Below are 72089 nucleotides of genomic sequence, written 5' to 3' on the forward strand. Positions count from 1 at the left end.
TACTTATCCACTCTAGCAGGACGGATTTCAGCAGTTCTACGCACCTGGACGAATTATACACTTACTGCCTAAACTGGGAGTTAGCAGGGCTAATAAAGCGTCGCTCCGAGTGTACCTAATTAGCAGCTGAAAAGCTGAGTCGAATAACGCACTGATTACAGAGGTTAACAGTTTGTGATAGTGCAATAATCGCAATCTATCAATTCTAAGAATCAAACAACCCAAAAACAAAGACACCTAACGCGACCTAAAAACAAAGACCAGTTTCCACACAGGGAAAAGTTTAAAATCTAACGCGGTATGTAATTAGTAAATGAACGCAGATACTTATCCACTCTAGCAGGACGGATTTCAGCAGTTCTACGCACCTGGACGAATTATACACTTACTGTATAAATGTGGCATACCACTATAGTCAGAGAAAGCATCCCATGATCTAGAAGCATATGCTGCTGGGTATTCTCCCTGTTGCATTTCTCCTTCCCTAATTCTTTCCCAATCTATCTCTCGAGTTCCCAGGACCTCTAGTAGTGCCTTCTTCCTGCTAGCTTTGTCTGAATTCTTATTCTGTATATCAGTAGAAAGCGCTCTAGCTAAGGCATGTGGAAAGCATGCAATTAGTGTGACACAAGCATCAGCATCAGTAAGTCTGTGTAGATCTACCGCACGTTCTAGTGATGCAATGAATTCGAGCGGGTCTCTCTTAGAAGGCTCAAAGTAACCAATGTTCTTGATTAGGGATTCAATGTCACCAGGTGAGAGAGGCCTAAGTGTAGTAGTTGTACTTGTGCGTTCCCTCTGCCCCCCCTCCCCAGGCTGAATAGTAGTGGTTGAATGTACAGGGGCCATAGGAAACTTAACTGTGTAATCCGAATAGCTATCCCAATTATCCCATTCAGTTTTCCCCCAAAAATCTTTGGTTTTATCATCCTCATTGTCTAATTCAGCCACTAATCCCTCAGGAAGGGGTACCCCTGCCGCTGCTATGTGTCCTTGCATGATATCTACTGCTCTCTTGTATTTTCCTACACGGTCTGAATTGCTAGTGTGAGTTCCGGGAGTCAGATTGGTACATTTACTAATCAACAGAGGTGGGTAGAGTAGCCAAAAACTGTACTCAAGTAAAAGTATTGTTACTTTAAAATAACAATGACTCAAGTAGAAGTAAAAGTAGTCATCCAAATAATTACTTGAGTAAGAGTAAGAAAGTATTTAGTGAAAAGGCTACTCAAGTACTGAGTTACTTCATTCTATATGATTTATTGTTGAAATGAGCAGAGCAAGATGAACATAAATATCCAAATGTCCAAAATATAAAATTATAAATGAAAATGATAAATAAACAAAATATAAAATAGCCATGGCCAAATTCAAATATGGCCTAAAGCATATCCCTTTCAATAAAACAATACACAATAATTCATTAAATCTTTACAAAATAACATAAATTCAGTCACAAGAAACACTTTGATAAATCCTTGAAACTCAATTTAGTAGTTTGAAAACATTCTCTTCTGTCACTCTTTTTCATAACATAAAGCTTTTGAAACCGGTGCCTAGTAAACAGCACTGTGTTTGAACTCTTCAAACATTATTTGGAGTGACAAGTTTAAAAATCAGTAAATGAGAGACTAGGTGTGTATACAAATGAGAAACTGAATGTGTTTCGCTGAATGAAAAGTAGTGAAACAGATAACAACTTAGTAGTTTCAAAACATTCTCTTATCATTCTTTTTCACAACATAAATCTTTTGAAACCAATACCTAGGTAACAATACTGTGTGTGAACTCTTCACGCTTTACTTGCAGTGACAAGTTGAAAAATCAGTGAATGTGAGACTGTGTATATAGATGAGACTGAATGTGTTTTGCTGAATGAAATTGTGTGTGTGTATGTATGTGTATGTGTGTGTGTTTTGGTGAAAATTAGTGTTCTTGCATGATCTGTCCTGAAGAATCACTTAGTGAAGTGACTGTTAAGCTTCAACAGTAGTTGGCTCTCAAGATTTTTGTAGAGAAGCTGTGATCTTTTGACAGTGAACAGGAGCCCTGCATGACTAAAAAGTCTCTCACAGGCTGCAGATGCTGGAAGACTTGTGTTGACTTTGAGCGACAATTTCTTGATTTGAGGAAAGGAATGCAATAGATCCATACCTCCAGTGGATGGACATGAAAGGTACCTCTCCAGCTCTCCTGTTTGTGAGTTTCCTGACTTCATGGATGCAAAAAAGTCATCTTCGTCAGAGTGGCCGCTGTTTGAGCGTGCATCGTCATCTAAGTCAGTGTCTAGGTGATTTTTGATGTAGTCAAGGCCTGTGGCAAGATAAATAGTTTTCAAAAAAATTAAGTCTGCACATTCTTCTTACCCTTGTACTGTATAGGCTGCCAAGCTGCTAATTTTTGGTATTAAGAGCTCTCAGAGCTTGTAACTCTTGCCAACCTGTAGTTTGTCACTGACACAACATAAACCTCAATGACAATAACCATTACATAGATTAATATGTCAAGGCCAACTGATTCAGTTTTGAATTGATACATGAGTATATTACCAGCTTTTAAGGTGCTCTCCTCTGTGGTCCAGGATGTTCTGAATTTTGGTAGAAGTATAGCTGCAGCAATCAGCTCAGGTTCTTTCATGACCTCTCCAAAACGTTTCTGGATCCCTTGCTGCAGGGCGTCAAGCAGAGGTCTACACACTTTGCAAGTTGACTCCAGCTTCTTCAGCTTGTCCTGCAACTGGTGAAGGGTTGGCAGCAGGAACCCCATATGCACAGATGATTCCCCTTGGAGGATGTTAAGGGCCATGGCAACAGGCTTCATTACAGCAGCGTACTCACCCAAAAATCCCATTTCAGCAGGATTGAGCCTGTAAAACACAGTTGTTAAACTATTTCACTCAAATAAACTACAATTATCACACAACCATGTAAAAAAACGAAATTATAATTGAAACATTTCAACTAGGTTCAAAGAGTAGGCTAACTTAAGACTTGTTGCAACTTAAGACCGGTGGATTCACCCATCAATTAGCAATGCTGACAACTGTTTCATTACTCTTTAACAAATAATGTGAGTTCTGCCAACTTACATCTTTATCTTTAATGCTGTGCATACATTGCGAATTGCTTTTTCTCCTTGCTCCTTCTGGATGCGCACAACCCTTTCTACAGCGAGGAACAGGGAGCTCCAACGGGTCTGATTGGGTCGGAGGAACTGCAATTTGCATTCACGTTCCACTGTTTCAAAAGCTATGGTTGACCTGCTGGTTTTATTCCACAGAGCATTACATTTTGCAAAAGCAGACCGAGACAGCCTCTTGTATGTTCCGCTGCCAGCTTCTGCAGCAGTGGTATCAACTGTTGAAATAAGATTGAGGAGATGGCATGCACACTTTTGATGCCTTGGAAGTTGGTACTCAAGGCCGGTGTCATCATCTAAAATAGCAGACACATCTTGATACTCCACCTCTAATGAATCATCATCTTCTGATGCATGATCAAGGAGGGAGTCTCTCTCCTCCTGTCCATCAGCGACGTCTTCCTCTTTCTCCTCCCCATACACTCGAAAGGCCTTCAGGAAGTTTGTGCCACTGTCTGTTGTCGTCCTGGTCACCTTCTCCCTGATGTGGTACTCAGAATGTATTTCCTCTAATGCTGCAGCAAGGACATCAAATGTGTGCGAGCCTTTGACACGTCTGCAAGCCAGTGCAGCGGAGTTCCTCTCTAAAGAGACGTGGTCTATCCAGTGACAGGTGACACCTAAGTAACTACGCTGTCTGGCAGACCAGCAGTCTGTTGTGGTAGCAACGTGGTTCACAGCGCTCAACTTTTTAATGATTATGCTCTTCATGGTCTTTGCAGCTTCCTGTATTTTAGAGCATAACGTTTTCCTTGTCATTACTGTACACTGAGGTTGCAAGGTTTCTATTATACTCTTGAAGGATGGTATCTCAACCAGAGAAAATGGTTCGCTGCCTTCACATATAAAATTTAGCAAGAGCTTGTCAAGCGTTGCCTGTGCTACCCGTGGGACAGCGAGGGAAAATCCATTTGTGATCTTCGCATTCTTCATAGGAGGTTCGTCAGAAGAGGAAGATTTTCGCTTTCTGTTGGACTCTATTAATTCTGTATACTTTGTCAATTTGTTGGGGTGAACCCTCTGTTGACAGAAAAAATATCAATGAGTCTACAGGGGATTTATCCATTAAAATAGACTCATCATCACAACAAAGAGAAGCCCGCTCAAATTCAAACAGAAACTTTCTATGTGGGAAACATAATGCTTTGTAGCACCATTATTGTGCCTTATGATGCACTTAAAATGCACTATCAACACTGGCATAACAGGGCTCCAGAGTGATTCAATTTAGGAGCCTTTTCCTACTGTTTTTGGTGATTGTGCTTCTAAAATGGATATCTAGGAGCACCAGTGCTAGTTGCAAATATGCTCTCTTTTTATAATCATTGTTGGCTATATCACATTAATTTCTAAACTGTTCATCTGGAGGCAGAGAATTAGTGTGATTGTGTGTGTGCGCGCACGTGCGTGATTTTCTATTTAACTTTTTAGTGTGTTGGCCTGGTTGTATTTGAATGTATCTTCTCCTTCTGTTAAATATCTGTATTTATTACCAAAGCAAATATATCAGTAACACAATTAACATGAAGATGGAAAAAAATATGGCTGTGTTGAGCTGATGTTGAATGTGGTTTGTGTGGTGCTCCTAAATTTGGTTTGGTGCTCCTAGAGTAAAAGGTTAGTGTGGAGCCATGCTAAGGCACTCATAACAACTCAAAGGTAATTAAAGGTGCAGTGTGTAGAATTGGAATCTAGCGGCGAGGTTGCAGATTGCAACCAAATGAATACCCCCCACTCCCCTCACCCCTCCCTCTCCAACGACGTAGGAGAAGCTACGGTCGCCTGTAAGTTCCAAAAATGATGTCATCGTCTACGACTGCCTCGAGAAGAGAAGTGTCAAGTGATGAGGTTCCTTGATAGATTTATAAATTGTATTTAGTTATTTAATCTGTAAAACTATAGATCATAGCTTACAAGTAAGATGGCGATTATGATTGTTAATTGTTCTGCATTGTGGTAGCGTTTTATTGCTAACGTTAACTGCTTTGCATGGTAAATCATAGAAAGACATGATGCGTCACAAAAACTATTACACTACTAACTAACGCTTACATTACAATGTGAAATATCCTCATTATAAAATACCACTAACCTATTTAAAGACACTCAATTTCAAAAATAACGTACATAGCCGAAATATTTTGAGCAGTAATACTTACATAGCAATGATGAAATCTTATAGAGACAGTAAATCAATGACATATTTCTATCCGCTTCTGTCTTACACCAGAAAACGATGTCAGCTGGGTCTATCAGCAAACATATGGCTTAGCTATGCCCAGAAGTCCTCAATAATAATAGTATTTTCCAAGAAATTACGAAAAATTGTTATCAACGTTTCGTTAGGTGAAGCGTATTTTACTGCTACCACATGTGAATGCATAACAAAACTTTCCGATTACGCTGACAAATAAAACGCTCTTCCAAAAGCAAAATTAGACATGTTATACATCGTTAGAAAGCTTATACTCTCACCTATTGAATACATGGATTGTCGTTGAAGCCAGACTGTACTAAAAAGGGCGACAATGCCGTAAACAACCCATGTGGTATTACACACAGCTATATTGGAAGGTACCCAGGCATCACACATGCGCCCTCTCTAGAACCGTTTGTCTAGTGTAGTAGAAACATGGCGGCGCCGTGGAAGAGGACCCGCTCCCTATGTAGATAAAAGGGCTGATTCTAAGGTAACGAAAACACAACGATTCTTGTTTTCATGGGATTATACACGAATGAAATCATACTTATGAATATTTTATTCAATTTCTGCCAAGTCCATTCTACTAAATTCTACACACTGCACATTTAAAACAGCATTTATGTTCATGCCATTTATTTGGAGCTCTTCTTTTTTTATTTTTTTTATTGATCTTACTAGCTAACGGGGCTAACGTCAGTTAACTAAATAAATACGCAATTAATTATCATACCTAGCCCTGTAACAGGACCCTCTGGGACTCTTTTCAATTTGGTCGCTAAAGAGAACAACCGGGCTAACGTTAGCTATCCACAGCCAAAACTAACCTACAACTTACCGCCACATGCTTCCTCAAGTTGGAAGTTGAGTTTTTGTAGGCTGAAATGTCCACCGTTTTCGGCAGACAAAGAAGGCAGCCCATAACGAAACTATTGTTTTTGGTAGTCTTTAAAGAAAACATGGTTTGTACATGAGGCCAAGGGTGTTCTGCCTCCTCAGAATTTCCCGCCGTTGTTTCAGCCATTGTTCTCCTTCACTCGTCCTTCTGTCGTTCTGTGTGCTGTGACTGCCTACGTTTGATTGGTGAAACGGAGTCATGTGGGGCTATGACAGCGCCAAAGCAAAGACCAGTCAGCCTCTTTGGCTGAAGTCTCTCTGAGAGAAAGAAACAAACAGAACGTGCGTTTAATAAAAAAATGGGTAAAAAATAAAAGTAACGAGCGGAATATAGCCGAACATAACGGAGTAAAAGTAACATTTTTTCTTCGAAAATATACTCGAGTAAAAGTGAAAAGTATGTTGCATTAAAACTACTCTTACAAGTACAATTTATTCAAAAAGTTACTTAAGTAAATGTAACGGAGTAAATATAATGCGTTACTACCCACCTCTGCTAATCAAGTAATCATACGCCGCTTGTGCACGATTCAAGTCATTGACTGTTTTTTTTAGTGACGACACAAGATTCTGATTATTGTCTTCTAGCTGTACAACCTCCTGCCTCAGCTTTATTTGAATCTCCATGTTAAGTGTGGCATTCACTTTATAACTTTTAAGAGTAACTGCATTCTCTGTGACTTGCTGTTGAAGAGTATGGTTTTCTATCTCTACAGCGTCTAGTCTCTTTTTAGTCATTTTGTAAGATGCCAGAATCGCTTGCAATGCTGTAGCAATCTTCCCTTTCTTATTTTTAGGTCATTTCGAATAGTTTTCAAACTGAGACGATTCCCACTCGTAAGGCACGTCTTGGTTTTCTATCCCTTCAAGCACACTGCTGTAAACACCTCACAGCTAGACCAATGAGGGTTTGTAGCTGGAGGGGAAGGCACCGCGTGTTTTCCCTTGGCTGGTGTGATTCAAAACCGGAGATGTTAGTTATTTTTCCTCTGTTCGTAAGAACAGGGCACAATTATACTTAAGAATGCACTGGTTCCGTCGCCACGGGTAAGACGGGCCTGAAACGGACCAGTAACATTCTTGTTACTCTCCGTTCGTAAACGGGGCTATGTTGTCATCAGAGATATATCTGACTTGTCGCCGGACTGTCAATATTCCAATGGGAGCATCAGAATACTCACAAATGCACGGAACAACACATCAAATATATCCATGACCACAGCAAGTAAGCGTAACAGCTACTATGGTTTACTCTCGTAATAATCTGACTCCAAATGAAATTAGAATTTAAAATTTGGTTTTAACTATACGTGGATCTTGGAGTGGTTAAACTCGACTCTATCTTGTGCCATCATTCCTCAATATATGCTCCCGGGTTTAGCACTATTGTTAAATCTCAGTTCGGTGAAGCCCCCAGAGGGTAGGAGGCGGACCACCGTAATACATGCCTTCCTTTGTGCATAGATAGTTATGAGCCCAGGACAGTGCGTATCTATCGGGCTCCTTAAGGCGAATTTTACAAGAACCGGCGTAAAACGCCCATGGGTCCTCTTAAGCCAAAACACCAGAACCAATACAACACCAATCCCGTTAGCGGGCAGATTGTGGTCGCCTATCTAACTTGAAGACCTCACTAATGACGTTCGCTGTACTAGACCCCTGATCAGTAGGTCTTAGTCATAATTGTCCCCCTGAGTATTTAATCGGAATTTCGGCTGAAATGAAGATAAAATGGATTAGAGTCATGAAGACCACGAAAGTTAAAAATAAGAAGAATTTATTAACAGGCAGGTAGGTCATTAGCTTAAAATTCACAGTCAATTTAAAATATGGAAGGTTTTAAGAACATAAATACAGAGTAAAAAGTTCTTACCCAGCCTGTTTAGCTACACACAAAATCACAGAGTCTGCGCAGTGTGGGAAGTCGATTGCGATCTTCCCTGTTCAGCTACGCACAGAACACAGTGCAGTGTGGGAAGTCGGTTACGATCTTCCTTGTCTAGCTACACACAAAGCACAGAGTATGTGATGTTCTGTGCAAGGACCCACACGCAGACCAGGGAAATCCAAAAAACGTTGTCTTTATTCAGTCCGAGGTTCGAAGCCAGGTAATCAGAGAGAGTACGGTGCCGATTCGAGTTTCCAAAAGAATAGTGAAAAAACAGGCGAAAAGTCAAAAACCAGGAGATCAGAGTGGCGAAGGTACAAAGGGACAGGCAAAAGAGAAGTCAAGGCAAAGCGAAGGTCAAACCAGAAGCAAACAAAACCAAAAGGGGCAGGCAAACTCGAAGTCGTACAAAGGGGTGTCGCAGGAATCTCGATAGACAAAGGCTTACTAACAATCGGCACAATGAATTTGATCAACGTTCTGACACTGAACAGGTGGAAAAGACTGACATTTATACACTGGGGAAGATAACAATCAAGGAGGGGTTAAGTGGGAGGAGTAACAAACAACATCCAGGTGAAGAACATTAGGAAAACTAATTCAATGACGGGGGACTGACAAAACGCGGACTGGAATCACATAGACAACAATGATAATAGACGGCCTGGGTGAAGCAGGTAAAACACGTGCAGAGAGAGAGAGGTGCAGTCAGAGCAAGAGACAGGTGCAGGCAATTGCAGAACTCAGCGTTAGAGCAGGCTAGAAAGAAAAGGGGCGGAGCTACAGCGCAGCATGGAAAAGGGGAGACTGGTTAATGTATTAGTATAGTGATCTAAACTATCAAAAACCCAAAACTAGTGTGTGTTAGTCCATTAGTAATATTCACATGTTAGTATATTAGTGAGGTTAGTACTTTACAATCTATAAATTAGTAGGGATTAGTAGAAATTAGTAAAACTAGAAATAAGCAGGAAGAAAGTAAAGCGAGACTGGAGAGAAGGGGGGAAACCACGAAAACCCGGAACCACCCGAATAGTGAAATCACACAAGTACAGGGGAGTGAAGCAGCTCAGGGAACACAGACACAGAGACAGTACTGGGGAGACAAGTGACCGGGAATACAGACTACAACAGAGTATGTGCAATGTGGGAAGTCGATTACGATCTTCCTCGATTGCTTTGTCTCCCTTCCTTTTAAGCCAAATCCCGCGTTTGATCCAGGCGGCATTGCCATAAATTAACCTGGACGAATTATAAAATCTGGAATTTTGGCCCCCACCATTTGGAGGCTGCTGTTAAAACAATTAGTGGGGAAATTGGGAAAAGGAGATGATTACCAGAGAGGACATTCCATTGAGATAGTTTTTCCCTGAGTTTCTGAAACTATGTTTAATTAAATGTTATTTGGTATGAAACATATTTCATTCAATTTCTTTAATTTCCCTGAATACGCCCATACCAAACATGTCCAGGGGATGTAATATTATGGTGCAGTTGTCATGAAAATACCCTTTTGTTGAACCATTTTACATGCAATCCATGTTATTACTACATAAGACATAATACAGTAATATAATGAAAACATGTGCATGGTTTGTAAGGTTTTACGGGGTTTTTGAATATGATAAACAGATGGTTTAGAGTCCAGATCCAGAAAATAAATAAAAAGTGTAATGGCAGAGGGGCCCACATAAGGGCACTGTGGTACTGTCCCGCACAGTTGCCCCACCATTTGGCCAGAGGCCTGATGATCTTTTCACCCTTGATGGTCCCAACACACACACACACCCACAACCCTAGACAAAAGCCGCGTTTCCACCGCAGGAACTAGGGTCTAAATTTAGTTCCTGGGGCTTTATTTTACCCCCCAAAAGGTTCCTGCTCGGGGGGTAGTACTTTCCGAAAGTACAGGAACCTTTTGGGTGGAGCTTGCAGCACTGAACATTTCTGATTGGTCGAGTACTCGCAGCATTTGTGTTGTATTTATTTTCCGCCATTACCCGCCATGTTTGAAAATATGCAGCGGCAAACCAATTTATTTTCATAATAACTTCAAATCAAACTTGTATGTTATGTGGCGCAGTAGCCTACTTTTGGTTATAGCCTGCCAACGTCTTGGAATTATAACGTGTGTTCTTCTGCTCTTTTCTTGCTTTAGTGTTCGTTTTATAAAATGCTAAGCATTCGTGCTGGGACAGCATATTACGTACTAAAACATTCAAACGGATTAATTCGGTTGCTGAATATTTTCTTCCGGATTTTCTTTGTTAGCCCGTTGTAATTGACTCAAAACGTTTGATACAGATGTGAGGTATGCGGTAGTTCTGCGTAATTAACATTGGTGATACAGTACAAGCAAACTGGAAATCACCTTCCGCACTTTTTGTCCGGGTAAAATAACAGGTTAATTCTAGTAATCTTCCCTTTAGCTTTTTCAGACTGCCGTAATTTTACTCAATTTTACTGCCATTTTTCAATTCCACGAAAAGACCAAGAAGACTATGGACTAATTTATGGTGCATGGTTCGCTGCTCGGCTAGCAGTAACTTCGAAGGAAAGCAAACGGTGGCTGTACCACTACTAATTTACATTTTCACGCAAGTCCGAGTTTTCGTTCTATTCTTGTCATTTTGCGATTAGCCTATATGGAATTGACGAAGAGAAATTAATCAAACAGCAAATTGTTTACAACGTGTGCATGTTTTCTGCTGTTGTGGCCAGTTATACATATAAATGTGAATGCATTCTGTCGCTTCGGATGTCAAGACATGAAAGCGAATGTTCGCATAAAAATAATGAATGTGTTTGAGAGGATATATGAAAATCAATAAATACAAAAGTAACCATATATAGTCATTGTTGGTAACCCGTTGTATATAAGTGGAATAAACCCCTCCGGGCTGTCCCGGTTATTAGAAAATAATGTAGGCTACTTCAGTGGTAGTATGGGGTTACAGAAGAAATCATATGACAGATGGACCGACGACAACGTCGCTTTTTCATACGTCAGTGGGCTAATTTGCCCAATCTTCGCAGGACTTTAGACCCCGGTGGAAACGCAGACAACCATTGGCTGAAGGAACTGAAAGTTCTGGGTAATTTTGGTGGAAACGCGGCTAAAGAGACTAGTTCCCCTTATCTTAGTTGTGTCCAGATGGGAACATTCCAGAGAGCCAACGGCTTGCTCACACAACCATAAACAACCAGTCCAGTTCCCCTTATCTCAGTCTTGTCCAGAGGGTAACAGTCCAGAGAGCCAAATGGCCTGCTCATCCAGAGGAAGTCCGAGTAACTTATTGTTTTACCACAAGTTTCTCGGGTCCTTTGAAGTACAGGATGAGTCCCAGCGTGCCGGCTCGTTCAAATGCCAGCCTTTTCTGGGTCCCAGTTTGACTTCCCTCTTACACTGCATTTGCCATGTTTAGCAATGTACCTAACCACAAGGTCTTCCATCCTCTAATTTATAGTTAGCTATCACACAATACACAAACAATATTGCTAAACCAGCGTTACCGACTCGAAAAAAAAAAAAATCGCCATCTAGTCACGTGAATTAGTAAGTGATATTAGAATAGTTTTTTTACTACTCAGAGTACACCCAATTTAAGAATCTATGTCCCAGTACTTCGGAACCAATAAATTCTACAGACCAGTTACTTTAGGTCTATGTTCTAATCGTTGCGTTATCTAGTTGCTTTAAGATAAACAACAGCTACCCTGTTCCTGTACTTCGGACACAGGACGAGGATTCCAGTTACTTTAGGAATACTATTTTAGCATAAAGGTCCCGGTGCTTTGGGCACGATTGATTCTAAAGACCAGTTACTTTAGGCCTACTTGTATCTGCAAGTTACAACAGTGCCACACTCCGTCGGGCACGGTCCAGTTACTCTTAATTCCAGTGCTTTGGAATTAAAACTCTTACTGCCAGTATGAAATGATGGTGAAAACAAACAAAACTGTCCCAGTCCTTAAAACTCCTTTATAGGTTTTTTTAAATGAGGGGGTTCCCTAAAATACAAAAAAAAAATACAAACCAGCAGCATAAAAGAAGAAACCGCGTTTCTTACCTTAGTGTCCCCGGTTTTTTTTTTTTTTTTTTTTTTTTGGAATTCCTCGCTGGGTGGAAAAAATGAAAAAAGGACGTCTCTCGAACGTGATGAAAACGTACAAAGTTTATTTCCAATACCGGCAGTGACAAAGCGCACGAATGACACTTTGGGTTCAGCAGAGTCCGACTGAACCACAAACTTTTCCAGAGGCTGCTTCTTATTTGTTTTCAAAGCTTTGATCAGGAGTGTTGAATACACATACTAAGAATTATGTAGTCAGTTTTGTAACACCTATTAATTAGACCGTAGTGTATTGGCTTTCCTGTTGTGATTGAATTAGCACGTCTGTTGACTTGGATGGTTCCCAATCTCTCACTCCCGGTCGCTATTCTACCACTGTACCAACTGTATTGTGATAATGATAAGATCAAGGGAATGTGTAGCCAGCAGACATATTGGCATCAGAGACAGATTTCTTACAATACTGACCATACACAGGCTTTTAAACAGAAGTCTCGCCAAATGGAATGCAAGTAGCGTTCCATTTAACTTAAGGTACATATATCACCTAGCATGGAAAGAGAGTCTTGGTGCCTATAAGTATTCTCTCTCCAATGCAAGGTCTACTTACTTTTCAAAGCTTATACAAGAAAATCAGAATAATCCCCAGTTCCTATTCAAAACAATTTCTGATCTAACAAATAATCATGCAACAACTAAACCTCTAATTCCAGCTTCTTGTAACAGTAATGATTTCTTGACTTCTTTAGCAGTAAAATAATAGGAATTAGAGAAAATATATCTGCCTCTACACTAGTCAACAACAGCTTTATCAATATCACAGACCCACCTCCCAGACACATAGAACGACTGGAATCCTTTACTCCCATACTTATGAGTGACCTAGCCAAACTAGTTTCTTCTGCTAAATCAACCACCTGCACTCTTGATCCCATTCCTACAAAGCAACTGAAGGAGCTATTGCCTGTTCTTAGCAAACGGATTCTTTATATAATTAAATCTTCACTGCTATTCGGCTATGTTCCCATATCCTTTAAGAAGGCACTGTTCAAGAGATCAAATTTGGATCAGACAGACCTGGCTAACTATAGACCGATTTCAAATCTCCCATTTCTATCAAAGGTTCTTGAGAAATGTGTAGGACAACTCTCTTCTTTCCTACAGGGTAACAATGAGGTTTCAGTCTAGTTTTAGGAAGCATCATAGTACTGAGACAACCCTTGCCTGAGTATTTAACAATCTGTTTCTCTCCCTTGATTGTGGCGATATCTCTGTTCTTGTCCTTCCCATATGACCACCATATCCACCTTCATAGAAAAATCAGTTGGCGTCACTGGGTAAGCCCTTATGTGGCTTAAATTCTATCTCACTGACATAATTTCAGGCTTTCTAGGTAAATAATAATTCCTCTGAGTATTCCAAGGTAAACTGTGCAGTACCCCAAGGATCCGTGTTGGGTCCCTTGCTTTTTTCCTTGTACATGCTCCCTCTTGGGGAGACCAAATGCGTTGTTGTTTTTAACCGGCGGGAGGTTAAAAACAACCGGTTTTGTTTTTAACCGGTATATTTTTATACAGTCTATGGCAGCAATGCACTACCTGTGCCTAATCTGCCGGAAATAAAAAGAAGAAGAAGAAGAAGTTTGCAAAGACCTTGGTGCATGGGCAAAATCAAAACAAAAACAGACTGGGTCTACTCCTTGGCGTGTTCCAGGCAAACCAAATCGCTCAAGATGTTTGACGCACTCGTAATATGTCTCTATGCGCTTTTCAAAATTTTCAAACGTCGTGGACAAAGCCAGCTTACGCAATTTGAGAACCAACCAAAATGATACAGTTCTATCCGCTTCTGTTTTGCTCCAGAAAACAATGTCAGATAGGTCTATCAGCAAACATATGGCTTAGCTATGCCCAGAAGTTCTCAATAATAATAGTATTTTCCAAGAAATTACGAAAAATCGTTGACAACGTTTCGTCAGGTGCAGCGTCTTTTACTGCTACCACAGAGTGGATGCGTAAGTGAATGTGATGAGAAAACTTTCGGTTACGCTGACCTATAAAACGCTATTCCAAAAGCAAAATAGGACATGTCATACATCGTAAGAAAGCTTATACTCTCACATACTTAATAAATGAATTGTTAATCAAGCCAGACCGTACTAAAAAGGACAACAACATCGTAACGTGTGGTATTATGCACAGCTATTTTGGAAGGTACCCAGGCATCACAAATGCGTGTATATTTCGCAAACAGATTGTCCAAGACAATATATGACCGCTCAGTCTCAAAAGGGACATCTCTATGCATAAAATCAATGGTAAGGTTGTATATTTATTCAATATTTAGTCCCAGATATTGACTGTAGAATGACATGGTATCATTTTTGTCTGGTTTATTTTGTTATTCAGTGTGGATTCTTCTTGTTGTTTCATACTTTAATATGACGCCATTGGCGCGCGAATGAGTATATACTTTCGCTTATGCAGAGCACGTCAGTTGACTAGCGGTCCTTCAATGTGGCCCACGATGCATTCGTGTACACACTGCTAAAAGAATGTGGCCTGAGTGATTGGATCTCAATGCATCCTGGGTGTGTTCACACCTGTAGTTAGAGCTGTCCACTTGTGATCGGATCACCCAAGACGCATTTTAATGCCAGGTCTGAACCGGGCCTAAGAAATGGGAACATATAACGTATAAAGCTCTAAACAGTTTGACCCCTGACTATCTTAGTGAGTTGCTTATTCCTTACTTTCCTCCAAGGTTACTTTGTTCACAAGATGCTGGTCATGTGAAAATTCCATGTGTATCTAAAATTACAATGGGTGGTATGACCTTCTCTCATAGAGCTCCTGTTTTATAGAACAATCTCCCTACATATGTGCGGGCTTCAGACACACTATCTGCCTTTAAGTGTAGGCTTAAAACTTACATCTTTAGTGATTTTTAGCCATCTCTGTTGTCCTATAATCCTGTCAAATGGTCATGTATAATCATGGAGTCTTTGAAATTAAACACTGAGCTCGGTAGGGACCTTAGCATTAAGTGTCAAGCTTGCATAAACAGAGCGGATACACTAATTAGCTTAGCCTCAAATGTCAAGCTGACCATAGCCCTGTCTTCTCTGTTTCTCTTTCTCTTTCCATGGGGCTCCCACCCCTACCTTGCCCTGAGTCCAAAGACCGCTCCAACCTGTTTCCTCGGCCTGAACCCACGGGATCGCTCCAGTCCTGTCCTTTGCTCCATGGTCATGGAGTGCTTCAGCCGTGCTATATAAATGGCATGTCCCTTCTGTCAAAAAGTTTGATGGATTGAAACCCCGCCCCTTGTCCCACCCCGTTGTTTCTGACGAGTTTACTTGAGTTCAACCCCCGCCCCGGCCCCTGTTCCTTTTGCGGATTTGTTCATTTTTTAATTTAATATTTATTTTTTATAGTCACTGTTTAAAATTGTTTTTAATTTTTGTGGTGTTAGATTTTATTTAGGGTTGTTGGTTTTTTTTAGTGTAGCACATGCGTTGATTTGGCTTATATTTTATTTTAATGAAAATGTTCGTTTTTAAAAGTAAAAGAATCCGTGAGGGAAAGCGTTGAAGATCTTTGTGCTTTTTAAACGTGTTTGAAAAGGGTAGTTTTGTGTAAAAGTGCTTAAAACATTTTATTATTTTTATTGTTTTGAAACAACATCCGCCACCAAACACACGAACATGCAAATAAATGCGTTAGTAGGGTTACATGCGTTAAACAAGTGGAAATTATGTTAGAAAAGTTTGGTAGTTGGTTCACAAAGTAGATTAGTTTATTAGTTAGATGAGGAGACAGCATTGTGTGTATGAGCATTAGTTTTGTGTCAAATAGATTCTGAGCAAAGCAAAAGTGTGTTAAAATTGTAAAACAAGTGAAAATAGCAAATAGTTACATCTAAGCATTGTCTGTAAAGCAAATGCAAAGCGTGACAGGTGTAAGTTATCAGGCTATATGTGAAAAGAGAGTTTCTTTTTAAAAACTATAACAGAAGAGACATTTAGAGACAGAAGACATTTAGAGACAGAAACAAGCAAAACTTAGGCTATTTTCTCTGTGGAAAGCCTTCTTCGGATAGAAGTCCGTAGTTTGTCGAGAGAGCAAAAGTGCGAGTTGGAGCTGCTCTGTCTTGAGTCTGGGCGTGCCTACTGGAAACTGTCAGATCTTCCAGTCCGGAAGCTCGGTGGGGATGTGGTGTAGGTTGCGGTTTGTCATGTGCCGCGTGTCGGGAGACAATGAAGAGAGGGGTGCTTTGAGGGGGCAGTCTTTTCAAAAATGTGCTTTTTTATTATTTTTTTAATCTTTATGTCTCCAGGCATTAGACACAAACAATAGGCTATTAGACACAAACTTTTGTTTTAAATAACGCAAAGAGCCTGACATATATTTATATAAACTAGGCCTACAGAAAAGGGCTGCAATATAACAGTAATTCTTATTTTTACGTAGGCTACAGCCCACATCCTTTTTTAAAGTAATGTAGAATTAATTATATGCGCCAAGTTTTAAGATGAATGTTTTAGGTTGCCCTTTACGCCTTTTATGATTGCCTACAGACAACAGACTATTTGTTAAACTAAATAAACAGCCTATTAAATAAATAATTCTTATTTCCATAAGTCATCAAAATAATATGTCAAACCATTAACAAAGCAATGTTACGGGCCAACGCAATCTTTGATGTTGCAAGTTAGCAGACTTGAATCGTGAGCGCAAAAAGCAGAAACGTGGGGAGCCTGCAGGCCAACGGTCTCTTTGATTGCACAGATTTGTTGCACAAACAGAAAAAACAAAAAGGAAACATGATGGGGTGTTGTGCAGAGTTACATCACACACACACACACACACACATAGGAGAGAGGCAGAGGTGGGTAACCCGGCTTCAAAGAGTAAAAAGACTGACCATGCATTTGCTCCAGCACCATGCACTAAACCAGCTGATCACAATAATTAGTTCTCCCATCATGCTGAAGAGTTATGCTAATTAGAATCAGCTGGTTTAGTGCATGGTGGTGGAGCAAATACATGGTCAGTCTTTTTACTCTCTGAAGCCGGGTTACCCACCTCTGGAGAGAGGGAGTATAGTTAGATAGGGAATGCAGTTGAATATAACATGAAAAGTTATTTCACTCTGTGCAGCCCTTCTATAAACATGAAGTGTTGATTTTTATTTATTTTTTGTTATTATAAATATAAAATTTAATTAATTGTAATTATTTTTGTATTCACCACCTGAATCCCTATTTTACTCTGTTCAGCCCTTCTATAAGCTATGATTTACTATGTTCAATTGTACTATGTATGTTCAAATAAAAAAAATATTTGAACTGCATTACATTACATTACAGGCATTTGGCAGACGCTCATATCCAGAGCGACGTACAACAAAGTGTATAACCATAACCAGGAACAAGTATGACGAAACCCCTAGAGAGAAGTACCGGTCCAAGTGCAGGGAACAACCGCATAGTTCAACTTGGACCCTGAAGGTTAAACTGATTAACACTAACAACTAGAACGGCAACAACGCAGTCTATGGAAAAAATACAAGCAGTAGTTAAGACAGTTAATGCACCTAAGTCACCTACGAAACAGCTGCCTAGTTACAACCCTAAGCTTACAGTCATTTACAGGGGGGTAGGGAGGGATGGGGAGAGGTGCAGCCTGAAGAGGTGAGTCTTCAGTCGTCGTTTGAAATGGGTCAGTGTCTCAGCTGTTCTGACCTCCACAGGGAGGTCATTCCACCATCGTGGGGCCAGAACAGACAGGAGACGTGTTCTGGAAGTGCAGGTGCGAAGAGGGGGAGGTGCTAGGCGTCCTGAGGTAGCAGAACGGAGGGATCTGGCTGGCATGTAGGGTTTGAATATCTTGTGGAGGTATGCTGGGCTGATCCCTTGACTGACTGGTATGCTAGGACCAATGTTTTAAATTTGATGCGAGCTATAACAGGCAGCCAGTGGAGGGTAGTGAGCAGGGGAGTGACGTGGGAGTGTCTGGGGAGGTTGAAGACCAGACGAGCCGCATCATTCTGAATGAGTTGCAGGGGTCTGGTGGCAGATGCCGGTAGTCCAGCCAGAAGAGAGTTGCAGTAGTCCAGGCGGGATAGAACCATTGCTTGGACCAGGAGCTGGGTTGAGTAGGTGGTGAGAAAGGGGCGGATTCTGCGGATGTTATATAGGAAAAATCTGCATGCCCGGCTTACTGCTGCGATGTTCTTGGAGAGGGACAGCCTGTTGTCCATCACCACTCCGAGATTCTTGGCACAGGGTGATGATGTCACTAAGGTGTCCCCTAGGGAAATGGAAAAGTCGAGGAGGGGAGAGGATGGAGCAGGAATAAAAATTAGCTCCGTCTTTCCCGGGTTGAGCTTCAGGTGGTGATTGTCCATCCAGCTCTGTATGTCCCTCAGGCAAGCGGAGATGCGGGCAGGGACCTGTGTGTCCGATGGGGAGAAGGAGAGAAAGAGTTGCGTGTCGTCGGCATAAGAGTGATAGGACAAGCCATGGGCAGATATTACAGGGCCAAGGGATCTGGTGTACAAGGAGAAGAGAAGGGGACCGAGGACTGAGCCCTGGGGAACTCCGGTGGCGAGGGGACGGGGTGGTGATACCTTACCCGCCCAGGCAACCTGGAAGGAACGGTCAGAGAGGTAAGACTCAATCCAGTCAAGGACTGTGCCGCAGATCCCTGTTGCTGCCAGGGAGGACAGTAGGATAGAAATTATGTTGTAAAGTGAATGAATGTCCCAGTCCCAAGAACTGAAAATGAATGTCCCAATTTATCTTACCAGCTGTCCCATTTTACCTGAACATGCCATCAACATGAGAGTAGGGGTCTTGGTGTGTTTGAAGGTCTGTAGTTTCTAAACAAGTATACTTTACAACATAATTTCAAAACAGAAATATTGCAGAGATCCATGATAACCTATAAAAACATCATTAGAGTGAATAACCAGCTTTTTCGATGGTCTCCTGGTAATTCTACCAAAAACTGTCCCAAATTACCTGATTCCACCCTATTTTAAGAACTAACGAGCTTATTGATCAGTAGATCTAATAAACATTACAAATTAGCTTGTGCTATAAAGGTCATGCTTGCCTACAGACATCAGACTATTTGTTAAACAAGGCTACGTTTATGTGTCAATACCTATCTAAATAAATATTAAATAAATAATTCTTATTTCTATAAGTCATCGAAATAATATATCAAACCATTAAAGTGACAATCTCGAAGATTTCAGTTTTGTTCTCTATGGCGGTGCCAATGGCGAGACGCGGTAATTGCAGGTGTGTTTTTGGACCTCACTTCCCATAGATCCAACCCGATCCAACCATTGTCGTCTGTGTGACGTCAGTCAGTTGGCACGCCAACTATAACACTTACTATTTACTGAATAAAAAATGGTTGTTATAAAAGTAACGTTATGTACATACTCATTCGTTGTCTAACATTAGGCTAACTCAAGATGTCTTTACACTACCGAGCCGGGTTAAAATGCCGTAGCAAACCTGGGGTAGAATTAGTGATGATCAATTTCTGCAAATGTTCTTTATCCACCTTTTGCCTGGTATGAACATCTTTACACTGCAGAGAAGAATTTGCGGGATTCGCTGTGGCTCATGCAATTATGTATCTCATGCACAATAAGCAGTCTTTTTCGTGAATGATTGTTGTGTGGTATTTTTGAAACAACTGCCTTGCAAAATGTTACCCCTGGTGTTTCTGGTTTTGCTAGCTAAACTGTTCGAGAATAAAGCTGAGCTGGGTGTTAAATTAGCAATCAGAACAAGAAGAATAAAACAAAAACAAAGGAAATTTCATCAAAAAGGGCATAAAGGCTGAAGGAACATATGAGGAAGCATAATAAAATAATAATGCTAATCCATACTGCCGTATTCTTTTATTTAGTTTTCTCCTGCATGACGTCTTCAGAAATCAGACCCTGCTCCACATACTCCGGCTTCATTCCGATCATTATAATATATTGATGAACTCAATGGCAATGTAAATAGCGGTAACGTTAAGGCCAGTTCAGAGCAATGATTCGCAAGGAGGCGAAACGGTTTTAGAATGTTGCAGAGAAAATTGCAGGGGTGTGAACTGGCTAGTAGCAGAGCCGTTGCCTGCCCTGAGGTTTTAAAAGACCGTCCTTGTCAAATCGCCAAGTGCAGTTTTAGAACGTTTACAATCAGACGTCTTGGAATTTTGCAAGTTGCACCCAGTCTCGTTGCGAATCATTGATTTTGAATGCCAGATAGCTAGAAAGGTTCGCCGTCACTTGTCACCTAGCCAATATTAAAATTCTTGGTTTTAGGTCAGAATGGTCTCACGGCATGCTTGTTATCCCGGCTAGCTAGCTAGCTAACTATTGAATTCTATTCAAAAACAGCGGTTACTATAAACACAATCGTTCCCAAACATACGATGAAAATGCGTCCCGTAGCCATGAATTAAATGCGGAACGCCTATTCTACTGTCCAAATAAGGGACGATTCGGATTTGCGCGAATGCTGGATTTTGTAGCGCATTGATTTTAGAACTGTTAAAATCTAAATCATTGATTTTAGAACTGTTAAAAGGCCGAGGTGTCCCTTTACTGAGAAATAATGCCCACCCTTGGACCAATCAGAATCGAGTATTCAGCCAAGCCGTTGTATAAATGATAATATGACATTTGTTCCTTATGGAAGATGGGGATAAACCTCGAGTGCATTACTTACCTTAGTTGTATAGTAAGTTTGCATTAGGTTGAACATAATAACATAACATAACTTGAACATAAGAAAGTAGAGCTAAGTAGCCAACTAGTGTAAAATAACATGACGCCGTGGGTCACCAGCCGCCACTGATATATATATATATTATTATATATATATATATATATATATATATATTTAAAAAAATAATTAAAATGTTCAGAATGCTTGGTGTAACTAAACTCCTTGTGGGCCAAAGTGCTTGTGCTACATGAAACATTTATTAATTCTTTAAACAAAGCAACATGTGAGAATATGTAAGTAACTAAGTTTTAAAGCAGTGGTTTGTACGTTAGTTTAAAGAAAAGAAGCCCATGCAGGTATGCAAAGTCTTAATAAGCCGATAGGGTGCCGATTTAAATGTGTGAAAAAAGCAAGCAATGAAACAACGTAAACGGTTATAATAGCAAAATTGTTTAAAAGCATGGATTAGCAAAAGTGTGGAAAACAGGGCAAAAGATATGTTAAGCTGCGAAGAAAAATGTATAAAAAGCAAGCAAGCAAGTAGGCCTAAGCTTGCTATGAAACTACGTAAACTGTTATAAAAACAATGAGTATTAAATGCAAGGATTTGTAAAACAGTTGAAAACAAAGAAAAGTTATATTAAGTTTTGTGAAAAAGTAGACAAGCATGCAGAAAGCGGCGTTATTGTGAAAAGAATCAGGAGTGTTAAAGTGGTATAAGAGAGGTTTTAAGAAAGCTAAAGCAGAATAAGTACACGCGTTTGTCACTTAGCCAATTTCCTGCGACAAAGCTACATGTTCACACCTGGCGGGCAAGAATCAAAATGGTCACAGTAACCCTGTAAGCAGGGTGGAGTTAGGGAGGAGACAGCGTTTTATTAGACCATCGCCCACAAAGTTTCGAAGAGGCCCATCAATAGTCGATGACATTTAGGATTTGGGGATAGCCAAAGACGGGTAGGATACATCTGGTAATCGCATTTACGCTGGGAGATGCATGCAGAAGTCGGGGTTTGATGAGGACACAGGCATGCCTGTGACATTTCGAGAGATGTAGAGATGGAACAGCTGAGGTCGCTGGAGAATGCAATGAAATGTTTTTTAAGTAAATACAAACACAAACCTAAACTAAGTTTTTTCAGCACCCATGTTGGACAGAAAACATTTGTTTGTAAGCAAATTCATAATGTAAAAAAGTTTTTTTTAGAATATTACTTATAAAGCCTTACAAGCCTTTAAAAAAAATAAAAAAAATGGAAGCCAAGGATGTAGGACGCATCTCCCTATCGCTCCTGAGTTAGTGACCAAATTTATATATTTAATCTTGCTAAATTTCATATATTTCTGTTTGGTCAGGCGTTTGAAGGGACCTCTAAACAAGTCAGACAAATTTTGAGAAATTTACATTTGAAATGTCATCTACTTGGCCAAAAACAGAGTCTACAAAAGTAGGCCGCAACAAGCCCGCGCCCTGTCCTGATTCACCCCCGCCATTGGGTGCTGTGGCTAATGTCGGCCCCACAGGAACACTGACTGTGGAGCTGCTACAATCCATGATGGGCTCCCTCAAAACCGATATTTTTGGTAAAATTGACTTTTTACATTGTCTTTCTACAAATCTGAGGTGAGAGATATCACTGGTCAAAGACGAGCTTAAAAAATCTATAGAGAGTATACAGAATAAGCTCGACACACATGGAGCAGTTTTATCGGAGCTGGAGCGCGGCGCTACAGACCACATCACTTGCATTAGTGAACTAGAGGCTAACGTCGGCTCACTAACAACTAAGGTGGCATACCTGGATAACAGATGTGATGACCTGGAGAGTAGAATGCGGAGGAACAACATTCGTCTTCTGGGAGTACCAGAGGGAGTGGAGGGCCCATGACCGACGGAGTTCGTGGCCCAGCTGCTTCAGGAGCTGCTCGGTCTGGAGGAGAAACCACTGCTAGACCGGGCCCACCGCGCCAACTGGATTTATTGCAGGTAATTCAAAGATAACATGCACATTGGTGGAGGGTGAGGTGAGTTCCCCTTCACTGTAAAGCACTTTGAGCATTTGGAAAAAGTGCTATATAAATGTAATTATTAATAATAATAATAATAATAATAATAATAATAATAAGAAGAAGAACCCGGGCTGATCTGCCCATATCAATACAAATACTCTCCAAGCATTCTACGAGACGCTTCACAAAAGACACACAAGATGCACTGGACTCCCTTTTATCCTATCTTGTTAGCTCCTCCTGTTGTGGAACTTAAGCTTGGCCTTTCCCACATGCTTACATCATTTTACTTGACTCTTTCCCATACACCATTTTTCTCATTTTCTGCCCAGATTTTACACCATTATTTCCAAGCCCTCTTCCTTTCTTATATAAAATATAAGTGTTCTTTCTTACATAAGACAGGTATTCACCTCATCCAGCCCCTGCCATTGTATCACTCATGACATGGTCTGTTTGAAAGGCCATGTTTACATTATAGGAGACTGCTTACATTATATGAAGGTTTCTGCTGGTTTTATAATTTGACCATGGTCTGACCACTCTAACTCTACAAGGAAAAAGTAATGTTAATGCAGTGATAGGATCCATCGTAGTGGTGACGGCTGTAAGCTTATGTGCACTTCCCTTCCACATTCCCCCGCTTTGGAACTTCTAAGTTCCATGTCTAACATGATTAACTATTGGAATAAGCTGTGCGGATAATATTGGCATAGTGCTGGAATACAACCAAATATGCAGACTGAGGTGGCTAGTGCATAGCCCTAATAACAATGCAGAAACTACAGACCACTCTTTTTGTGCCGCCTGCTGCACGACAGCCCATGTGGGTAGCTCTCGCGGCACATCCCATGCCTAGCCTAATCCTAACACACATCTTTATATTCCAGCACTAGGACTCTTGCATTTCTTAGCATTAATTAGGGGTCCAAGCAGCGAAGCTGGTGGAACCATATTGTATATGTTAGGATTATTATTAGGGGTCCAAGCAGCGAAGCTGATGGAACCCTATTGTATTTGTTAGGATTATTATTATTATTATTATTAGGGGTCCAAGCAGCGAAGCTGGTGGAACCCTATTGTGTCTGTTAGGATTATTAGGGGTCCAAGAAGCGAAGCTGGGGGAACCCTATTGTATCTGTTAGGATTATTATTATTATTATTAGGGGTCCAAGCAGCGAAGCTGGTGGAACCCTATTGTATCTGTTAGGATTATTATTAGGGGTCCAAGCAGCGAAGCTGGTGGAACTCTATTATATCTGTCAGGATTATTAGGGGTCCAAGCAGCGAAGCTGGTGGAACCCTATTGTATCTGTTAGGATTATTAGGGTCCAAGCAGCGAAGCTGGTGGAACCCTATTGTATTTGTTAGGATTATTATTATTAGGGTTCCAAGCAGCGAAGCTGGTGGAACCCTATTGTATCTATTCGGATGTCCGCCATATTGTTTGCCCGCCAGTTAGACTTTTTAGTTGGGGCGTGGAAGTTTTCTCCGCTAAAATGTCTCAGCAACTCATAAGTTGTAGATCAACCAAATTTGGTAGGTGGGTTCCTATGCCCCCCCACTACTCCGGCACTACAAATCACCTAAGGCGGCCAGATGGTGGCGCTATAACAAAGGGTCATACTTTAAAAGGCCATAACGCCCACACCGTAAGTCAGATCAACACAAAACTTCATCGACCGATGCATCTGAATGTGCTGTACAACTTTGCTATTGGGACCACCATGTCCGCCATATTGTTTGCCCGCCATTTGGACTTTTTTATTAGTTGGGGTGCGGAAGAGCTGGAGCTCCAAATCTAAGTGTTACGACATCTAGTAAACTTCTTTACGGCAAGCGGCTAGAAGACATCCATGGCGACGCAACTAAGTAATCCGACACCGTAGGGTCTAGTTTTTATCAGTGAGGGGAGGGTCTGAACCTTCATAATGGACAATATTATCTATGTGGGCATTCATAAAAATATTCTTTCACCACTCAAAAATCGTATTCCCTCATAGCAACAAGATAAACCCGACAATAGCCCTAAGATATGCCAATACGGCAGTGAAAACGCTGCTCACTGAGTAACAAAATAAATGAGACAACGTGCATTTGTGATGCCTGAGTTCCAAAATAGCTGTGTGTAATACCACACCTGCTGTTTACGGTGTTGTTGCCCTTTTTATTCAGAGGAAAAGCTTTCTAACGATGTATAACATGTCTGATGTTGCTTTTGGAATAGCGTTTTACATGTGAGCGTAACCGAAAATGTTCTTATCATCGCATTCACTTGGGCATTCACTCTGTTTGAGTCTGGTAGCAGTATAGAGGCTGCAACTAACGAAACGTTGTCAATGATATTGTGTAATTTCTTGGGAAGTACTATTATTATTGAGGACTTCTGGGCATAGCTAAACCATATCTTTCCCTATCTGACATCGTTTTTTGGAGATAAACAAGCGGCCATGACTCTTTCATTGATTTATTGTCTCTGTGTCTATCTGCTGAACACAGATAAAATGGCATCATTGCTATGTATTACTGCTCAAAACCATGGTCACCATTCTGCGATCTAAAGGAATACAGTAATTGAACCGTTATTTATTGTCAGGCGATCAGTGTTTGCTTTCACATGACAAATACGTGATTTCTCCTTCACAGTAGCAACGTACCATCAAGCTGCAAAGCCACGGTTGCTTGGAGCTTTGTTACTTCCAACTCAGAGGCCTGTAGCTTGTGCTGCGCATTGACCAGTCGCTCGTGCAGATGGCAACTTCGCTGGTTGGCGGCGCGGTTCTGCTGCTCCAATCTCACTATAGTGGCCAGTGCCCATGTGGCCGACTTTAAGGCCTCTGCTGCCAATTCGTCCCGACTGGCAGACTCATCTCGGCAGGCGTACTGTAATATGACATCAAAATATAAACCGTCACTGTACGCCCTGATTGAAGTATTGGTTCGTGTTATTTATACCGCCACCTATATGCCATTCAACAGTTGTATACTCATAATGTAGCCTACTGCTGATTTTAGTATATAGGCTTGCACTTACAACAAGTATCTGGAATTTTTCCCGCAGCTGTTTCCCCTCTTCGCTGTGTACCGTTGGTAACTTGGATGGCGACGCGTGTTGAGGTGCTCCTTCAGCCATTGTATTATTTGTGTGGCCCAGCTCTTTGTGCTCATTATTAAGTACTCTGCGACCTTGTGCCATTCGTAACGTCATCAGGTAGTCTCGTCACCTTAGAACCATTGCTGACACCGAACACCCACTGGCACCGGATTCTACCATGTAGTGGGGGGACACGAAGGGAAAATAAAAAACCAGGCTTTTACGCCGTGAAACTGTATACAAATTTTTTTAACATCAATGCAAAATGTTTGTATTACTTATAAACTGTTCATTTATTTAACCGTTTTTGGATGATGTGCTAACAGCGTTTCATATCTGTCATCCTCAGTCAGACAGGAGAGCACAGTGGCCAGCATCATTACTTTACATAAGATTCAACTTTATTGTCATTGCACAGACTACGAGTACTGGGAGAACGAAATGCAGTAAGCATGTCACCTGAAGTGCAAAAGAAGCAGTAAAGTCCAATGCAGTGTATGTACATATGTATTATATATATAGACTATATAGAATATGAAAGGTATGAAAAGGAAAGGTATATACAATATGAACAATATTGACAGGATGTACAGTATAAACAGAGTGAGTATAAACGCTCGAACAGAATGACAACAACTGAGTAAAAGTAAAAGGCAATGTCGGGTATCTCCGTAAATGCGTGTGCATTGCCTTGTACAAACTTATGCCTTCCCTATCAATCCAACAAAAAAAAGTATCGGAATGATGTTGAAGAAAAGATGGTATGCAGCAGCATAGACTATATAATAGCTTCATAGTTAGGTAGCTCGCCACTGAGCGGTGGTACCCAGACGTGTCAATGTGTGTCCTCCAGAGCGGCCAGACGTGTGAATGGCTGTCGTGTGGAGCGGAGATCTGGCGCGTTCATGCATTCACATGCAACGATGACCACTTTGCATTAAAACGCCCACTTATATTAACAATAGTGTGATGATGAAGATGAGGAGGAGGCCAATGGCTGCATTCATATGTCTTTAAAACAGCAGCGGGGGCGGGGGGGGGGGGCACATAGAGACATATATAGCATAAAATACATAGGTTTACAGATAAAAATACAAGAATATGAACATATTTACAAACTTGAATTGAATGAGGTAGTACAGATGTATGGACACATGGAGGACAACAAATAACGTTGCAGAGGTGAGGACATGCCATAGCTAGGTAGCTATGAGTGAAATGGAGAGGATTTGACGACATCTATAGGGTGAAGTGCGTGAAGATTATTTCTACAATCAGCTTCTACCTTTTCCTAGTTTGCTAGTCAGTGGCGTCTGGAAAAAAAATCCCAGCATTCTCAGCGTCGATAAAAGCTAAAAGATAAAAGGCTTCCTGGCCGCCATTTCACTTTTGCGTAGATACTTAGCAAGTGCCTTTGTTTGATGTAGTTTTTCTTATGAAACCATTATATACATGCTCATCGTTGAATTAATAAACTAGAGCCCAACCGATATATCGGTGTGGCCGATATATCGGCCATTATTTGACTTTTTTGACGACATCGGGATCGGCAGTTATGCCGCCGATGTGTCCCAATATTTTAGTAAGTATAATAAACAAAAAACAATGATTATTTATCTGTACTTGTCTGTTCGAACGTTGTAATTGCAATTACTAGAATTCTCTAGGAGCTCTAATACAAGTGTGAACTGCAGCAGCTGACGCGCTACTTCTCTAATAAGACGTTTGTCACTCGTGCCTCCAATATTCTCCACTGCAAGACTTGTCTGCACAGATTCCATTGCCGCAATAAAGGTATGTATATTTAGTGAAAGTTTTTAATTAAATGCGTTTATACGACCACTATGTTTATCAATCCTCATTATCAAGCGAGCGAGCTAGCTAACATATTTGGTTCACTTTAGCAAGCTAGCTGGCTAGCAATCATTTATGAAGTGGCAGTGAGCACATAAGCAGCATAGGATCTACATTTCCAGAGGACATCGCTGTATTCTCAAATAAATAACCAGCCAAAATAAAATGGTGATTGAATGCATCACACATTTGTTTTTGTATCTGAGATAATGATATTAGCTACTATATGATGCTGTGTCAATAGCCAACGCATTATTGCAAGCGAGTGTGTCATCTAGTCACGCGTCATCGTAGCAAGCTAACCAGACAGTAAAAACGCAGAAAAACACTTCTAACATGGATCATTTTAAGCCATGTTATCTAGCTTTGTCGTGTTAACATGAGAGAAGGATTGCTGTTGGAGAAGTGAATCAACCAACAGTTAGCGCAGGTAACCTGCACGAAAGCGCATTGTAGTTTTTTTCACGTATTTCATCCAGTCAATTTAATTTCATCTAACGTTACACTTGATTCACTCTTTAGCTCCGCTAGATAATGTCTTACTCTTTGAGACCATGTAGTAGAAATAAAATAAGAAAATATAATTCATTTAACTTACTGAGAATATATAATAAGAAATAATGAGGCTGTGTCAATAGCTAATGCGTTATTGCGAGCGAGTGGGTCATCTAGTCACGCCTCAGAGCGCATTGTAGTTATTTTCACCACCGAATTCTTATGGACAGGGAAGCTCGCTAGATCGTCTTACTCTTTGAGATCATGTAGTAGGAATAAAATAAGAAAATATAATTAATGTACTGAGAATAGATACTAAGAAATAGTAACACATTAATAACAACAACAATAATAATAATATTCATAAAAATACATGTTTGAAACTGGAAAACTGATTTTTTTTAGATTAATTTTTTATAGATGGCTGGAAAAGAAAGGAGTAAAAGCAAGGTGTGGAGTTATTTTGATTTCACACACTTAAAGATGGTGTTAATACATATATTTAATTTAATATCATCTTTTACTTTTTTTATCTAAAAAGTTCTTTATGTGTTTATTTTTATTTTTATTTGTTTGCTTATAAGTTAAATGTTCTTAAATATAGAAACTTTAATAAAATATACGTTTTTCAAATTGATTTGAAAATGTTGCGCTTTTTGACAAAATATCGGTCAAAACATCGGTAATCGGTGGGCTAGGACTCTCCAAAATCGGAATCAGCATCGGACCCAAAAATCTGGCATCGGTCGGGCTCTATAATAAACATTGATAGTCAAATTTATATGAAAACATTTGTTTATTAAGGCAATTGGAATCGGCACGTTAACAAACGACCACAGTTTTAATTGAAGACCAGCATTGAGAAACCAGGCCTGGAGTAAGTTTCTCTTCTTCATTGTTTGCGGAATAGCTTGCTACCTTGGCTACGTGTTTTGCAACGAATGTGCTAAAACTCATTGTAATTAACTGTTTATGCAGCTATCTATCTAATGTACTCTTTCAGATCATATAAAATAGTTGGTTAACGTTAACTTGGCTGCTAGGCCCCGTCCAGACGTATCATTACACCGCCGCCCGCATGCGAATAAATATATTGCGCCCAACAGTGTAATTCACCTCTCAGTACACGGTTCAAAGTGCTGACTTTAGCCGCGTTTCCACCGCATGAACTTCCCCCCGGGAACTAGGAACCTTTTGAGGAACTAAGTGCATTTCCACCGCAGGGACCACGGGTTAAATTCAGTTCCGGGGACATTATTTTACCCCCCAAAAAGTCCCTACTCGGCGGGTAGTACTTTCCAAAAGTACAAGAACGTTGGCGGTGGGCCTTAAAGAGCTGAACATTTCTGATTGGTTGAGTAAAAAATCTGCAGCTGCAAACCGATTTATTATTTACATAATAATAACTTGAAACTTGGAACAGATTAGAAATTAAGATTGAGGATTATAACGTATGCTGTTCTGTTTTTTTCTTGCTTTAGCATTAAGTCTGTTTTATAAAATATTAAGCATTCGTGCTTGGACAGCATATTACGTACCAAAACGCTTTAATTCGGTTGCTGAATATTTCCATCCGGATTTTCTTTGTTAGCCCATTATAATTGACTGAAAACGTTTCAGGTATGCGGTAGTTCTGCGTAATTTACATTGGGGATACAGTGAATGCAAACAGGGAAAAATCGCCTTCCGTACTTTTTGTCAGGGTAAAATAACAGGTTAATTCTAGTAATCGTCCCTTTTGCTTTTTCAGACTACCATAATTTAACTCTGCGATTCTGCAATTCCACAAAAAGTCCGGTAAGACTAGACTCTAATTTATGCTGCATGGTTCGCATCTGTATTTAGCTGCTCCACTAGCAAGTATTTAGCTGCTCCGCTAGCAGTAACTTTGAAGGAATCTAGAAGATGAAAGCAAACGGTGGCTGTACCACTGCAATATTAATTAAAAATGTCACGCAGTAGGACAGTATAAGCTTTCTAACGATGTATAACATGTCTAATTTTGCTTTTGGAATAGCGTTTTATAGGTCAGCATTCCCGACAATTTTTTTATTGCATTCACATACACATTTACTTTGTGGTGGAAGTAAATACCCTGCATCCAACGAAACGTTGTCAACGATATTGTGTAATTTTTTGGAAAGTAGGCTACTTATTATTGAGGCGTTCGGGGCATAGCTAAGTCATATGTTTGCTGATACAACTATCTGAAATCGTTTTCTGGAGAAAACCAAACCGGATAGAACTGTCATTGATTTACTGTCTCTGTCTCTATCTACTGAACACATTATTGCTATGTAAGTATTACTGCTGAGAATATTTTGGGTATGTACGTTATTTTTTAAATTGAGTGTGTTTAAATAGGTTAGTGATATTACATAATGTGGATATTTCACACTGTAATGGAAGCGTTACTTAGTACTGCAATCGTTTTTGTGACGCATACAACAGTGATGAGGAGAGTATTGGAACATTGCCAAAGCGTGGCTGACGGTTGAAAATGGTTTTCATATCGTCCCATCCCCATACAAGAAAACATACGAGAGTACAGAGTGCAGAAATACATACATGAGTTACTTATTACACATATAGGTACTGTGCAGCATTGTGTGACAATATTTGTGCATTATGTTTAAATCTGATATCAATGTTTCATCTTAAACCTTCATAAGGGGCTCATGTATATGCTTTACAATGCACAAAAATCATTATATTCCTTTTTGGAGAGGTTTTGGATTTGTTTCTGGACCCCTAAGTATTTTAGACCATTGTACTGACAGAAAGCTTGTAATTACCACTTGAAAATGATGCACATTGAGTTCCTTCAGTACAACAGTTGATTTGTAGTGAAATATGTGAATTTGTTGTGATTTACAGCAATGCATAATTAAGACATTTCGTGTAGATTTGTCTGATGCTGGGTACACTGCTTAGTTTTTGCTTCTTAGATCTGTAGTACTTCTACATATCCACCCTTACATTTTATGAACTTGTGGTCAAGAACTTTTTGGTATACTTTAACCTGCTGCATATATGCAATCTCCCAGTATTTCATTGTGAACTAAAAAAAGAGCAAATTCATATTAGATTTGCCTAGATAGTTGCATTTGTGCCACTTTATTTCTTCCAAAATTATGAATATAAAGTCATCTAAGCTAGTATTGTAGATGGTACAAATGTCTTGCTTCATTTAAACCATTTTTCAAGTGCCTGTGGTGTTCAAATCTGGGGTTACAAAGCTTTAAATAGGGTACCCCCTAAATTGCCAAGGATTGGCCAGATTTGGCATGTGTGCCAAGTGGTGAAAGTTGTTGTTTGCTCTTTATTTTAAAGAAGCTATAAAGCAGATTATGCGATGAATGGAAGGACTAAGTGGCCTCCATGTTCATGGCAAAAAGATCATCACAGTGTGAACATGTAACATTGTACTAGGTGTGAATGACTTTGACGTGCAAACAACAAGTAGCAGCAGTAATGCTATGTTTTTTATGTGACATCAAGTTAATCTTCCTGTTAAGCCATGGCAGGGTGTGGCTCACATTCACTGCCGTCAATGGCCTGTGTCAGACATCAGTGGGCATCAGCACAAGACTGACAAATGTGTTTCCTGACAAATGTCACACCAATGAGAAAGAGGTGATGTATGCAAAAGTGCCTTATGTAGTCTATAGCATCTAATACTGTGTTATGTACTGTATAGCATGTCATACAATATAATTGGATACATGCAAGGTTGTTACATCGCTTAGTGTTGTAACAACATTAACCAGCGTATTTATTAACATATTTGATTTATCTTTTACTTTATGTAGTAACATGTTTGATTTGTGTTTTCTTTATGTAGTTTGTGTTTGTTGTTGGCGATTCACATCTCAGATCTTTTGCTGATGGAGTTGTAAACATGCCAGAGGGTCGGCTGTCCTTTGGTTTTATGGCCACACCTGGAGGAAATGCAACAGCGTTGTGTTTGGAGATCTCCCATCTTGGTGTTACTCCACATACTCCAGATGCAGTGTGCCTGCTTGCTCCGGGGAACAACATGACCTTTCAAGTCACACTATTGAGGAGGCTGCCAGGGCCTTTGGGACTCTCCTCAGTGTTGCATTGCAACACTGGCCAAACAAGGTATGTGTCAAATCATAAACACACTCAGACAAAGGCAATAATGTCCTTTAGTAGAATGTTATGTGTTCACAAAGGGAATAGTAATAGTCACAGAAATTAAGTAGGTTTTATTTTAGTGCTAATAGCAATTTGTTATTTCTAGGTGTTTGTGGTGGATTTCCCCATATGTACATGCAACACTGGAGTACCAGCTTCTGCTAAAGCAGGAATATCACCGAGTTGCAGCAAAGATGGGGGTGCGGTACTTCTCAACAAACAATGTTTTCCAGCCATCCAAAAGGTATATTCCAAGAAGTTGTGGATACAACATCACTGTTCTTGGAGTACATAGTACATTCTTATTCATGTTTCTCTGGGACTTAATTATTATTGTCATTACTTTTTGTTTAAGGCATCTGTGGTGTCAGGATTTGGTACACCTAAGCGATGACGAAGGTATGCCTCTCCTTGCGGACTTCATTTGGAACACTTCATACAGCATCCTGCACATCCCTGTCAATCCTGTACCACATCCTACACTCAAACGATGCTTTCACAAAAACAAGAAGGAGCATGGTACTTCATCACAGCCACAGCGTGTTGATTGATCTCAACGCTCAGCAACATCCTATCGGCCCTTTCCAGGTAATAACTGCTCTGTGTGTTACATAAAATTGTCCATTGTTAGTGGTGTCCAATGTTTGAACAATGTTCTGTCTCTGTTTTTTTCTTCTTTTTTTTTTGGTTTTTCTAAACCCATACGCCTGTATGTTCTTGTGTGCAGCTGTTAAAATGAAGTATGTTGACCATGACCAATGGACACATCTGGTGCCTACTGTTCCAGGTAATTCTTGCATGCCAATGTGTCTGTGTCCCGATGTGTTACTGTTATAGTGGAGACCCATATTTCATTTAAGTCATGTTGTTTGTGCTTGTTTCTAGATGTGAGGATGCAGGTTCGGGACCGGCGTCATTGTATATGTCAGCATGCTGCCAAAGGATTGTTTGTTGACATACAGCAAGTACGTTTCTGTTGATGTATACACTTTGTTGAACTGTTCAATTACGTTTTCTAAAAAGTATTCTGTAAGTATTTAACGTAATTAACTCCTAACATCAACTTGTGTTTACAGAGAATTGTCAACGCGGGTAGGATGGAACGCATTTTTGACACATACGTCCTATGTAACCCTTCGGCCTACCGCCAGAACGCCAAGCCTGTCCATGACCCAGCACCTCAGTCCATGGCTGAGAAGAAATCCCTGCACATCAAAAAGCGAAGTGCTGCTGGTTCAGGGCATGTCGTAGGTCGTAGGCCTTTGGTAGTAGTTGACAGGGTCAAAGAAGTTTTAGGACAGGAAGATGTTAGGGACAAGGTAGTAAGGAGGAGAAATATGGGAAACATACACACCAGTGTTACACAGACAGAACAGAAGCAGGAGTTGCCTACTGATAGAACACTGAAACAGGAGTTGGGTAGTCAAATAGTACAGAAACAGAAGTTTGGTAGGGATGAAGGAAGTGTTGTTGGTCAGGGGCAAGGGGGTCACATACCTTCAGAAGTAGGCAAACGGCTTCAGGATACACAGCACATACACGGGGTATATAGCTGGGTGATGGTATCTAATTTCTGTGTTCCCTTACAGCCCACTTTTGAATGTCCCAAAAAGTTTAGTATTGCAGAAGTGCGTGATGACAACACATTGCCAATAGCTTGTAAGCCAAATGGGGTGAAATCATTTGCAAGTAAGACACCAAATACACTGGACAACAAAGGGGGGATGTCTTCTGTGCATGACACAGAAGAAGTGGGGGAGATTCAGACCATAACAAGACAGTGTGCTTACAGACAGTAGCTCATGCTGATATTTAAAACAAACAAAAGGAAATAAACAGCAGACCAGCTGCAGTACTTGCCATAAAAAAGAGCAAGAACCACATAAGAGGAGTTATAGGTGAAGGCAACTCAATATTTCAGATGACAATTAGCATAGCAGAGCAGCATGGTATCCAACTTAGAAGTGGCAATCCAAACAAGGCCAATGGTAATTGCTTGTATGAATCCATTATTGATAACATAAATGCAAGAGAATGTTTTCCAGAACATTTGACAGAAAGCCCTGAGAACTATAGAAAGGTCTGGAATACTGTAGGTGAACACAAAATTAAGGCATCTCCATACTATCCAAACGTATATACAGAACAGCAGTGGAGAGAAGCATGGCAAACTTTGCAAACAACTAACCAATATGACCTTGACTATTTTGGTGATATGGCTATCCTTAGTTGTGCTCATACTACTAAGAAAGATATCCTTGTTTTCAACACACCTTGGAAAACAACGAATGCTCAACCTCATAGTCCAATATATGTAATATCTGCTGATGCAATAGATCCAGCAAATGCAAGAGATACTCATGTTCCATTGGTGTTGGCATACAATGGCCATCATTTTGAAAGCCTCATTCCTGTTTCTAATGTTGATGTTGACAAAACAATTGTTTTGGTGGATGCATACAAGACTGGCACCTATAAGACTCCTAGGTCTTTAGCACAAATGTTTGAGCTCATTGGAAATGATTTACACAACACAGAAAGCGATTGTCCCACAACAAATAAAACCATATGTACACAGAAAACCAGAAAAGAACAGAGCTTACAGCTACCACCAATAATCTCCAGATTCAAAATTACGCTCCTAAATCCCACAGTTTAGATGAAGCCAATAATACCAGTGATACCGTAACAATAATTTCCCTAGATGTGTGCAACAGTTGTCAAAAGCCATTTCAAAGGCTGATGGTACATTTGCGCAGGTCAAAACAACGTCAATTACATTACGACATGAAATCTAAGAGCAATCCAACAATGCCTAATCCAAGTGCAGATGAAGTTGTTTTCGTCAATGAAATGGAAAGCCCATGTCTCACATTCTCTCCTTTCACTGTGCAGCAAAAAAAAACACTTTATTCAAAAATTAACATCATCCACAACTCACCTGAATATGTTGATACACAAGAACCAGTTCCAATGAATGTCCCAATGAATGATGCTTGTGAGACAAAGGCTATTGTAGGTGATGGTAACTGCTTTTTCAGAGCTTTGTCATTTTCTATTAGTGGAAGTGAAGGTCATCACAGAAAAATCCGACTAGCTGTGGTTAAATATATGTAAACAAACACATCACAGTATGCTCCTATTCTCAGAGATGGATATTTTTCTGTTGAAAACTATTTGAAAGCATCACGCATGAAATATGTTCAAACTTGGGCAACTGAGGTGGAAATACAAGCAGCTGCAGATCTCTTTGGAGTTGATGTTTTCACATACAGTCGCAACAAGTGGTTCAAGTATTCCACATCAAATGGAAAGACAATTCACACAGCTATATACCTAAAACACTGCAACGCATCTCATTACGAAGTCGTTACATGCGTGAAGCAACACAATTCTGACCAATGCACTAAACTCTGCAACAAATCCAATGAATGGCCACAGTCACATCAGATTAGGAGTTCTTCAAGTCGACGTGAGCTTGACAGAAAAAACAAGCAATATAAAATAAACAAACAATTCCAAGATGCAAAAAATAAAAGAGGAATTAAAAGATACAATGAAGATGAAAACTACAAGAAAACCGTCAAAGAAGCCAGCATAAACAAATACGGCACTGATGCCCAACACCGGACAAATGTGAAACAATACAGTGCACACAAATATGCCACTAATGAACAACACCGTGCAAATAAGAAAAAGTGCAGCATAGAAAAATATGCCACTGACAAACAACACCGTGCAAGTACAAAACAATACAGCATAGACAAATATGCCACTGATGAACAACACTGTGCAAGTACAAAACAATACAGCATAGACAAATATGCCACTGATGAACAACACCATGCAAGTACAAAACAATACAGCATAGGCAGATATGCCACTCATGAAGGACACCGTGCAAGTACAAAACAATACAGCATAGATAAATATGCCACTGATCAACAACACAAGGAAAATCTGAAACAGTACAATATTACCAGAAGGATTGAATCAAAGAAACAAAGACAACAAATGGACTACATTGTTCAGGAATTCAAAGACAAGGTTAGCACTGGTCCCCAATATGCATGCCATCGACAGCTGTTTAAACATCAAGTCATACAATTTAAAAAAGACACATATGGAAAAAGAGGGAATGCTACAGCTTCATTAGCCAGTAAATGCATTACTGAAACGTACCTTCACAAATGCGAAAGCACCTCTGTAAAACACTGTACAGATCCTAATAGTACACTGTGGATTTGTTACACATGTCACAGAAAACTTCTTCATGGCAGAATGCCTCCAGAAAGTATTGCAAATAATTTGGTTCTGTCAGGACCACTGTCATCAAAGTAGAACCTTATTGACAATAAAGGCAATACAGTTATGTTTGGCGGTATGGCTCTGTTGTGGAGCTCTCCCGCCAACCACGCAGCCCCCATGGATAAGGCCGGGAGGCCAGCAGCCAAACCCCAAAACAACCATATGCCGACGTGCTATTAATAAGTGTCTCCGGCTGATGTGATGACTATGTGTACGACCACCTGGAGGAAGCCCTTCGTCCAGTCGAGCCTTTCGGCTTGAGGCCGTCTATTTTTTATGTGGATCAGTGGTTATGTGTACCAACAGCATGTCGGACGTTCCCCTGAGGCCAATACTTAGATGTATTATTAATTAATAAACCAGAGGAACATACTATGTGTGATATGATATTAGGCTACGTGTACCGACAGCTTGTCAGTAATTCCCCTCGAGCGCTGAGATTTGAACTAACCGGGGGAATTATGCTACCGACTACGTCAGTGTAAATGAATCCTCACTCGTTGCATAGGCCTACCGGAGGAGCCAGTATTAGCAGCAGCAGGAGCGTGGCGGCAGTACGCAGCAGCGTAGGAGCCGTAACGCAGCAGCAGTAAGAGCAGTGATGTGAAGCACGTGTTCAATGATGACGTGATGACTATGTGTACGACCACCTGGAGGAAGCCCTTCGTCCAGTCAAGCCCTTCGGCTTGAGGCTGTCTATTTTTTACGTGGATCAGTAGTTATGTGTACCAACAGCATGTTGGACGTTCCCCTGAGGTCATAGTTAGATGAATTATTAATTAATAAACCAGGGGAACATACTATGTGAGATGTAATATTAGGCTATGTGTACCGACAGCTTGTCGGTATTTCCCCTCGAGCGCCGAGATTTAAACTAAACCGGGGGAAATATACTACTACTTGCATCAGTGTAAATGAATCCTCACTCATTGCCATCCATACAAGCATGCATGGACAAGAACGGGAGGGGCAGCAGCAAAAACCCCCAAAACAACCATACGCTGACATGTTGTTAGTACTTAGTCTCCGGCTGAAGTGATGACTATGTGAAACGCCATTCGGCTACTGGAAGGGCCCTTCATCCGGTCAGCTCGAGGCTGTTCTAACATTGTGGGTCAGTGGCTATGTGTACCAAGCTTTTTTTTTTTTTTTTTTGGCCTTTCCCCTGAAGTGAGAGTAAAGTTAAACCAGGGGAAAATACTATTTGTAATGTTGAAGGCTATGCCTACGTGTATGGCCTTGGCTTCTATCAATCAAATTTATTTGTATAGTGTATTTTACGGCAGTTGTCACAATGCGCTTTACAGACAACCCTGGCCTGCACCCCCACAGGAGCAAGCCTAAGGCGACAGTGGCAAGGAAAAGCTCCCTGTGGCAGATAGGAAGAAACCTTGGAAGGAACCAGGCTCAAGGGGGAAACCCATCCTCCTCTGGTCGGCTCAGGTTGTTGATTGTGACAAGCATGTCAGTCAGTGGCTTAGCTACCTCGTAAGCCCAAGGTCACTCAAGCTAATCGCCAAATATTATTAGGCTATGTGTACCAACAGCTGTTGGTATCTCCCCCCAGCACAGAGATTTAAACCAATTAGAGGGAAATATACTACTCGTATTAGTGTAATGATCCTCGTTCGGTAGTAGTAGCAGCAGCAGCAATAAACAGCAGGAGCAGTCGGAGCAGTAGCATCAGCACCAGCAACAGCAGTAGCAGTAACATCAACAGTAGTGGCAGCAGTAACGCAGCAGCAGCAGTAGCACTCAGCAGCAGTAACAGCAGCAACAGCAGAAACAGATTATAGAGGAAACATTGGTGGCTGCGACACCGGTACTTGCCAGTAGACAGTAGCAGCCGTGCTCATATACTGCAAAGCTTATAGCTTGGAACGGAAATTGACATCACTGCTGTCGTTGCCGCACTGGAGCAGGAGTGGTGGTGTAGAACTCCGGAATGGGGACCACATTGCCAATGAGACGGAGGCGGATGGCAACCAGATTTCATCATGGCATTTCCCAATAAAGGCTCCTCAGGGCTCGCATGGGGGTGCCACCACAGGTACCGGGTCATGGAGGAGAGGATGGAAAACAGTGCTAGTATGCAATAATGACACGAGTTCCTTCATTTTCTCAGATTAAAAGCTTGAGGTGTATACAAAATATAGCTAATTTAAGCATATTTTCCGCAATGGATGATGCGCAACGCCATTCGCGTGAGCATCTAATTGTAGAGACAGAGAGGCCATGCATACCTAGGCTATGTGGAGCAGGAGGTATAATTTTTTTTTTTTTTTTTTTTCCCTCGACATATGTCCTTAGTCGTGTGGTCACATGCCTGATCACATGCACGGTGAAGAGGTCAGAGCAGTGACGTGGAGAAGGCTACATAAAATCCCTTCTCTGCTGTGATAAGACTAAACGCCCGTTTAAGTGTCATGGAATACAACGATACACTTGCGAACGTACGCATTCGCGTCTTGCAACAGCACGATATTGAGAGAACCAGTTGGGCGAGACAACGTTAAGCCTAATTTGTCTCATTAAAATGGACATTAGCATTCCCTAAACATTCAGCATCGTGATCTGACAGCTAAATTAGATAGCCAACCAATTGTATTCTCGCAGATTTAACCCAATATGATTTTAATGTTTTCATTTTTCTGTTGCGATGATTGGGTCCCGATAAGGAACCAGCTTTTTAAGCGCAAATCGTGAATCAGTGGAGATTCTGAAGTTGAAAGCCGAAGCTGGTTTGCATTTTACAACATTGACTGTAGCCTACTTGCCGGTAACAGTCTAACACTCCTGTAGTGTAGCGATTCAGCGAAGGGTAGAATGTAGCTTTGAACAATTTAGACGACTCTGCATCTCTGCTCTTTGCAACACACCCTGCCGCCCATGTTCAGTCTGCCAGACCTATAACAGCCAGAGCTTAACTGCCATCTCGCAGCCTAATCCTTCCGGAATAACTGTTTACACCAGGAAGTAGGCCATTAGCCTACAAATACACAAACTATAGCCTGTGTGAGACATGGGGGCTATCTAGTACCTGCGTGGTAGCGACTGCCCTTAATCCATTAGCCGTTCACAATGAACAAAGATTCTTTATCGATACGCCTACTTTTCCATCTCAGCCAAGCGTGAGAACTTTGGTGTTTCCCAATTCAGACATTTCAGCTTAGATTTACGTGCACGAATCCCAAATTCGTGTAAAAAACGATTGATTGGAAGACCCCGCTCTGATCAACTAGGGGATGTAGCGTACGACCCGATTTTACTGCATTCCGGAAGGTAGCCGAAAGCATTCACGCCAGGGATTCTTTAGCAGTGACAGTATCTAGCGTTGACTCTGGTGGTGAGAAAATACAATAAGCATGCCGTTAACTTGTGCCCGCATATGTTGAAACGTTTCCGCTTTTAGCGAAGACTTGCGATATTCGTGAAACCAGCCCCTCTGTGAGATGTCCCCGCAATCGATGTGTATATTCGGTGTTGTCAATTTAGCGACTTTTAGAGGAGGCCATAGCGACTTTCCATAAAAATAGTTGGCAACACTGTGTATATTATGAGTTTATCGCTAGACTCAGAGCTCAGCAGAATTTAAATAAGGTTGATGACATTACCCGGCAAGCATCTGCAGCTAGCAGATATGGACGTGGCAGCAGCTCCCAGGCTTGAACATGGCGTCCTCCATGGAGGGGCGGCGGCGACCGCAAGCAGCGCTCCTTGAATGAAGCTCCCTGGCCAGTTAGCAGTGAAGACAGTGCACCGGTATCCTCAATATCTGGAATATGCCGCTTAAACAACACTTTGCGTGGCTGGCCCCAAATGGATCGCCTGCCTGCTGCAGCTATAGAGCTTGGAGGTAAGGAGCAATGCAAATAAATAGCAAGACTTCCTCATATTGCCTAGGTTGTGATCTTAGACTAGCAGCTAACATGTAGCAAGCAGACATGGTTTAGACTGGCAGCATACCGTAGCTGGATTGCAGGAAGAAGCACCGATTTATGAAGCAACATGCAGCGCTTGCATGCAGGAGGAGCAGCCGAATGAGTAGAGGGATGCTGTTTAAGTAGACCGCCCTGTTAGTGAATGTACTGTGATAGGCGAACATCACTCAGCTGATTCAGCCGGAGCGCTTGACTCTCGTGGCCTGCCAGAACTACGCGATGCTCCATTTTTGGATCCCATTCCACCACAGCTGAAGAACTTAAATTTGTTGGAACAACATTTGATTGCAATAAACATTCCTTTTATGAAGATGCTTGCTTTACCGAAAGGGGGACAAAATGGTGTTCATGGACCTGTCACGTGTGTACCATCTAATGTCCCTCAGATTGCAAGTAAACTTCCAAGACCAGAGCATGATGATTTAACGATCCGTGTGAAATTAAAGAGAAAGTTAACATATAAAGGCCACTATGAATATCAATATGTAAACACTGCTGCTATTCATAAAGCTTTCTCGTACTTGAAACAACATAACCCATGGTATAAAGATATTACCTTCAACAACGAATGGATTAATCCACTGAACAAAATTGAACAACCCAATGAAAATGATGACATACATCAGCACACGTGAAGCTATGTCTTTTGACAATGAAACCTGTGTTGAGGTTAATCCAGAAAAGGCTAATGATGAACAATCCATTGAAACAAAACCAGATGATGAAGACATTGATGAAACAATATCAAATCAAATCAAATCAAATTTTATTTATATAGCGTATTTTACAACAGTTGTCACAATACGCTTTACAGACAGCCCTAGCCTAAACCCCCACAGGAGCAAGCCTAAGGCAACAGTGGCAAGGAAAAACTCCCTGTGGCAGATGGGGAGAAACCTTGGAAGGAACCAGGCTCAAGGGGGAAACCCATCCTCCTCTGGTCGGCTCAGGGTGCCGACTGGTGACCAGCATGTCAGCCAGTTTATGCAGAAGATATGATAAGTGATGTGGCTCAGATGATGGGTGGGGCCAGGTGGCGGTGATGGGGAACAGCAGGTGGCGGCAGATGTGGGCAGGGTGGAGGCAATGACGAAGGAGGGGCTGGACCGCAGAGGTGGGGGAGACAGACGACTCTCGAAGCACTCTCGAGGGTTGGGGCAAGAGCCCCGCCGGCAGCGTGGGGAAGAGGGTGGAAACAGCAGTTAAGGATTTGCAATATACCAGACAGTGAGTAAGTGCCAGTGCTATGTATTGTGGGACGCCGCCAGGAGTAGAATATGGCTGCATATCTACTAGGACAGGGATGGAGAGCCCATGCAGTCATGAGGGGTAGACAACCATACCCGCCTATCAAGAGCCAGCCCATGTAAAGTCGGGTCACAGCTGATTGACAGGTGACAGTAAGGAAAGGATTGCCACCTAGAAAGCTCTATGACTACAGGCTTCTCGCACCCTGTCTCCAGACTATAACTGATTGTAAGCTTGAGCATAGAGGTGCGTTTTTAATCTAGATTTAAATATTGAGACTGTGTCTGACTCCTTTATAAATAATGGAAGCTGGTTCCACAGTAGTGGGGCCTGTAGGAGAAAGCCCTACCTTTAGGTTTTTGGAAATTTTTGGGACTACCAAGTAGCCTGCGCTTGAGATCGGAGGACCTTGTGGGCTTATAAGGTAGGAGCAGGTTGAATGTACACAGGTCACCCCATGCAGAGCTTTAAAGTCGGGAGCAAACCTTTGAAGTCTTCCTATTTAATGGGTAGCCGTAAAGCGCGCTAGTACTGGTGTAATGTGCTCATATTTTAGTTCTGCCAGGATACGGAGCTGCATTCTGCACAAGCTGGAGACTCTTTAACGAGTTATTGGGGCACCCAGAAAGCAGGGCGTTACGTAGTCTAACCTAGACGTAACAAATGCATGGATCAATTTTTCAGCACCCCGACTGACAGGAAATGTCAAATTTTTGCTATGTTCGCAGCTAAAAGAAGGCAATTCTGGATGTGTTTTTATATGGGTGTAAAAGTAGATCGGATAATGGTGCCCCAAGGTTTTAACGACCATTTGGGTTCAAAAAACCACACTTTAAGGTGAGTAGAAAATTTTCCCTTAAATTTTGGGACCAAAAACCAACATTTCAGTCGTCTAATTTGGAGCAAAAATTTTAAAAAACCCAAATTTTTAATTACAATCGGCCTTTAACCATAAAGGGCAGTTTCCCTTTTTTCTTGAAAAAAATCGGGACGCCGATAACAGGGAATTTACGCCTCCCCCCGGATAACCAATGGTAAATGCGATACATGATACACAGCAACATGGAATGTTAAATGATACATGTTTACAACATGTTGATATTGTCCAAGAGGGTGATGGATCATTACATTACATTACATTACGGGCTTTTAGCAGACGCTCTTATCCAGAGCGACGTACAACAAGTGCATTGGTTCATGATGTAGAGGTGCAAAAGAAACACTAGAGTGAAGTAAGGATCGTAGTGCCAGAAGTGACCACATTGATCAGGACTCCAACCCTGTAGAGTAACTGTTCAGCAAGCAAGAATCCTACCAAGTACAAACTAGCACTGGAATCACATCTAATCACACCTAATCAGACAAAAACAATCCTGCCAGATACACTAACATAATCATATTATCCTAACTAGGTACAGTGAGCTAAACTATAGGCTAGGGAGGGGTGGGGAGAGGTGCAGCCTGAGAGATGAGTCTTCAGTCTGCGTTTGAAGGTGGTGAGATTCTCTGCTGTTCTGACCGCCACGGGAGGTCATTCCACCAGCGAGGGGCCAGGACAGACAGCAGACAGGAGCGGGAAGTACAGAGCCGAAGAGGGGAGGTGCCAAGCGTCCAGAGGTGGCAGACGGAGAGGTCTGGCTGGTGTGTAGGGTCTGATGATCCTCTGTACCCTGGTGCTGACCCCTTAGCTGCCTGGTATGCAAGCACCAAGGTCTTAAATTTGATGCGAGCCATAACAGGCAGCCAGTGGAGGTCAGTGAGCAGGGGGGAGACATGGGAATATCTGGGGAGGTTGTAGACAGACGTGCGCAGCATTCTGGATGAGCTGCAGGGGTCTGATGGCGGATGCTGGCAGACCAGCCACTAGTGAGTTGCAGTAGTCCAGGCGGGACAGGACCATCGCTTGAACCAGGAGCTGGGTTGCGTAGGTGGTGAGGAAGGGGCGGATTCTCCGGATGTTGTACAGGAAGAACCTGCACGTTCGACTCACCGCCGTGATGTTCTGGAGTGTCTGTTGTCCATCACCACTCCAAGGTTTTTTGCGGGGGTGATGATGACACCGCAGTGTCCCCTAGGGAAATAGAAAAGTCGAGAAGGTTAGAGGATGGAGCAGGGATGAAGATCATCTCCGTCTTACCTGGGTTCAGCTTAAGATGGTGGTTATCCATCCAGCTCTGGATGTCCCTCAGGCAAAGCAGAGATGCGAGCAGAGACCTGAGTGTCAGAGGGCGGGAAGGAGAGAAAGATTGGGTGTCATCGGCATAACAATGATAGGACAACCCATGGGCAGAGATTACAGGACCAAGAGATTGGGTGTACAGGGAGAATAGGAGGGGACCAAGGACAGAGCCCTGGGAACTCCTGTGGCAAGGGGGCGAGGTGCTGATACTGCACCAGCCCAGGCGACTTGGAAGGAGCGACCGGAGAGGTAGGACTCAATCCAGTCTAGTGCTGTGCCACAGATCCCCATAGCTGCCAGGGAGGACAGGAGGATGGGGTGGTTGACGGTGTCAAAGGCAGCAGAAAGGTCTAGGAGGATCAGGACAGATGAATGGGAGGCTGCTTGGCGGCGTGAAGCGACTCATTGACCGAGAGGAGTGCGGTCTCTGTCGAGTGGCTAGGTCTGAAGCCAGACTGGTAGGGGTCTAGGAGGTTGTTCAGGGAGAGAAAAGAGGAGAGTTGGTTAGAAGCAGCTCGTTCAATTGTTTTGGATAGGAAAGGGAGAAGGGAGACAGGACGGTAGTTCTGGATGACAGAGGGATCCAGAGTGGGCTTTTTCAGCAGTGGGGTGATGTGGGCCAGCTTGAAAGAAGAGGGGAAACATACAGAAGACAAGGAGGAGTTCACGAGGGAGGTGACATATGGGAGGATGTCAGGTGTGATAGTCTGGAGGAGAGAGGAAGGGATGGGGTCAAGAGCACAGGTGGTGGGCGGTGGGAGAGTAGGAGCTGGGAAACATCAGAGTCAGTGAGGGGAGAGAAAGTGGAGAAACAAGGGAGGGAACAGAGATGGGATGGGGGAAGGGTGGTGGTGGACATGAAGGAGCTGGGATGTCTGCAATTTTTCATTGAAGAAAACTGCAAAGTCATCTGCAGCGAGGGAGGACTGAGGTGGGGAAGGAGTGCTGAGGAGAGAGGAGAAAATGGAGAACAGTTGAGAGGGTTAGAGGCAGATTTATGAATTTTTGTTTGATAATAAGCACTTTGATGGAATTTGTCTCTGGCCCCAGCACAAGACAACAACCCAATCAGATTATTAACCAATGAAGGCAATGAATCAAAATGCTTTACTGTTATTTTCCCCAAAGGAACCGGTACTTTTAATGATACTAGGGAAGAAAAGTTGACCTTGTGTAATATTTGAATAACCAGATACTCAATGCAGATGGGAGATTTGCAAAGAACCTGGACTACAGTTTTTATGCACAATATTTATCTGAGATTAAGCAAGTGGTTCAAATGTATCTATTGCACTAAGAAAAGGATACGACTCTGGCAGAAAAATTACATCAGACATGCTAATGAACAAACATTCACTTCAAAGAATTCTCAATTTTGACGAGGGATACAAATTCATGAAACTTATCAGAGGCACACCTGCTTTCTGGCAAAGTGTTCAGAAAGATCTTTTTGCAATGGTCAGACAACTTGGAATCCCAACATGGTTTTGTTCATTTTCTTCAGTTGACATGCGATGGAAAGAGACAATGGACATTTTCCTCCGGCTAGAAGGGAAACATATAAATGCTGATGATCTGGACTGGTCAGAGAGATGGATCTCTTGAGAAAGAATCCCGTAACAGCTGCCAGAATGTTTGATTATCGCTTCCAATTGGAAAAATTGTTGACTACTTCTACAGAGTGGAATTTCAACAACGAGGTTCACCTCATACTCATTGTCTATTCTGGGTTGAAAATGCACCTCAAGTTGATAAAGCTGATGATGCAGATGTTGTAGCATTTGTTGATGAATATGTGACATGTGAAATGCCACCTGTTGATGATGGAAATGCAGACATTGTCTTACTGTGCAACAACACAGCAAAAGGCATTCAAAGCCTCAGAAAAAACAAAACTGTCTGTCGCTTTAACTTCCCACGGCCACCATCAAAAAACACTTTCATCACAAGGAATAAAATTTCTGAACAACAAATGCACCACAATAGTGAGCCTAACCAAAAAATACCACAACAACAAATCAATCATCCAAGGCTTTCAATGGAACTTGCAGGACAGATTATGGAGAGAGTACGGCAAGTTGTCATGAATGCTGACACGTCTTTTGACTCTGCAGATTCCCTCTTTGCATCTATTGGTATATCCCAGGCGCTGTTTGAAGCTGCATACATACGCATGACAAAAAAAACCAAAGTTGTTTTACAGAGAAAACCATCCGATGTTTGGGTAAATCAGTATAACACACAACTTCTCAGATGCTGGAATGCAAATATGGATATTCAGTATGTTGTTGACGCCTACTCTTGCATTGTGTATATAATATCTTATATATCTAAGCAAGAGAGAGAAATGGGATTATTGCTACAACAAGCACAAAAAGAGGCCTCAAATAATATTGATGCCAAACTAGCCTTACGGAAACGTGGCAGTGTTTATCTTCAAACCAGAGAAGTATCTGCACAAGAGAGCATATACCGACTAACCAATATGAGACTCAAAGAGGGATCAAGAAAGGTTCAGTTCATTCCAACTGGTGAACATCCTATCAAAATGAGTCTTCCACTTCATCTTCTTCAGAAAAGACTCAAATGTATTAACACTGAAAAAGACAGCATATGGATGAACAGCATCACAGACAAATACAAAGGAAGACCAAAAACAGAAGCATTTCCTGAAATGTGTTTGGCAACCTTTGCATCACAGTACAGAATTCTGTCAAAATCAGACAAGTCATCACCTAACACCATAAAACTGGATAAGGACTTAGGATTTGTAATGAAGAGGACACGCACAGATGCTGCTGTTGTGCGTTATGCCCGCTTCTCATGCACAAAAAATCCTGAGAAATATTACCACAGTATTCTACAGTTATTCCTTCCTCATTACAATGATTATGAGTTGAAACCACCAAACTTCAACACCTTTGAAGACTTCTATCACACAGGCTTTGTCAAAATGATGACCACTGAACTTAAGGCTGTGAAATTTCTGGTTGACACAAACCAGAAACTGTTTGAAAAAGAAGCTGATGGAATTGACAAGGCTCAAGAAGATCTAAACAGAGATGGACCACCAGTAGATGCATGGGCGCTAATTTGCCCAGAATCAGAATTACATCGTCTACAGTGTCTGGAAGCAATGACCGATCATGTAACAAACACAGAGGAAACTGATGAAATCCTTCCCGATCTGCAGCCAGATGAAAGCAACACTTTCACAATTGAACCTAGGTTCTGTGGGTTGAAAAAGGACGCTGCAATGTGTCTGCTACGGTCACTAAATGAAAAACAGTTGCAGTCATTTTACAAGATTCGCCAGTGGTGTTTACAAAAACTCAACAATGAAAACCCAGATCCATTTTATGTATTCATCACTGGAGGAGCTGGCACAGGCAAGTCCCACCTGATAAAAGCAATCAATTATGAAGCATGTCGTATCTTATCACAGCTATCAGAAAACCCAGATGACACGCATGTGTTACTGACTGCTCCAACTGGTGTTGCTGCTTACAACATTGATGCTGCAACAATACACAACTGTTTTTCAATTGGAATAGATGTCTCATTACCATATCAACCACTTGCAGAAGAAAAAATCAATACTTTGAGAGCCAAACTCAACAAGCTCCAAATACTGATTATTGATGAAATTTCCATGGTTGATCATAAACTTCTTACATATATCCACGGACGGTTAAGACAGATCAAACAAACAGGTGACTATTCCTCTTTTGGTAAAGTGTCTATCATTGCAATAGGAGACCTATATCAATTGCCACCAGTCGAAGGAAAAACCCTTTAACAACCAAGTCGGTGTCAACTTATGGGAAAATCATTTCCTGTAACAGAACTCACTGAAATTTTCAGGCAGAAAGACACAGACTTTGCACAGTTGCTGAATCGCTTAAGAAAACACAACAAAAGCAACCACTGCAACAACAAGATATCAACATGCTGAAAAGTCGTGAGACAGGAGAAGGAGAATTAAGTGAATTACTTAATAAACCAAACCAACAGGTTGACGCTTAATTTTCAAATCCTGGAAAAAATGTCCCTCATACCACTTCCACTGAAGCTCAAGACTTTGACAGGGACGCTAAAACTGGTGCTTGCAAAGAAAAACACACACACATGTCAAAGTTTACAATGCTTGTTTGGTATATAACTGCATCTTGGAATACATGCACGTGCATGTTACTGAAAACACATTGATGTTTCAGATGGACTTGCAAAATGGAGTATTTGGAACATTTTCTGACATTTGTTACAAGGATGATGACACTTTCCCATCAATGATATATGTCACCTTTGATCATGAAAAAGTTGGAAAAATGGCTCGAACTAAGAAACCATCCTCAAAAGCTGGACTGGAAAAAGCCACACCAATTGAGCCTGAAGAGGACAGAATAACAAACGGTGGTGTGAGACGTCAGTTTGCTCTGAAATTAGCTTGGGCTTGCACTGTTCACAAAGTACTTAAGGCTTAACAGTGGAGAAAACTGTTGTCTCTCTCAAGAAAATGTTTATTCTGGACAAGCATAGTAGCACTGAGTCGTGTAACATCTCTTGAAGGACTCATCATCGAAGATTTTAAAGCCACTGCCTATAATGCTAATGACACAATTCACACTTCAATACAAAACATGCCTGCATTCATTCAGCCACCACTTCAATCCTTGGAATACAATGCACAGAATTTTTTGCACAATGTTCAAGGACTTTCTGCTCATATCCAAGATTCAATGTGATCACAGGTATTTTGCAGCTGATGTCATTTGTGTGACAGAAACATGGCTAAAACAAGAACATTCTACCCAAGACACTCATCTCAACAACTTTTCATTTTACAGCAAACCAAGGTGCCTTGCATGTGATCACACTGAACATATCTTCATGGAACTGAAGAAACAGCAGCATGGTGGTGTTGGAGTTTACTTTAAAAATGATGCAGACTGCAACATCACACATTTGCCATGTCTAAACACTGAATGTTTAACATTCAACATAAAGCCACTGGAAGCAAACGTTGCCATCCTCTACAGACCACCATCCTACAGTTTGGTTACTTTCAGAACAAAACTGCTGCATTTGATTGATCATCTTGACACATTCTTGGGAACCAAAATAATAATGGGCGACTTCAATGAAAATCTCTTCATTACACAAACTGTTCAAGATTTCATGCAGCAACATGGATACACTCAACTAGTTAAACAAGCAACTACTGAAAAGGCCACCTTAATCGACCATATCTATGTCAAAGATAACACATCTTATAAAATTGATATTCAAATAATGCAAACATATTTCAGTTTCCATAACTGTATTGTCATTGATGTTTTCCAGTAAATCAATACAAATTCCAGAAAACAAATGCTGAATCAAATTATTGCCTCTCATGCAGCCTATGACACAAGACCAATGCCATTAGCTAACTGAAGCAAATAATGCAAACTAAGTGCATTAATCCATCCACCACTCTTTCCAATACATTTATTTATTTGTCCCAACCCGCCACATATTGATTTTCTATTTTTTTACACTTTAAAATGGGTAAAATATTCCACAGCTGCACACACCACATTGATTCGCTCAGCCCCTCCTTGCCCCTGAGCCCTGTCTCACTCCTCTCTCTCTCTCTCTCTCTTCACACACACAAACACATCGACAATGGACCCATCTGTGAATAGGCCCTCCTCTCCGTGCACACTCTGAATCAAAACATAATCATGCACAGGAGGAAGGTTTGTTGTTGGCTTTTCCCCACAGACAACACAGCTGGCCAAATTCCTGAATACAATCAATCCAGAGTTCACAAATGGTTAGTCTCATTAACACCTCTGTACACATTTTTCCATAACTGATGCATTCAACTTAACTCTCATAAGTTCCTCTACCTATGTTCTTAACAAAACACTGTCAATCTCCAAGACTCCAACTCTTCAAATAAGTTATTAGCAAGCATGTAAGGACCCTAGCTAGTAAGGATAGATATAACTTAACATTACAATACAGCTGGCTTGTCAAGGTTAGCACACTGTCATGAAAATTTTCCCTCCCGTGAAACGGCCTGACTTGTTTACATTTTGGACAGATGTGGCAAGTGACTACATCTATCCCTGTTTCAGTCACAGCACTTTCAACACAAGCAATATCGGAAGCGCTATCCCAAAATTTCTTCTAATCATGAAGAAATTTCATTTTTTGAAAATAGAAAATAAATATGCACCACAATTATATCAACAAATACCATCTTTGGGGAAACAACACTATATTCTGTAAATACATTGCACTACTTATCCCCATTTCCAGTATGAACTGTCAACATGATTTCTTGACGATGAACAGGGTAAGAGCATCACTTTGAAAAGCACAACTAATTATTATGCATTTTCTTTATATTACTGCACTTTCTGGTTTTCCTTTTTTCTTTCCTTTATCCTCAGGTGGACTTATTCAGTGGGGTGTGGAAGCTTTCTCCGCTAAAATTCTGAGGCTCAGCAACCATAAGTTGTACACCAACCAAATTTGGTAGGTGGGTTCCTATGGCCCCCCACTACTCAGGCACTACAAATCACCTATGTCGGCCAGATGGTGGCGCTATAACAAAGGGTCATGTTTAAAAGGTCATAACTCCCACACCGAAAGTCAGATCAACACAAAACTTAATCGACGATGCATCTGAATGTGCTCTACAACTTCGCCATTGGGAGCACCTATGTCCGCCATATTGTTTGCCCGCCATTTGGACTTTTTTATTAGTTGGGCTCCGAAAGAGCTGGAGCTCCAAATCTAAGTGTTACGACATCTAGTAAACCCCTTTTACGGCAAGCGACATCCATGGCAACGCAAGTAATCCGACACCGTAGGGCTACTTTTTATCAGTGAGGGGATGGTCTGAACGTCGGGGAAGGAATGGAAGACAGTGCCACCCAGAGTGCTAGGCTAACCAAAAGTTTGTTAGTAAAAGCTTTTTGAGAGGATGAATAATTACTTTTCTTGAGCATGGATCCATTTGAAGACAGTATCGGGTGAGTTTGTTTAGTCTTTGAATCTGTCATTATGCTGAGAAATAACAACCATTTTATTGATAGGTTTTGAGTTTCTGTGCAAACGCGCGAAAACACGCTCGTATAATAAAACAATGACGGTAATACATATATAGTCCGCTTCGTTCCGTTGCTACCATAACATAACACACTATCTTGTGTCTACAGCTGCAGTTTCTCGCTGCAATTACTAATATTGAATATAAACAACAGACGCAATTTATGCTGTAGTCTGCCAATGTCGAAATAAATGATAAGGTAGGCTACTCTGCGCGCAGCTCGCAGAGATGACGAGTTGATATTTCGTTTTTTGGTTCGTTTTTTTTCAATGTCGTATTTATTATTTGAAATATGTATTATTATTCTATCTGTCTCTGAGGCGCTCTGAAGTGTGCATTCTCTGCTAAGCTGAGCAATGGATTGGAATATGTGTCTGACGTAGTGTTGCACAGTATACCGAAACTTCAGCACTTTTTCGGTACTTATAAAAAGAGAACCGCTTCGGTATTAGAATTTTTCGACGTTCGGTAGTTTTGTGTCAAATATAAAAGCCAGGGAAATGTATCTCCCGCATTACTAATTTAGAGGATGAAAAGTGTAATTTGTCAGAATCTTTGCTAGATGGCAGTAGCAACTAAGGTTGCCAAGTGAGGTGACTTGCGCTTGTGCACTCAGCTCCTTGATACAGCGCAAGCTTCGACTCAGTTCACTTCAGTAGCAATAGGTGTTCCAATTTGGAAATATTTTATTATAGATAGATGCTGTATTGTTATTAAAATATGCTGTTTTAAAATCTATTTAAAGGTGAATGACCTGTTTTAAAGATTATTTAGTTTACAACTGTTTAATTTTTGAAATATATTTAATATATTTTTCTATTGTTTTTCTAGTGTTGAAACACTATAGGCCTATACTTATCAATATGTTGAAGAGGCTTCAACGTAAAGGTTGTTAATAAACCATGAATTCGAAAATGAGGTCAACCCTTGTGGACATTACATTTCTGATCTATTAAGGTAATTTCAGTATCGTTAGGTACCGAGTATCGAATCAGCATGGTTTAAGTTTCAAGTATCATTTCAGTATTGAGTATCGTGATACTAAACCTGGTATCAGTATCAAAGTCAAAATTTTGGTATCGTGACAACACTAGTGTGACGCCTTTTTTAGTTGCGGCGTAGAAACACTGCAGCTGTACACACCGGGCCATTTAAGTGTTATGACATAGTAAAGGCCTTTACGGGAAGCGGCCAGGACACATCCATGGTGACGCATCTAAGTCATCAGACAGCATGTCTTAGCAGATATTTGGTCATAAGTCATCAATATTTTACTACGTCAGACACATATTTCAATCCATTGCTCATCATGATATTCAGTAGATATGTTGGGTGAAGGTATATGATCATGAGGACAAAGCCATTTTAAAATCGCTCCATAGGGGGTGCGATAGTGCCAATGCTTGGACCCCTCCCAACATCGCTTGCGGCTTTCATTTAATATGTATTTGGTATATGTTGATTATTACGTATTCATGTTAATACATGTATAGATCACATTTGGCAAACTCTCTCTAAGATCTGTTGTCAGATTCCGTACTGTCAGACAGCAAAACGCTATCTCATGACCTCAGCGATCATCAAAATGATGACTCGCTTGGAGGGAGACCTAACAGCAGAGCAGAGCATCCCGTGGAAGACATCCCCTCCCTATTTTGTGGGGAGTGGGTAAAAGCCACACAATGCTCATATCCCTTACAGTTCTTGCCATTTCACCTTGTGCACAGGCCAAGGAGATCCAATGCAGTATAACAAGTATAGTCTGCATAACAGTCAGTATAACATATTCTCCTTACTACTAAAATGTTTTCAGCCCACATTGACTCGTTGAGAAGTAAACAATTCAGTAAAACAGACTCCCTATACAGCCTTTCTGTTGCTTAATTTTGCCACTAGCAAACCAGTTTGCCCAGCAGTTGTCGTCCAGCACTCACCCACACAACTGTAGCTGAACATGAGTATGGGCTCAAATTAATGCCAAAAGTATTTTGTATTTGTAAGCAATGACTTGTGCTTGCAACTTATGGTTTATGTTTTTACATTGCGAGTTGAAACTGAAACAAAGTATTTTGTACTTGTAAGCAATGGCTTGTGCTTGCAACTTATGGTTCGTGTTTGTACTCTGCAAGTTGAACCTGTAAAAAAATGTGTTTGTGGATATAGATTTTCGTGAGGGGGAGGGTCACGTCTGTAAATTAAAATCTACATGTGTTTTGTGATCTGAATTGGTTTGTTAACATTTGTGAACAGAAAAAGTATGAATGCCTTACTTGTTCACTCATTCACTATTCCCTATATAGTGGAAAATATGTAGCACACTAGATAGGGAGTGAGCGGCAGAACGAGCATTTGCTTTGGGATGCTGTTGTCATCACCCTGCGCTGCTACTATCTTTTAAAAATATATCTGTCGCACAATAACGGAAATTGCATTCGTTATTGATGTGGCGGAAACGACGTTGTTTTTTGGCCCTGATACAATATTTTGAGCGTTATCTGTACATGTATATATGAAATTCTTGGATAAATATTAATTAATATTGGCACCGACCAAATGTATAGCAATATACTGTTCAGGGACCGAAAATTACGTTTGCTTGAGTTGCACTGCTACCAAGATTAGCTAGCTTCTTAGCTAGCAAGCAGCTCCGGAGAAAAACCGTTAGCGTTACACTTGGCCCTCTAACGAAAATTGGTAACTTTTTTGTATCAAATATGCAAATATAATTCATGATTTGACATAACTATGGACAACTTGCATTTATACAAGCGCTACCGCTCGCTTTTTCCAACCGCCATCTTTGTTGAAATAAACAGTAAAGCCCTACCTCAGTGTATTGTGGGATGTTGGGCTTCGGATAGTTCGTAGCTTGTACCCTACATTTTGCAGTGCATTGTGGGGTGGAAGTAGTTCACTATATAGTGTGCTACAATTTTGTTTCTCAGATGGGACACACTACAAAATGTTCTGATGCCAAAGAAGTGCACTATATAGGGAATAGGGAGTGATTTGGGACGCAGCCACAGACAGACTTTTGGCACTGTTTTTATGCTTCCGTAGGGAAGCCAATCGTTCAAGGCATTTTCAACTATCCAATCAGCGCCCAATAGAGACCAGGGTTGCCATGTGGGGCAATTTTCCCCATTGAGTCTCAAAGAACGTCGTTATTAAAGGAATATTGCAGGATGGAGACCCCAGTGAATCAATGTGTAGGAAAATGATGTTGGAACCAGATTTTCATTAAAAATATACTTATATATACCTACCGTGACTTCTGGAGTCATTTTTGAGAAATTTTACTTCCGCATTTTTAAAAAGTAAAAAGAAAAAAAGCGACAAACCGAGGCGATGTAACAAACGGCGCAGTCACGTTTACAATAAGAAGAATGGGTACCATGTCATTCTACAGTCAATATCTGGGAATATTGAATAAATATACAACCTTACCATTGGTTTTACGTGGAGATGTCCCTTTTGAGACTGAGTGGTCATATATTGTCTTGGACAATCTGTTTGTGAAATATGTGTGCATTTGTGGACGCCTGGGTACCTTGCAAAATAGCTGTGTGTAATACCACATGTGTTGTTTATGGCATTGTTTCCTTTTAGTACAGTCTGGCTTGATTGACACTTCATTTATTCAGTAGGTGAGAGTTTAAACTTTCTAAAGATGTATAACGTCTAATTTTTCTTTTGGAATAGCGTTTTATGAAGTAACGAAAGTTTTCTCATCATCACATTCATTACGCATTCACTCTGTGGTAGCTGAACCTACGAAAATGTTGTCAACAATATTTTGTAATTTCTTGGAAAATACTTTTTTATTGAGGACTTCTGGGATAAGCTAAGCCATATGTTTACTGATAGACCTAGCTGACATCGTTTTTGGAGCAAAAAACAAAACAAGCGAATAGAACACTATCATTGATTTACTGTCTCTGTCTCCATCTACTGAACACAGGTAAAATTTCATCATTGCTATTTAAGTATTACTGCTCAAAATATTTTGGTTATATAGCCTACGTTATTTTTGAAATTGAATGTCTTTAAATAGTTTAGTGGTATTATATAATGTGAATATTTCACACTGTAATGTAAGCGTTACTTAGTAGTGTAATAATTTTTACAAAATGTATATTAACCTTGTCTGAAAATAACCATTTGAAAAGTTATTGCAGGATTTAAACATAATCAACGTTTTGTGCAGGTGAAGAGCGGGACTTCACTGTTGCATTTTTCTCTCTCTCTCTCCTCCCTCTATTTCCTCTGAATTTGTGCCCTTATGTGTTTGAATGATTAAATCCTAAATTAACTTTTCAAATGGTCATTTTCAGACAAGAATAGGCCTACATTTCGTAAAATTATTGAACTACTAACTCAAGCACATTACAGTGAAATATCCACATTATGTAATACCAAAATATTTTGAGCAGTAATACTTTCATAGCAATGATGAAATTTGCAATGATGGAGATGTAAGAGGAAGTCAAACTGGGACCCAGAAAAGGCTGACATTTGGGCCGAGCCAGCATGCTGGGAGCAGCGTGTACTTCAAAGGACCCGGAGCCTGGTGGTAAAACAATAAGTCACTCGGACTTCCTCTGAATGGGCAGGCCATTTGGCTCTCTGGAAAGTTACCACCTGGACACAACCAAGATAAAGGGAACTAGTCTCTTTGTCTGTGGTTGTGGGTGGTGTTTTAGGGTAGAAAGGGTGAAACGACCGGCACCTGGTAGAGGCCACTGCACGGGACAGTACCACAGTGCCCTCATTTGGGCCCCTCGGATATTACACTTTGTATTTCTTTTCTGGATCTGGACTATAAACCATCTATAAACCATCTGTATATCTTATTTACAAATCCCGGAAAACCTTACAAACCATGCACATGTTTTCATTGTATTATTGTATTATGCCTTATGTAATAAAACATGGATTGCATGTACAATGGTTAAAAAAAAGAGGTATTTTCATGACAACTGCACCATAAATTACCATCCACTTGGCATGTTTGGTATGTACATGTTCTCAATAATTCAAGCCATTGAATGAAATATGTTTCATCCCAAATATAATTTGAAAAAACATAGTTTCAGCAACTCAGGAAAAACTAACACAATGGAATGTCCTCTGGTAATCATCTCCTTTTCTCGATTTCCCCACTGATTGTTTTAACAGCAGCCCCAAATAGTGGGGCCAAATTTGGGAGATTTATATTGGCCAGGTTAATTTATGGTAATGCGCCTAGATCAAGCGGGATTTGGCCTAAAAAAAGGAAAGGGGACTCCAAATCCTGTCGGGGAAGACAGGAAATCGGTGACTTCCCACCGTGCACATACTATGCGCTGTTGTAGATAGCCAAGGAAGATCGTAATCGACTTCCCTCAGTGCACATACTAGGCTATGTGTTCTGTGTAGAGATAGCCATGGAAGATCGTAAGCGACTTCCCCACGTTACACATAATCTCTGTGGTGTGTGTAGATTCACAAGGAAGATCGCAATCGACTTCCCCGCACTGCGCATCTCGATGTTCTGTTTTGTAGCTAAACAGGCTGGTAAGAACTCTTTTACTCTGTATTTCTGTTTTTAACCTTTATAATTGATTTTGGAAATTGAAGATAATAACCTACCTGCCTGTTCAATAAATTCTTATTTTTAACTTCGTGGTCTTCATGACTCTAATCCTTTTTTATCTTCTTTTCAGCCGAAATTCGTTTAAATACTCAGGGGGCAATCTGACTAGGACCTACTGATCAGGGGTCTAGTACAGTAAACGTCTTTAGGGGGTTTTCAAGTTAGATAGGTGACCACGATCTGCCTGTTAAGGGATTGGTGGTATTGGTTCTGGTGTTTTGGCTTAAGAGAACCCATGGGCGTAGTACGGGTTCTTGTCAAATTCGCCTGAAGGAGCCCGATAGATACGCACCGTCCTGGGCTCATAACTGTCGATGCACTATCCATGTAAAGCCAGGCATGGAGGCATGTATTATGGTGGTCAGCCTCCTACCCTCTGGATTCCTGCTTGAACTGAGATTTAACAATATGCTAAAACCCCGGGAGCATATATTGAGGAATGATGGCACAAGATAGAGTCGAGTGTAACCACTCCCAAGTTCCCGTATAGTTAAACCTAATTTTAAATTATCATATAAAATGGAGTCAGATTTAACACGGGTAAAACATAATAAACGTTCGCTTCCTTGCTGTGTCAGGGATATATCTGTTATGTTGTTCCGTGCATATGTAATATTCTGATGCTCTCATTGAATCAGCATAGCCCCGTTTACAACGGAGTAGCAGAATGCTACTGATCCGTTTCAGGCCGTTTTAAGCGGGATATGAAGCCGCCTTCATATCTAACCCGTCAACGGAACCCAGTGCATTCTTAATTCTAATTGTGCCCTGTTCTTGCGAACAGATGAAACTAACTAACATCTCCATTTTGACTCACACCAGCAAAAGGAAAAACACGCGTGCCTTCCCTCCAGCTAAAAAGCCCTCATTGGTCTGGCTGTGAGGTGTTTTACAAGTGGTGACCCCGACGTGATCATCATTGTCATCAACTTTCTGCGGGTGAGTGAGGCGGAATTCGCTATCTACCTACGGCTGCCAAGGTAAGTACAGCGGTGTTTCCTATTCTATAGGGCTCAGGGAAAGTGAGCATCCACCCCATTTAGACACATTTTTAGGAAGCGGCATACCCAAGTGTGAGACCGGAGACCGTAGAAATCCGGTGGGGATTGGGGCTAAAGTGGAAACATGGATAGCGAGGAACAGCAGAGAGTGGACAAAGTGATGGACAACTTTGGTGTGTATTATAAGGATCTGTTAGTTCGTGTACATAATTGTGGGATAACGTTAGGGCCCGGAGTAATGAGCAACTCTCCGTTGGTATGAAGCGGAGGGTCGAAAACTCAGGTAAAGCGTCCGTCCTAAGTTGCGCGGTGATGGTGTATTTTGTTGCGTCGGAGCACTAGAGTTTGCTTGCGGGAACTGGGCGGAAATTATGACTAGTACAGGCAATTAGAAAAACACGCTCTGAGGAACTGCGTCGTTGCAGGCCGAGGTGGAGGCATTCGCGTTTGATAAGCAGAGCTGGGCCATTCAGTGCCGGCCATGCAAAGGTTGCCGAGCTTGAGCAGGAGCTCGTAGAAGCCAGGATTATGCCGAGGCCTTAGAGACCTGTTGTGGCAAAGGGTTTGGGCCCAGTTTCAGCCATACGGCAAGCAGGATCCGCCGTTGCTAGTGGTGACGTGCAGGAAGAGAGCGAGGAGGAGGAGGTACTGCCCTAGCCAATAAATCTCGTAGTCAGCATTCTCAGCCGGGAAACTTCTGCGACACTAAGGAGGTCGACAGAGGCTACCCGGGATTCAACAAAATCCTATTATCGTTTCCGTGTGAGGGGGGTCAACCATGGACGTAGCCCGGTGGTGACACGCATAGAGCTAGTACTCTTAGCTGTACCCCGTCAAAGTCTTGGTTTTAAAAACAGTAACCAATGCTGCGACACTGTTACCGTAATTAGTCGTCCTCTAACGTGTGAGAATGTGCTAGGCATAAGGAGGTGGTAGGGCCAATGCCAAGGCATGGGCCGTTCCAGCCTTACTGGGATAATTTAATGTTGCAGGCATCCGTGTATAATTTGGAGTTGCGGGATGTGGCAGGTTGCACTCCTCACAATTCCTGAGGAGTTGAGATCCCAGTTGCCGGAGGAGTTAAAAACAGGTGTGATTATGGTAAAGGGTGAGGATGCGAAGATGACAGTGTGGTGTATGATTGGCAGGAGGCGTTATTGCGATTGGGGGACCGACTCATGCCGCTTGGCATAAAATTGATATTGATATCAGACAGGCACAGAAAGAGGCTTTTGAGGTATTTTGCGGGCGTTGTGGGTTTCATTCAAAAGAGCATTGGGTATCGAGAATGCCAATCGCAATCAGGAGGTGCTACTGCAACTCCTGAAAAATAATGCTGGCCCTCACATCCAGCAGGCTTTAGCTAATGGAGCTGATCCACCAGAAAACACCTTCGGTCACTGGTGGAATGGGCTTCAAAAATTGAGAACCGTTGCTAAACAGGGCAAGCCCGCATTTTTGTCGTCTACTCAATGGGTAGCCGAAGGAAAGGCGGGGCTAGCCCACAGGGTAAAGGGTACAGCTCCCCAGCGGAGCTGTCCTTTTGCAGCAAACCCAATCATAGTTTCAACCAGTGTTTGGTTGTTGCGAGATCCTTGGGCCTCCGCGACAGTCCTCGCAGAGCATACTGCAGGATCTCGAGCAATCAAGTTTAGTGGTCGGAAGTTTGATGAGCAAAACTCAGCGGGACAAAGTTGAAAACTGAGAGTAGGGAATTCCTATAAGCCGCTTCAGGCAGCTTTGGCAGCATTAGCAGCTAGCTCTGAAGATTTACTATAGGGTGCGTGGCCCCCCTTTGGCGGTTGGGAGTATTGTTTCTAGTGGGAATCGAATTAAAATGCGGGCTAATCTTGGAGGCCGATTAGTTAATGTTTTAATTGACCTGGTGCATCTTGCTCCTGTACAGATCCGTTACCATTGCGAAGAAAAGCGATACAAATCGTGGAATAGGCGAAAATCTCCCGGGCTGGCTATTTCCGCAACCTGTTCGACTCGATCTAGGTGTTGTGATGATAGAGGAACCGTTATGGTTTGTCGAATAATGGAGAGGGTACTGTTCTGGGAATGGATCTAATGCGAAAGTAGGCTTGTAATTCATTGTTTTGAAAAGCAAATCGAGATAACAACAGACCGGGTTACGAAGGGTGCCCGCCCGGAAATCGCCTTATGTCCATCTCCACATCAGATCCCCTCCAGCATTTCTTTGTAAACATAAAGGCGTGTGGGCTACTCATGATCACGATTGCGGTCTGGTTGACTTTGAAGTCGGAATTGGGGGGACCCGCCTTTCCCCCAAAAACAATATCAATTAAGCAAAAAGCAGAAGCAGCCAGTGTATGAAATAGTAAAACAACTGGAAATTAGGTATTGTTGCTCGGTGCAGTTCATCCTAACTCTCAGTGTCTGCCGGTTCCTAAGCCAAGCGGGAAATGGCGCCTTGTATTGATTACCAACGCTTGAATCAGGTTTTGCCCAGGGCCACGGCAATTGTGGCAAACCGTCTACTATCATGTCCCAGACACCCACAGTGCATGTTGGTTCACTGTTTTGACATTAAGAATGGTTTTTAGTCGACAAAGTCGACAGAAGGACCAATGGAAATTGGCCTTTACTGTGAATCAAATTCAGTACACCTGGGAGCATATGCCCCAGGGCCTTCACAATAGTCCAGCCATTTTCCACAGAGCTGTATCTGATTGTTGGGCCACTGTGAAAGACGGTAACGTCACCCATTACATCGATGACATCTTGATAGCGACAGGGAATCACGTGATGATCACCTGCAACTAGTAGATACAGTGGTGCAGACCCTGGGCAAGGCAGGATTTAAATTGAATAAGGAGAAAGCACAAATCGCACAAAGAGAGGTCCACTACTTAGGTTATACCACACAGAGTTACCGAGCATTAACCCAAGATAGGGGAAATGTATTGCTAGGGGTACCCCGACCCCATACTTTGAACTCGTTACAGAGAGTGCTGGGACAGCAACTATCTCTCGGATTTCATCCCACTTTGCAGTATTACTGCTCCCTTGTACGATCTATTAAAAGGCAAAACCAAACCTACTGATGTTCTTGATTGGACGGAGGGACACGGCGGCATTTACAGATTTAAAGCTTTGTTTATGTTGGCTGACTTTAGGTTTACCCAACCTGAAAAACCGTTCCACATTCAAGTTAGCGCATGAAAATCGCTCAGTGGTGTGTTAGCTCAGGAGCACGGGGGTAATAGCGTCCCATCGGTACTACAGCCGGAAAAAATCCCCAGTTGAGCAGGGATTTGACCCATGCCCAGCAGTTCTGGGTGCATTGGATGTTGACAACCACAGAGCCGCTTAGTGGGTTTCAACCTGTTGTTGTGCACACAATGCATACGCCAGTTCGAATGTTGTTGCAGGGTCAAATCAAAGGTGTATCGTCTCATAGGTTAGCCGGTGGCTTACTGACATCAGGCTGGGAACTAACAACAGAAAACAACAGAATCCTGCCCCATCTCCTTGGGGATGTGGAAACAGCCCACACCTTGAACCAAAGCCCCGAAACACAAGCCCAGTCAGGGATTGTGAGGTTCGGGCCCGACCCGAGCATACATTGATGGCTCGAGGTTCTGGAAGGAGGGCAGGTTTTATACAGAGTGCAGTCTGGGTCCTGAAGGGACTCAGAAAAGGCCAACAACTGCTGTTTAAATTACATGGAATATCTGCACAGGAAGCGGAACTTATGCGTTGTTAGAAGCCATTCGGCTCACCCTGAACCGTTGTATTATATACTGATAGCGCTATGCGTTCGGGGTTGTGCATGATTTTATGGCCCAATGGCACTGGAAGTTCCCTACAGCTGCGGAGCTCCGTAAAACATTTTAAGACCATCGCTGCAATATGGGACGAATACAGGCTCATGAAACTCCCTTTCTGTTGTCAAGTCTGCACACATCACTAAAAACCCGGATGTGCATGAGCAACATAACACCAGAGCAGATCATTTAGCCAAGCTAGCTGCTACGCGGTAAGGGACAGGCAGTGGATACCCCATCGGGCCTGCTGTCTGCGCAGTTCAGGTCCTCCCATCGACCTGAAACAGTATCAAGAAGAACTGTGGGGTGAGGGGGTGAGCTTGTGTTGTATTTAAAACCAGGACCCGCTGGTTACAATCGCGGAGGGCATCATTTTGCGAGAAGGCAAGTACGTTGTTCGATACACTGCAAAGGCCGGTGTTGAAATTATATCATGAATATCGCATGTGTCAGCTGAAAAAACCTTGCAGTTAATTGAGCGCCATTTTGGTGGCCGATATGTTAGCTGATGTCGAGCAGTGGTGCAGCTCTTGCATAGTGTGTGCCTCTGGAACCAAGGCAGACCAGGCCGCGGAAACCTGCGTCGGCCTGATCCACCTAGGGGGCCCTGGGAATCCTTCAGTTAGATTTCATTGGTCCACTTCCCAGTGCGAGAGGGGAGTATCGCTATTGTCTTGTGATTATTGACAAATTTTCAAAATGGGTTGAGAGCGATACCCACACGCATAACACAAATACAGTGGCACAGGTGCTAGCGAGCAAATCATCCCGCTCTGGGGAGCACCAATGCAAATTGAATCTGATCAAGGGACCCATTTCACTGGCCAGATAACCCAACAGGTCTGTAAAATACTCCATATTAAGCAGTCATTTCATGTGCCCTATAGGCCTCAGAGTTCAGGAATGGTTGAGCGAGTCAATCGCACCATCAAGGAAGGGATTGCCAAACAAATAGCGCAACACCAGAATAAATGGACCGGCGTTGCCCACTGTTCTGACCATTCTGCGTGCTACCCCGTCCAGGGCTACAGGTCTTAGTCCATATGAACTGATGACAGGGCGACTCATGAGGCTACCAATTGATCCTGAGGTTTCTCCCGCCGATCTGGGGCCTCTGGTACTGGTGAAACAACAGAGGGTATTGGAGCAGCTAAGAGAGCGGCTCAACATGCTTTATGGCAGGCTGCGCTGAAACAGCAGCAGGCTGACCTGCGTAATGATGCACAATTCAACCCCACCTCTGAGATTAAATTTACAGAAGGGGACATGGTTATGGTGCGTGTTTTGTGAAACAAGGCGCTTTGCTCCTCGATGGCATGGGCCCTATGAAGTGAGGCTGTCTGCCACAGCTGCATAGCCGTAGCCATCCGAGAAGCTAAGGTGGTACCACATGAACCAGTGTAAATTGTTCAGAGGGGTTGGGGGATACCTAACTGTATTTCTCTGCCTAGGTTTATTCCTAAGTGTGTCTGCTGTCCAGGGTGCCTGCGTCAACTACCATTGGAGGGGCCGGGAGGAAGAAACACCTTATAGAAATCCCCCTCTCACCATGGGCTGGCTGTTAGGAATGGTTTGCTATATGTCCTGTCTATCCCTCACCAATGGTAGACAGGATTCCCCGTAGAATCACCAACACCCCTACACTTCACCCAACGATCCTACAACCTCCACAATTTAACCCTAGAGCTAATGTATTCCAAACCATGTTTGATTACACACGTTCCTTGTTATTTCCCAATCAAAGTGTTTGTGTGCCACATTCAGTGAGCGTCGTTGGTATTCCCTGGGTGGCACACCCAATTTCACAATGCGATCATTGCACTTTTGAAACTCAATGTCAAAAGTTCTGTAAGTGTATCCCCTGTCATAATTTAACTCTTCCTTCTCTCACTCAGTGTTGTATACCAGGTTTAACTGTGATCAAGTTCATCTACCTTCTTTTAATATATCCGACATCCTTGTCCCAACCATGTTTACATGGTGCTTAGAACAAAGCGGAGCATCCTCACCAATGGGGGTGATTCCACAACAAATTGCCAAAATATTTACACCATAAACGGAAACAAACTGTACCATAGCTCTGGACCCCATCGACATCTTATGACCCGCAATATTCTCACCCTTTCCTCTCATGACTCCCCCGATGACTGTGTCAATGAAGAAAAAATGGTTGGGTACTGTTACTTGAATTAAATAAATTCTGTCGCATTCCAGCTCCACCAGGAACACATTGGTTATGTGGTACAACTGTGTGGCCTGAGTTGCGGCTCAATTCACCGGAACTTGTTCCTTAGTATATATGTACCCGCCATGCGTCCAGCCTCCATATGCCCAGTCAATCCCCCATCTCACTCCTTTCCATGGGGGTGACAATGATAATCCCAGTTGCATCCATGATTTTACCTGCAAACAAACATTTTGGTCACGAGCCTTAGGGCTCTTATACCTAATTATGGAGTAATGCAGGCCCTGGACCAAGTACGAATGCTATCCCATTATGTAGAACAGTTGATGTACATCGCTATGGCACTGGGAAATGTTTCTTTGGCATTGTCGTCGATAGGCTAATGATTCTCAAAATCGGGTAGCATTAGATTATATCCTTTCCTCCCAAGGAGGCACCTGCACAATTATCGGTCCTGAATGCTGTTTCCGACGTGGTGAATCCAAAGGACAATTTAAAACAGCTGATTGAGGATATGGATCACCTACGTAAACAGATTTCAGGAATGCATGACCAAGATAACACCTCATGGGTAGGGGGTTTTAGGTCCCTTCTGGAAAAATATTTTAGAAGTATGTGAAATTTTTAATATGTATGATATCTCTGTTAATATTAATAACAATGTTCACATTTCTTTTAAAATATATCTGTTACAAACTTAGGGATGCTACAACCTCCGAATACTCTGTGTCTTATATGCCTTAAACTATGCTTTTTGCGTTTTCCTTTATTTTTTTCTCTCCATTCTCATTGTAATTATTCTCCATTCCTAGATTAACATATGGATACGGGTTTTTCTACAATGATTTTTAAATGACACCTGTATGTTGTAACAGTTGAAACACCTGTCAGCAGATGTGATGCATGGTAGCACACATGATAACACCTCTGTATGGCTATAATCACTGCTTGATATGATTTAATCCTAATTACATCAAAATTCCACCAGTATAGTGAACAAAAGCCTAATATATTACAGGCTTTTCAATGGTCATTAACTAAATTTCCTATATTCAGACAATATTTAAACCCTCTCATTATTCAACATGGGTAAAATCTGGTTTCTAACCCCCACTAATAACTATGTCAAGGTCATCAAAGCAATTTGGCGGAAACGCTGGCGTTTCTCTCATCTGCAATCCATTTTCCAAATTGAACCCATACTATCAAGCGTGATTTAGCCTACAAAATATATGCTACAGAATTGTTTACTGATATGAAGAAAAAAAAAAGTATAATAATAATTTGTAATCATTTTAATAACCTTCCACACCACATGCAATAAGTTTGTCTCCTTTCTTTTAATTTCCCCAAATCCAGTTTATCCAAAATTACAAAGGATATTACCATGAGAAGGACAAAACCTCATATTTACCACATAATGCAGTTGTCATGAAACTCCCAAATACCTCAGTCTTATATGCAATATCTCACAAACCTTTTCCCCATAATCCCACCAAATTTGTTAAGGTTCAACCTCTGCACAGCCCCGTGGATATCAACCTTAAGTACAGCTTCTCCAAGACTTTGCTTCAATAGATTCAATCGAGAGGACACCTCCTGGTACAAAGTTCCTACGTTACTGTCAGCTGTCTTGTGAGTTTTCCTGTGCTTAAGAACACGGCGGGCCCCGACTGATGGAATGGACTAAGTGCAACAAGTCATCTGGGCGCAAAAGTTCCCATCTTCACTGCAACATCTGATCCGCTCCTACCATACACACCTCAGAACCCCACACCCCTTGATATCAGCCTTCCCAGTTATTCTCACCATCAGCCCCATGACCCTGGACCTCCGGCACTAACCATTTGGGAAGTGTCCATGACCCTTGGGAGAACGTTCTGAAGTGTCTCCCATTGGGCCAGAGGGAGCTGTAAGAGGAAGTCAAACTGGGACCCAGAAAAGGCTGACATTTGCGACCAGCATGCTGGGCGCAGCGTGTACTTCAAAGGACCGAGAGCCTGGTGGTAAAACAATAAGTCACTCGGACTTCCTCTGAATGGGCAGGCCATTTGGCTCTCTGGAATGTTACCACCTGGACACAACCAAGATAAGGGGAACTAGTCTCTTTGTCTGTGGTTGTGGGTGTGGGTGTTTTGGGTCAGTAAAGGGTGAAACGACCGGCACCTGGTGGGGGCCACTGCACGGGACAGTACCACAGTGCCCTCATTTGGGCCCCCTCGGATATTACACTTTGTATTTCTTTTCTGGATCTGGACTATAAACCATCTATAAACCATCTGTATATCTTATTTACAAATCCGGAAAACCTTACAAACCATGCACATGTTTTCATTGTATTATTGTATTATGCCTTATGTAATAATAACATGGATTGCATGTACAATGGTTAAACAAAGGGGATTTTCATGACAACTGCACCATAATATTACATCCACTTGGCATGTTTGGTATGTACATGTTCTCAATAATTCAAGCCATTGAATGAAATATGTTTCATACCAAATATAATTTGAAAAAACATAGTTTCAGTAACTCAGGAAAAACTAACACAATGGAATGTCCTCTCATCTCCTTTTCGATTTCCCCACTGATTGTTTTAACAGCAGCCCCAAATGGTGGGGGCGAAATTTGAGATTTATGATTAGCCAGGTTAATTTATGGTAATGCGCCTAGATCAAGCGGGATTTGGCCTAAAAGGAAGGGAGACAATCCTGTCGGGAAGATCGTAATTGACTTCCCACAGTGCACATACTCTGTGCGCTGTGTGTAGCCCGAACAAGGAAGATCGTGATCGACTTCCCTGTGCACATACTATGTGCGCTGTGTGTAGATAGCCAAGGAAGATCGTAATCGACTTCCCTCAGTGCACATACTAGGCTATGTGTTCTGTGTAGAGATAGCCAAGGAAGATCGTAATCGACTTCCTCAGTGCACATACTGAGGCTATGTGTTCTGTGTAGAGATAGCCATGGAAGATCGTAACGACTTCCCACGTTACACATAATCTTGTGGTGTGTGTAGATTCACAAGGAAGATCGTATCGACTTCCCCACTGCATACTCGATGTTCTGTGTGTAGCTAAACAGGCTGGTAAGAACTCTTTTACTCTGTATTTCTGTTTTTAACCTTTGTAATTGATTTTGGAAATTGAAGATAATAACCTACCTGCCTGTTCAATAAATTCTTATTTTTAACTTGCGTGTCTTCATGACTCTAATCCATTTTATCTTCTTTTCAGCGAAATTCGTTTAAATACTCAGGGGCAATCTGACTAGGACCTGCTGATCAGGGTCTAGTACAGTAAAGCGTCTTTAGTGGGGTCTTCAAGTTAGATAGGTGACCACGATCTGCCTGTTAAGGGATTGGTGGTATTGGTTCTGGTGTTTTGGCTTAAGAGAACCCATGGCGTAGATACGCGGTTCTTGTCAAATTCGCCTGAAGGAGCCCGATGAGATAGCACCGTCCTGGGCTCATAACTGTCGATGCACTATCCATGTAAGCCAGGCATGGAAGGCATGTATTATGGTGGTCAGCCTCCTACCCTCTGGATTCCCGCCGAACTGAGATTTAACAATAATGCTAAAGCCCCGGGGGCATATATTGAGGAATGATGGCACAAGATAGAGTCGAGTGTAACCACTCCCAAGTTCCACGTATAGTTAAACCCTAATTTTAAATTATCATATAAAATGGAGTCAGATTTAACACGAGAGTAAACATAATAACCGTTACACTTCCTTACTGTGGTCAGGGATATATCTGTTATGTTGTTCCGCGCATATGTGAATATTCTGATGCTCTCATTGGAATATTTACAGTCCGGCGACAGATCGGATATATCTCTGATGACAGCATAGCCCGTTTACAAGCGGAGAGTAACCAGAATGCTACTGATCCGTTTCAGGCCAGTTTTAAGCGGATATGAAGCAACGCCTTCATATCTAACCCGTGGCAACGGAACCAGTGCATTCTTAATTCTAATTGTGCCCTGTTCTTGCGAACAGATGAAAACTAACTAACATCTCCGTTTTGACTCACACCAGCAAAAGGAAAACACGCGGTGCCTTCCCCTCAGCTACAAACCCTCATTGGTCTAGCTGTGAGGTGTTTACAGAGACAGAGACAGTAAATCAATGATAGTGTTCTATTCGCTTGTTTTTTTTGCTCCAAAAACGATGTCAGCTAGGTCTATCAGCAAACATATGGCTTAGCTATGCCCAAAAGTCCTCAATAATAATAGTATTTTCCAAGAAATTAGGAAATATCGTTGTCAATGTTTTTGTCAGGTTCAACGTCTGCAACCACAGAGTGAATGTGTAAGTGAATGCGATGATGAGAAGTTGTCAACCTCCTTCTGCGATCTGTGGTTCAGGTCACAATATCATCATCAGCCAAAAGCCCTTGCGGTGCTTCTGGCCATTCCTGTAAAATGTTGGGCGCCGATCTGACGGTTGCAATTGGGGTAGCCTTAGGAGCACATCGGGTGAAAGGTTAAAAGCACAACTTATTAGCATCAGGGCGAAACAGACTATCAAAAGTCCTTGCACGATAGCAGTACCCATCTCCCCAGACCATTTTTCAACCACCTGAACACATCTCAATTCCAAGAAGGAGTTTGAATTTCCACTAATTCTAATGGTTCAGCCTTGTCTTTTTATAAAACAGCTACAGATAACACTGATGTCACTCAGATACACTGACCCTGACCTTGGTCCAATCAGTAGAAACTTGGCAGAACATTACACAAAAGAATGAGGCAGTATTTTAGTCGCTGAGACACTATGAACTACTGTTATGGCTTAAATGTCGAATACGTCTTTACTGTAGAAAAGAAAAAGAAAAAGTACAAACTATTTGAAACACCTGTCTGGAATTCCGGCACCTTCATAACAAGCATGTGCAGAACTAAGACCTGCTGCACTGTGTGGTTGATGAATTCACACCCAGCAATCAGAAATGTTTAAATCCTCTGCATATTTTTTATTATTTTTTTTATTAATTTTTTTATTTGGTGATAGTGATTCAATCGGTAGCTTCGTTTATGTCTTTGATTATTGTCAGTCAATCCACCTCTGCCTTGGGTTCCGTTAATGCCATGAAGGGGGTCTACAGTCGAGGCTAGTCAGCCAAGACCTCCTACAAAGGAAAGTATGACAATCCCCCATGTCAGTAGCAGAACCGGGTGAAATTGAGCCAGTTTATTTGAACCTGCAGGCATCATTTTAACTGAAAATGGTAAACTATTTGCTCTTAATATAAGTTTATCTGCTCTTAAATGTAACCACCGTGTTTTGATAATCCGAACGCATCAAATCCGTTTACTCTTTCTTTGTGAGCAATCCACAAATCCACCGTTTCGTCCACTCCAATGGTTACTCTCGTCACCATCATAGTCACTGTCACTGTCATCCCTAAAAAAGGTGTTCTACTTCAACACAGTCTGTATAAAAATATGAGCCGGCGCTGGCTCTGGTCCTGGTCCATACGTGGCCCGTCCTCTGAATGGAAGACTCGCCGCTCCTCCGCCCTCGTCGGGGCTTAAGTAGGGTTTTTCCCCTGCAGCGTCGCTCCTTGCGCATGCAACAGTGTCCTGGCCTCCGGACCAGCCCTCTGCGCAGCGTCGCTCCTCTCAATGTCCCACAACGTATTCCGACTTAGTCCAGGCGCCGCTCGCTCCCCGTGGCTCCGGTGCAACATCTCTTCTCATCCGGGACCGCCAGCCATCCAGCCACCGCCAGAATGGGAGACAGCCCCAACAAAAAGACCAGAAATAATATTACCGGACAACACAAATCAGAACGAACAAAAAGTAATCTTAACAATAAAAATCCTGCTTGGAGGAACCCAACCATTCACACCCGGGTGACTCTCGCATTCTGCCTTTCACCTGCCTTTTTGAAAAGCCTTCAGCTCGTTTCGGCTAACACGGAGCAGCTGCGCCACGCCCCAATCCCGCATCCGGCGAACCAGCCTTCGCCATAATCCCAGTCCGCACGCAGATTCCAGTCAACCAATTTCCCTGGCGAATCCGGCTCACCTGTCAGGCTACCTCCTGACAACGCCATTTACAAAGTATCCCTCAAATCATGTTTACATATTCGTGACCTTCAGAGACACCTGTGGCAAGCTTTTTATCTCCCTCTTTGTACCAAAAATAGTTGCAGTTGAAACTTGGCAGGACGCCCAGAAGTTTATCTGACTCCCTTAGTTCATCCACATATCTTCCTCCTCAAAGGTTGCTCATTCCCAGTATCTTTCCATTTTGCAAAATTAGTTACATACATAGTCTTGTTAAAAACACATAAAAGGCCCCTTAGTGACTGCTCCGATTGCCATCTCGTAGGCCCCTTAGCAATCGTGAGCTCGGTTTGTTACACAATCGCACAACTAAGATCAATGTCGCCGTCCCGTAGGCCCCTTAGCGACTACCTCAATTGCCGTCCCGTAGGCCTCTTAGCAATTGTTGGCCTGGTCTGTAACCTGTTGGGCCCCCAGACGAGCAGTGACACGCCCAAGGCCGCGAACCAAACCAAACAAATAAGCACACGCAGACCCCGCGCAACCCCGAACACACGGCCAAGTGCACGAACACCAGGTGCGCAGCCAAGCCGCCGATTGAACGAAAACACACTGGGCCAGCAAGTGGGAATGACTGGAGCTGATGTCACCCGTTTGATCTAACAGACAATCGAACGTCCCACCGACGTAATGCCAGCGGCTATATCGCACAACACGACTGACTGAATGAACACCCTCTGTGAACGGACAAACCGCCGGATGCGCGAGAACCCGGGGGCCAACAAGCACACAAGTGAATGGCCCAATCACCCACCCCAAATGGCCCCGCAAGTATGAGTGCCCTAGAGTGCTGTCAGTTCTACCCTTCAGACCTCCCCTGATACACATCCTCAACACAGGTGGAGCGGTATCCGCAGAACTATCACTGCCTGAGCTGCGTCAGCGCCAAATGCACCAAACCTCCAGCAAACACAGCACAGACAACGAGCCAACACACTATCAGTATCCTAAGCACACACTCTAACATATCTCTCACATTCGCACTTCACTCTTTTCATTCATACACATAACATTCGTTTCAAACACGTAACATTTAATACAAACACATAACATTTATTTCAAGCACAACATCACATCAGACTCTTTTCACATCAGACCATAGCCTTTTACTGTAGTTTTAGATTCTTTAGAAATAAGAGACCTCTTAGAGGTGAGGTCTCTTATTTGCCTCGGCCCAGGCGGATACACACTGCTCTTAGATTCAACTAGTACGTGCAGACTTATAAAAAGGCTCTGCTTACCTTATTGTTTTTGTGGCCACTGTTGAACCAAGAGTCAGCAGTTCCGTCCAGGCATTCGGCTTCCCTGAGCCTCTCCTGGCTGGCTCACCAATTCAATGTGGGAAAAACAGGCCCCAGCCTGGGCCAGAAGCGCTGGGTGTTCTCCTCACACTGTTGAATACTTCTTGAAATTATACACTTCACAGTCTGATGCAACTGAATTTATTGCAGGTAATTCAAAGATAACATGCAAGAACCCGGGCTGATCTGCGCACATCAATACAAATACTCTCCAAGCATTCCACGAGACACTTCACAAAAACACACAAGACACACAAGATGCACTGGACTCCCCTGGGGCCGTACACTCCATTTTATCCTATCTTGTTAGTTCCTCCTGTTGTGGAGCTTAAGCTTGGCCTTTCCCACATGCTTACATCATTTTACTTGACTCTTTCCCATACACAATTTTTTCTCATTTTCTGCCCAGATTTTACACCATTATTTCCAAGCCCTCTTCCTTTCTTATATAAAAAAATAAGTGTTCACTTCAGGTATTCACCTCATCCAGCCCCTGCCATTGTATCACTCATGACATGGTCTGTTTGAAAGGCCATGTTTACATTATAGGAGACTGCTCACATTATATGAAGGTTTCTGCTGGTTTTATAATTTGACCATGGTCTGACCACTCTAACTCTACAAATAATAAGTAATGTTAATGCAGTGATATGATCCATCGTAGTGGTGATGGCTGTAAGCTTACGCGCACTTCCCTTCCACAATGTTTTTTTAAATTTTTTATTCCACTCACAGTATTGCTTTATATTTGTATC

General features: G+C 42.0%; 1 long non-coding RNA gene across 1 annotated transcript; it reads right to left on the reverse strand.

The window, feature by feature from the left end:
- Positions 1–958: 958 nt before the first annotated feature.
- On the reverse strand, positions 959–5473 carry LOC135256969 (uncharacterized). The gene is made up of 3 exons (XR_010330551.1): positions 3089–5473; positions 2550–2866; positions 959–2313 (listed from the first exon to the last, which is right to left on the reverse strand). It is a non-coding gene; the product is annotated as an uncharacterized LOC135256969 (long non-coding RNA).
- Between the last annotated feature and the right edge of the window lie 66616 nt (positions 5474–72089).

The sequence above is a fragment of the Anguilla rostrata genome, chromosome 6, assembly GCF_018555375.3.
Source record: "Anguilla rostrata isolate EN2019 chromosome 6, ASM1855537v3, whole genome shotgun sequence".
Taxonomy (NCBI): domain Eukaryota; kingdom Metazoa; phylum Chordata; class Actinopteri; order Anguilliformes; family Anguillidae; genus Anguilla; species Anguilla rostrata.